The sequence below is a fragment of the Perognathus longimembris genome, chromosome 21, assembly GCF_023159225.1.
Source record: "Perognathus longimembris pacificus isolate PPM17 chromosome 21, ASM2315922v1, whole genome shotgun sequence".
Taxonomy (NCBI): Eukaryota; Metazoa; Chordata; class Mammalia; order Rodentia; family Heteromyidae; genus Perognathus; species Perognathus longimembris.
This window is the reverse complement of record NC_063181.1, coordinates 19,252,025-19,324,113: the sequence shown is the minus strand read 5'-3', so window position 1 is coordinate 19,324,113 and position 72,089 is coordinate 19,252,025. Positions and strand designations below refer to the sequence as shown.

At 36.0% G+C, this 72,089-nt stretch overlaps 1 protein-coding gene across 2 annotated transcripts; it reads right to left on the bottom strand.

Annotated features, from left to right (window-relative positions):
• Positions 1–21,180: 21,180 nt before the first annotated feature.
• Neil3 (nei like DNA glycosylase 3) lies at positions 21,181–59,619 on the bottom strand. 2 transcript variants are annotated; one of them, XM_048330481.1, is made up of 10 exons: positions 59,398–59,619; positions 46,680–46,804; positions 40,125–40,259; positions 39,668–39,881; positions 38,147–38,221; positions 36,050–36,216; positions 31,031–31,197; positions 29,226–29,649; positions 22,480–22,654; positions 21,181–21,642 (listed from the first exon to the last, which is right to left on the bottom strand). In XM_048330481.1, exons 1-10 carry the CDS (start codon positions 59,551–59,553, stop codon positions 21,460–21,462), a joined length of 1,821 nt encoding a protein of 606 aa, XP_048186438.1. In that variant the 5' UTR covers positions 59,554–59,619; the 3' UTR covers positions 21,181–21,459. The 2 variants fall into 2 exon arrangements, with proteins under 2 accessions (XP_048186438.1, XP_048186439.1); XM_048330482.1 differs by having other exon boundaries at positions 29,226–29,643.
• Between the last annotated feature and the right edge of the window lie 12,470 nt (positions 59,620–72,089).

Below are 72,089 nucleotides of genomic sequence, written 5' to 3'. Positions count from 1 at the left end.
TGCCACTAGGCCATATCCCCAGCCCCTCAATATATTCTTATTACATGTGGTTTTGCTCGAAGTAATATTTTGCAATATATTTTGCTAATATATAAACCTTGGTATTTTAAAATAATGTCTCCATTATAAGCATCAGAAGATGTAACATTAATATCATGGTTCTTAATGATTTTTGAAAGCATGGAAGTGTTCTGAGGACAAAATGTATGAGAAATAACTGATAATGAAGGTAGATTGGATGAAGTCGTTAATTCAGCTAAGAATGAACACAAGGAAAAGTGAGGAACTTAACTATAATTTAAAACTGAAGTCCAAAAGAAGCTAGAAAAAATTTAAGAGGTATATGACACAGTCAACGACAAGTGAAAAACCGAAGAGATAGTTTCACAGTGGAGAATGGTCCAAGTATAAATGACTGTGATCTGAACCAGATATTTGATTATCATCTATGATAAAGAAAATGTATACATTCTGATTGTTCTAGATAGCACAGTTATTATTTTGATGACAAGGAAAATCTAAGATATTTTCCTTAAGTCATAGCTATCAAAACATGTAGGATGATATTTAGGGAACTAGAGGAAGGGAGGTACAGAGCATGCTTAGCTATGGTACAGAACTTGCTTCTTGAAAAATTCTTTACTATCACTTTTCTGGTTATTATCTTTCTAGTATTTCAAACAGTGTCTGAAGATCTCTGATTATACCTACTTCATTCTTCTTATCCTCTTGGTCTTAGCTATGTCATGAAACACACACTACTTCTTCAGTCTGAATATTAGTATACCCTCAAGTTGATATGTCAGAACCTGACAGAAGTAAGAGGCCTGGCCTTCTGGGAAGTAACTATGACAGCATGCTTCTGGTAGCAGTGGTGCCACTGTAAAAGAAGCTGAAGGGAGCTGCTTTGGAAACAGAAATCAGGCTACTACCAGACATTGAATCTCCTTGCTCTGTAGTCTTCAACTTCCCATCAACAACAGAGTAAGTCACCTGCCACAATTCTCTTAATAGATTTTCAGAGCTTGGCACTATAGGCTCATGCCTGCAATCCTAACTATTCAGGAGGTTGAGCTCTGAGGAATGAGGTTGGAAGCCATTCCGGGCAGGAAAGTCAATGGGATTTCATTTAATCACAGAAAAAGCCAGAAGTGGCATGCTGTGGCTCAAGTGGTAGAGCACGAAGTAGCCTTGAGAAAAAGGAGCTCAGGGACAGCCCTCAGGCCCAGAATTCAAGACCCAGGAGCAACAAAAATAAAAATAATAAATGGACTTTGAAATCATCCCATAAGGACTTGTCCCAAATTTGTAGTACAGGGACTATCAAGCCATTCTCAAAGGACAGAGAATTAAATCTAAAGGCTGAATAGTTGTCGAGAACAAGACATTTTTTTCAATCGTTGAGATATGATCTATTTTCCAAGAAGTTAAGAAGCTAACTTTATTCTGTGATACTTTAAGTCAGTTTGATACAGTACATTTACAAGGGCTGACTGTGACCTGCTGCTCTTGCTTAACCAAGCTTTCCCATGAAGTGCTACTTGAAAATCAAATTGTCACATTCCATTTGCATCACATGTTATGCCTGGAGTATTGTCCTTTGAAATAGATTGGTCCGGGTATGCTTTTCACAGAAGAGCAATAAGCAACCAGTTTGATATTGCAACTGAATCTTTGCTCTCATGGAGAGAATGCCAAAGTAAGTTATCACACACTACTCTTGAAAAATAAAAGAGGCTCTTCAGACCAAGTAGAGTACAGAAAGGGAAAAAAAATCTCTTCATGACTAAACACTTCTTTATTCAGCAATAGTATTTTCACTTTCCAAGTACAGCTCAATGATGTTCCGGACAGTTTTGGTTCCAGCATTTCCCTGACCTCCCATTTGTAATGTTACTTCTACTTGGGTTTTGCCCATCAGTTTATGCATAGTGGACATGACATGTGTCCAGCCATTAGCTATCAAACAGGTTGCACTTATGGACACTAGAAAAAGTCATGTACTTGCTGAAGGATAAACAAAATCAGCTTTCAAGAAATTAACTGAGGACAGATTGCTTAGTCAAGTTCATTCTGTTTGGTCATTAGAGGAAAAGTAATATCAAGAACCTTTGCAGCATTTACTGTAGATTAATAAAATTTTACAAGGTGATAAAAAGGTTGCCTTTTCAAATTATTTGCTATGAAATTGCTTTTGTCATTAATAAAAATCGCTTTAAACAATATAAATGCACTATTAATTGGTTGTCACTGAAGATTTCTTAGAAGTGGTTACTGATAAGATTTAATTTGTTCAGTGTAAGCAGGTAGATTGTGACAAAAGATGCTCATGGACATTCTTTTCAGACTTCTTTTGTTTCTGGAATGACTTAGCAAGTAAGATAAATGGCTGGAAGGGAGGATATGAATGGTCCATGGAGGTTTGAGGAGAGAATATATGAAATAACATTAAAAAATTAAAAGAAGGACTAAGGAAATAGATCAAGATTGCTGGGAGGCAATAAGCACTTATTTAATATTAGCAATTATATTTTAAAGTGAGTCCTAAGGTATGATTGAGAATTTTCCTCTAATCTACTTAGATTCAGAGTTGCTGACACTATGATGTGGATTTTACCATTATTGTTTAGCTCACTGAGAATGACTATTGCCACTGAGCATGAACTTCAGTTGAATAAGTCAGTATGGATAACAGTAGTGTTGGGCAAGGTTAGCCAGAGTGAAGACGTGTTTGCTGACATTGAGGAAGCAGAGAGAGAAATCTGAATGAATAGGGAGAAATGAATTATTTCCAACTTGCAATTTGTCCTTAGTTTTTTAAAGATATATTTTGCTAAAGAGGAGCTATATTTTATGTTAGTTGATCCTCCTTTTTCTTTGTTCTAATTGTTTATAATGATTAGAATGATCATTCTATTCATGTTTATTAAATGATTGGGCATATAGTAAAATAGAGTTTATCAACTTTATTTAAGAGCTGATCCATCTAGAGGGTATTTGAGTATGTGGAGTTAAGAGAGTCAGGGCTCTTTTACATCTAAATGACTAACTCATTCTTAATTTTTTCATTTTTATTTGAAAACTATGTTTTCATATATTGGTTTTTCTAGAATAAATAAAGAACACTTCCTTCAAATTTTTCCTCCTGAAAAACTTCAGGGCATTCTAGATTGACTGACATGTTTATAACTTGAATATTACTTTTTGAAGAACTTTGAGTTTCTCTGTTTAGCAATTAAACCATTTTTCCAATTTCCTTTTTTCCAATTTCCTATCACAATTTTATTCACAAGTATGCAGTATTAACATTTGCTAGGTTAAATGGAATTTTTAGCCACAAGATAAAAGAAGTAGTCTCTATCCTCTTTTCTCTCTTATCCTTTCATTCTTTCCTACATACATGTATGTATGTATGTATGTACATATATATGTATGGTTCTGTATTCTAAAATCTCATTTAGATCTCCCAGAACAATATTTTATTCCAGCATATTTTTAGATCAGAGCTTAACTTAGAATTTTTTATTTCCTTATAAAATGACTTTTTACTGATAATTTTTATAATTTGTTTTGAAAGTCTTCTACTGACCTCTCTACAATCTGATCAAAAAGACAGACTAAAACATAAATAATAGCTGGGACTGAAATTAGTAGCCGTAGCTGGTAGGTATTGCTGAGATCCTATTTTACCTCTGCAGAAGAGCATGCAGTGAAATGAACCTCCTTGCTCTATAGCAAAACTGAGGCACTACATGTTTGCCACTATGAAGAAAATACTAGAAAAAAATATGCTGCTGCTTTTATATTCTTTTTTTTTTTTTTTTTTTTTTTTTTTTTTTTTTTTTTTTTGCCAGTCCTGGGGCTTGGACTCAGGGCCTGAGCACTGTCTCTGGCTTCTTTTTGCTCAAGGCTAGCACTCTGCCATTTGAGCCACAGCGCCACTTCTGGCCATTTTCTGTATATGTGGTGCTGGGGAATTGAACCAAGGGCCTCATGTATATGAGGGCAAGCACTCTTGCCACTAGGCCATATCCCCAGCCCTGCTTTTATATTCTTACACCAGGAAGAAAAAAAATCTTATATCTAGAGGTGAGCTGTATGTTTCAATGATCAAAGCTGTGATAATTCCAATGACATTTGAAATGGAACAGACAAGGTAAGACATTACAGCAATAACATTTTGCAGATCCTTAACTCAGTAAGAGGATAATGCTAAGTAAAAATTGGCAATAAATGTTTGTGGTAGATGCAGAGGGGTTGTGAGTAATAGAGAGTAAGCAAGAAGAAAAAGAAGAAAAAAAGTAAAATGAGGAAACAGGAGAGACTCAAAAAAAATTCAAGATGAGCAGGCAAGTCAAATTCTAAAACATAGGAGGGAAATGAAACAAAGAAAAATGGCCAATCAAAAATAAGATGAACCAGAAAAAAGAATCAGAAGGATAGTTCATTTTGGAAGCAATGAAAATAACAAGGAAGACTAAAAGTTACATGGAAATGATTATTTTCAGTACTCTCAACAAAATGTTCAAAGAAGGAATTGTGAAGTATAGCAAACATATCTTAAGTACTGATAAATAACAATTAATTTTTTTATACAAGAATACATTTTAAAATAAAATATAAATAAATTTGACATCTTTCTGGCTAAGAAAAAAACTTAAGTAACATTACAACAGAGAAAAATGTTAATAACTGATGATACTCTGAGAGATATTGGAGGATGGACAGTAGGGACCAGAACTATGGCATGACAAGCTTATGCCTCTTGACTTTTAGAAAGGGCTGGAAGCACAAATGCATTATCAGGCAGGTGAGAAGTAAAAATGGGTTTATATTTGTAACTCATGTACAACAATTCATATTCTGTCAGTGTTGGATAGCTAACTTAGAACTGTGAGTGAATGTAAGTGAGTGTTTTATTGAAAGAGGTATGCAAGGCACAGCAAAGCAAGAGGCAACAGATTTGAATAAGCAGCCCATCTGGGATTGTAGAACTATTTTGGGGGGGGATCTGGGTTTTAAAGAAAATCCGGAAGTCTAGAATTACCAGTTGTTATATTCTAGTTTGAAATGCTGACAACCACTTTAAAATATAGCCCAAAAGTTGCTCTTCTCTTCGGGCTGGATTTTTCACTTCTGCATACAGACATGCACAGCAAATGTAAAAGGTATAGTCCTCCATAGATTTCATATAGCCTTATTGGCCTTTTGTCTCTGTTGTCAATACTATGCTATTTAAAACAATATCACAACGCATTTTAGATGACTTTCCTATTGTGATGCTCTCATAAGACTTTCTTTCAAAAAGAGGACTTTTCCTGTCCATGGAAGTATAGGGTTATGTTTCACCTTGTTCATTTTTTGTTTCTTATAGCAATAAACCAAGTTAGGCATGGTAACATATATGTGGAATCCTAGCACTTGGTAGGTATAAACAGGAGAATGTCCAATCCTAGGCCAGCCTATGCTATGTAGTGAGACATTATCTCAACCCTCCCCCTCCCACACCCTCCCCCTAAAAAAAGAGAGAACAAAATGAAAAAAAAATCTATACATATGTATCATTTAGTAAAACCCTAGACATTACAAAATTAGTATGGTGGAAGAAGGTCTTCAAGTCATGTTTCTTCTAACAACTAGAAACAATCCAGTAGCCAACTAGTTGCTGACTTTCCTAGTCATTTTATATTTAACATTATACAAAGTTGTGCTATTTATATAGTGGGATTTTGTAAAACGTTGCTTTATGACTTTTTGGAAGGAAGAAAGATGAGTGTACCCTTCTCCATTACAGTTGCTTTGATTTTCCTTAGTCCAGAGATACCATCTTTCCTTAAATATTTTATCTGATATATTTCAGGCTTCCAGCTAATAGTATTGGCTCAAATACTGAGCCACTTAAATCACTTCAGTTGCTAGGTTATATTTTACATCTCCAATTCCTGAATATTTATTGTAAGGCAACAAGTACGATGATTTCCATTTTTATAATTAATGAGAAGATCTGGAAATAAAAATCTAATTGGTAAGGCAAGTCTGATTGCAATATATTCTTAAATTTTTATCTAAATCCTTAAGTATCATTCTCTTTTTCATGAACACACTTTAATTAGAAAGATCAGAGGAAGTATACTTATTAAGAGCTGAGTCACTGGCACTTGAATGATGAGGTGAGCCATCAGTAATAAGATGTTATTTGGGTCATATTATGTGTGCTTTTCTTTCCAAAGCACAACTGTCTTTCTTGAGGCATTTTCTATTATTTCAAAAATATTTTAAAAATATTTCCCAGTGTTAGCACTGGTTAGCACTGGTTCTTTTGTAAATGGAATGAAGATTAATTTTGGATCTCCTATTGCAATTCAGATGATATTTAATAATTATATTGCCCTCAAATCTAGTTTAAGTTATCTTTTGTAGTCTTTAGTTTAAATCTCATTTCTTTATATCAACTCATTTTTTATTCTGTGTGTGTGTGTGTCTGTGTGTGTGTGTGTGTGTGTGTGTGTGTGTGTGTGTGTGTTGGTAATCAAGCTTGTATTTAGAGCCTTGGTGCTGTTCTGTAGCTCTCTTACTTGCCTATTTCACTCAAGTTGAAACTCTACCATCTGACCTACTTCTGGCTTTTTGCTGGTTAATTGAAGATAATGGTTACACATATTTGTCTGCCTGGGCTGGCTTTGAACTGAGATCCTCAGATCTCAATCTCATGATTACCTAAGATTCCTGCACCCAGCTTCATTGTTCACTCTTAAAGAAAGCAGTTTATCTACTAGGTAAGCTACACAATAATTTAGTTTTGCTCATTCTTTCCTTCACCTTTTCTCACTTTATACAGTTCCCTAGGTACCAAATGGTTAAGCTATCTTTGGCTTGAATTTATCGTTTTCTCCTCTGACTTTTCCTCAACCATCTACTCCTGAACATTTCTGGTATATGCCCTTACCAACATCTTGCCTCTGCTGGGGTTCTTATTTATATCTTAATCATTTTCAATATCTAATCCCATCTAACCTCATTTATAGCCTTCTTAAATCTCTAATCTGTGAGTTTCAGAAGATTCAGAATTCTGCTGCTATATAGTTGCCTCTCCATTTTTCAAAGCTCTACATTCATGACCTTTTCTATAACTAGTGATGGCTTCATCATTCCATATTTTTTAACTCTCAGTTGGCAGCTCACTTGCTTTACTCTTTATACTTTTTTAATTCTCTCATATACTCTTCTTTGAAATAGTTCCATTTAAAAATAGCAGTATAATGTACTTACTTCCCATTATATTTTATAAGGTTTATTTTTACAATAATTTTACAGTATCATTTAAAATATATTGAACATTTGATTATGTGCCAATTATGTGTTTGGGGCCAAATAAAAAATGTTAGACTATACCTAGGACATCATATATTTACTGAATTAATTACTTAATATTATCAAAGTAAACAAATTTTCATTCAATAATACAATAAATAGATGACATTAAAATCAAACAACATATGAAAGATACTTGCTCTCTGATTTTTTAGTTTTCTGAAAACTTTCAATCTACCTCTCAATTTTTGCTATAGCTTCCTGAAATCTGAAATATAAGACAAGAAAATTTCATCACACTAATGCATGAGAAGTTAGTCTTAGAATCCGATCCTCGTCTTTAGGATAGTAGAAATTCATCCCAAAACTAAGTTGTAGAAATTCAGGATCAGGATTTGGGAAACTGTATTTTATTTCATCAAAAGCATGTTTTACTTACCTCACAATGTTCTCTTTATATGAGATTTTTTGACACATTAGTTGAAAATGTACAGGCTATTCCAAATGAGAAAAGTTTCTTAAGTCTTATGAGTAGCTCTTTCAAGCTCTAGAGTTCATATACCATGACCAATCATTTAGACAAAGAGGAATGTCTTTTAGATATGATGATGTTGAATATCAGGAAAGCTTTTTTGTATAATTCAAAGTTTATTTGTAGTTTTTCTATTCATAGTAAAACTCTTTAGGTTTTATGTCAAAAGATTACACTTCCCATAGGTAGCAAAATAAAACAAAGATTTATTCTGTACATAGTTAACTTAAAAAACACTTTCATCTACACCTTTTTCCCACTTGAAAGCATCTAGAGATAGTTTTGAAGGCAGATCATGGGTGAATCTGTCTGTATAAACAAGAGAGGTATCACAAATCTCAGAAATGTAAGACTCCTAATGATATACAGGGGCAAGCCCTGCAAAGAGCAGAAAAGGAAGATGATGTTACAATGTGTCTAAGGGAAAATATTGTAATTAAGATTTCTTCAAGGCACAAATGTCCTCATTCCTGTAGACTGGATAGAGACATAGAAATTTCTCCCAGGCAGTTTCAGTAAGTACTCAATCAACAAAGGCTAGTCCTGTTCTCACTGTAGAGAAAACCCAATTTTATTCTGTTCAAAATGTGTTTTGGACAGGTATTTACAACTGTTGCTGCTTTAATGAATTAACTAACAGCAGGAGAAAAGCCTGACATTTCTTTCCCCCTTTTTGTGGTTGTCATTGAGTCATTGCTATAGGTGTTCTTACAATAGTCACTTTGCAATCACCTTGAAAAAACTGAATTGATTGATAACTTCTTTTTGATAAGGGGCTATAACTACATTTAAGTTGAGGGTATTCCAGAAGTGGCACTGTGGCTCAAGTGGCAGAGTGCTAGCCTTGAGCAAAAAGAAGCCAGGGACAGTGCTCAGGCCCTGAGTTCAAGGCCCAGGACTGGCCAAAAAAAAAGAAAGTTGAGGGTATTTCCTGAGTGATCAGGCTGTACACTGGAGCCAGAAGAATTGTCTCATGGAAACCAGACTGCTCTCCTTAAATTATGGCCATGAAACAAATTCACCAAGATAAGAGAGGCCACATCTCTATCCTGGACTCAAACTATGTTAGTCTTTATCCACTGCTCATTTCTTTCCTTTATTTAGACCTAACAGTCATGTCTATAATCTAAAAATGGTTGAAGAAAAACTGAAGTGTTTTTCTCTTATGGTATCATGTATCATAAACCTCTCACTGCCTCTTTCTTTCTAATATATTTGTTATTGTCACTATATTCATATTTTGCCTGAATTCTCCCACTGGGTAGACAGATGGATGTTAATAGTTCCACCTAACTTTCCAGTAACATCCCAACTGAAAACATTTTCAGGGGCTGGGAATATGGCCTAGTGGCAAGAGTGGCCTTGTATACATGAAGCCCTGGTTTGATTCCTCAGCACCACATAGTCAGAAAATGGCCAGAAGTGGTGCTGTGGCCCAAGTGGCAGAGTGCTAGCCTTGAGCAAAAAGAAGCCAGGGATGGTGCTCAGGCCCTGTGTCCCAGGCCAACACTGACAAAAAGAAAAAGAAAGAAAAAAAGAAAACATTTTCAGAACATGCACAGAATGTCATGATACTAGAGTCAATATTAGTAGACTGAGCATTTCAACTCATAATTAATACCAATTTTAGGCAATGAATTACTAATTAAAATGTCCAACTAATATTTATCATGAGATCTTTTATATGCTCTTGAGTGTTTGGGAGAGAAAATAATACCAATGTTTTAAGACAATTCCTACATATACAGCAATATTTCTGGTGGAGTTTAGTAAAGTGTCTGATACCTGTTTTTAACAAATATCAAGAGGAAACTTTTTACTGTTTATCACATGAGATGACTCTGTAAAGTCAAACACACAAATGCAACCTACTCCATCATTCTCAGAACTTCATGTGATAAATGTTGTGAGTTAAATGGCCATGAACGGATTTGTAGAGTTCCAGATTCTTTCTTTGTCCCTTGTATGTATGGCTAGGAGAGATGGACACAAATGGATTTTGAACTCTTGCTTGACCCCCTCACATCACCTTAGAAAAAATAAGAATGCTGTGAGTAGTTATAAGCTCAGTTGTGTGTGTTTTCAGTGTGGTATATTGAACAGCCAGCAACTTTTCCTTATTATTTTTAACAGGGCTTCTGCTGGCTCTGCTCCTCTAATATGTTGAAGGCATTGACATAAACTTACATTTCAGGCCTGTGATGAAAAATTTACAAAAAGCTCTCTTCTTTGTTAGGAGTTTTAGTCCCCTGAGACAAGGAAGTCAGTAGGAAAGGGAAATGAAGAAGGAATGTGGCTTGTCCTGTGTGGATAAGCTGAACCAATTATTTATTTGCCAGGTTTTCTGGTTAGTATTGGGGAGGGCAGGAGTTTGAGATTAAGTTGCCCTCCACGAATAAAATGAGGAGGATTCAAACATAATGGATGAGATTAGTTATCTGCAGAAATGTCATACCCTAAGGAATAGCCAAAGAGATTGTGTGGAGAAATTTAGAAACACCCGGAGGAATTTGACAATAGCAGAATCTTGATTGTATTCATATATTTCCAGCAACAATCTAATCATAGTAAATGGATGAAGCTATAACACAATCAAGCAGTAACTTAATCAGTTATAGTGAATAGATTAAGTACTCTAATCACAATCAATTACATTGTAACCCACCTGAAGAAAGAATGTAGTAACCCAAGAGGGGAGTCTACAAAGAAGTAGGGACGCTAAGAAGCTAGGATTTCTCTGTGACTCCAGCTCCCTCCAGTGTAAGACAAGCTGCTCCAGTGGAACAGGCAGGTAGAAACAAGACTGGTTACCATAGTAATTTGGATTGCAAAGCTTTATTCACATGTAGATTTGCCTACACAGAGAGAGTGCACTTATCAGCAAAGCAGCAGTCCTTATCAATTTTTGAGACCAGAGATTGCACTTTCAGAATTATAATAACAGCCCTAGAGTAGTTGGTAAAATTAATAAAAGGATTCAGATTCCTTCAACAACCATTCATGAACTACCTATGATAATACTCAAGCCATTTGTTTAGGAGAAGAGAATTCAGTATTAAATAAGAGAAAATCTATGTATGTGCTTATGGTGTATTCATTTTAAAAAGGAAGATAGATGTTAAGCAATTGATTATTCACTAATTTATTTCATTACAATAGTAATTATTTCTAGGAAGAAAATATGCAGGGTTTACTTGACTGGAAAAAAAAATCACAGAGGTTCCTAAACAGATGTGATAATTTAGAGAAAGATTTGTCGAGGATCTTTTTGGTTGATTTATGTAAATGGTAGTAAAAAGAGACAGAGGATAGGAGTAAAAGCAAGTGGGGGAAATAAAATTAGGCTAACCCTGTGGGTAAAGTGGGTGACAGTAAGTAGCTCAAAATGATCTGTGACATAGAAATCATTTGCATATGGATTGTTTAGAATGACTTCTGTTCCTTTAAGAGTTGTATCAAGAAAGCCTTGCACAGGATTAACCTTTGATATTTTAAGAACAGATAACAGCTTTGAAGATTTTTACATCCATGGAGTTGACCTCAGAACAAATTCTCTATGTCTGTTCCTGCAAGGAAAGGAGTGTTTTGGAACAATTCATTGTGGTTCCAGCCTCATTGGAAAGCACAGGAAAATCAGTGACAGTACATAAGACCAATATGAGGAAGCAATATCATAAGAAATAGAGGGGAAATGATTAAAAAGTGATGCTGAAATAGAGCATTCTCTGGCAATTTCCTATCCTAGTCAGAGAATGGTTATTGAAAAGTTTTTGAGCAGCCATGCACATGTTCTAAGTGAGTCTCGAGGGTACCAAGGCAGAAGCTGCATTGCCCAGGAATGTGTTAGATTTTGGCATGCCAGGATATAAAATATGATGGAGTGCTAAGACACTGTACAATGTACAATAGAAAGTGCCGGCATATGCAAGCTCCCCAGTAACACGTCATAACAGAGAAGGAGCAAGATGAGATGAGGCAGCCAGTGGGTAAACTGAGAAAATGTAAAGAACATACTGTGGGAAGAAGCTCCAGTGATTGTAATAAAAAACCAATTAATTTGTATTTCTGTAGCTTTTAACAAAAACATGTTTGTTTGGGAGGTTTCTATGAACATGAACAAACAGAAAAGACAGGGTTCAATTTCTTGCTACAGGTCTGCATTTTCTTTATTCTTCACTCTTCTATCATCACTTCAGTGAAACTTTTCTTTCTTACTTCCTAGCCCCTGTGAATTGTTCAATTGACATTCAAGACAGGATGTTTCACACATTGAGATTAGTGCTATTCCACTTTGTTTTCTTGTAAAGTCTACTGGGGAGATTTAATCAAGGAGTCTTCATAGGAGTTAACATGTATAAAAGTAAGAATATCTCATTTTAAACAATCATGTCATGAATTAACCATTGACCTCCAAAGAAGCAAGGCAGAAGCAAAGCTGTTATGACTGATAGATGGAGACACAACACTATGTAAAATGCTGCTTTAAAAAAAAAACAAAAGAAACTGAGAATTGAAGGCAATCTAAAATGAGACCACAAGTGAATGTGTTGGTTAATTGGGCAAATAATTATTGAAATATAATGAGAAACAAATATTTTAGGTTTAGGAAAGGGTTTTAAAGAGTTACTTATAAAACCTCTTTTTATGGCTGAAGTTGAAGTCCAAGAAAAATTTGGTTAACTTGACAAAGTTATTATTTAATAGTAGTTATTATTTTTCATTTTTTAAATATTTAGTGGTAGGATTGGCATTATAAATCAATTCCCTTCACTCTCATTTTATTCACTGTTTTGCTTGGCTTCATGTTTCTATTTCATTTTAAGCCAATTTTCAAAATTATGACAAAGAATGATTTACTTATTGCAAGCTTACCAAAAGAAGTACTACACACTTATTCTACTATGGTGGATTAAAATGTGTGCAAAACACATGAAAAACCTCTTACCTAAAGCAGTGGTTATTTCACATGAATGTATAAAACTAAGAGTCCTAGGCAAAGGCTTAACTCCTAGGATTCTATATATCAGGTCTAGCCCCGATACACCAAACAGAGGGTAGTAGTGGTGAGTGGGTTCTGAAGGCAGGAAGGGGAGAAGTATGAATACATGTACAACAAGATGTGGAAAAGGGCAAACTAAGCACTTCAACCCATCTTTCAGGTTTAGACATGAACTTTAGGTTTAAATAATAGAAGAACTGGGACAGAGGGAGAGGGGAGAGATGCATAATCAGTCCCAGTCCAAGTGTGGCCGGGCTGATCATTATCTCATTTGTTTCTGCAAGGGGTTCCAGAGAACTTCACATCCCTCTCATCACTGGAGGGGAGCAATCTTGTTCTCATAAGATGATTTCTCCTTCTCCGGAGGGTAGCCTCATCATCACAGCTAATTGCTCACATTTGCAGGGGTTGTGTTCCTCAGAGGCTCTGCTGTTTCTTTCCTCTTTTTTCATTTAATATATTTTTTTGTTTCTTTAGGTAGTTGTACAAAGGAGTTGCAATTCAAGAAAGTAGTTTATGAATATAATGCCTCTTAATCAATGTTACCCCCTTTCTAACACTCATCCACACCTCCTACACCACCTCTTCTCTCGCTCTTCTTAATTTTTAGATTATGTATTGATATTTTTGCCATTTAACAAAGCTATGTATGTATCCAATGTATCTTGATGTGTGTCATTCCTTCAACATCTTCACCCACCTATTCCCTTATTTTTCTCAGTTCTGTGGCATATGCAATGTACTCTTGCCTGCTTTCTACTCATTTCCCCTGTTCATTCTCCTACCTAACCTAGTCTTTTTAAGAATCATTCTCCATAGATTCAATTATACTTAAATTAATTCATTTAAACACACAAGAAACATGGACTCTATGGTCTCCCTTTTGGGAATAATTAGTACAGGTTTAGGCAAGCCACAAGAGCCGTATAGCTATACCCTTATGATCACATAAGATGATGCTAAGTGAAATGAACTCCATGTTATGGAAACGATTGTTATATCACAGTTGTAACTACTTTAAAAAAAAAAACACTGGGTGCCACCCACGGTGCTTCCTTCTAGATTTATACATACATTCTAGTTCCCAGTAATAAGGGAAACTATGCAACCTCTTTCTCTGGGTCTGGCTTAGTTCACTTGACATAATCCTCCCCATGTCTTTCCATTTCTGTCTGAACATTTCAGAGTCATTCTTTATGAGTCCTGTTTTCACTTCATGCCCTGTATCTCTCAACTGTACAGTCATTGTCATAGTAAATCATAATTGCTACTTTCTTTTCCACAAATATTTAACTTTCTTTTTACCTGTGCTGGCACTGGGACTTGGACTCAGAGCCTCTAATCCTGCTTAAATTTTCACTCAAAGCTGGTGATTTAAAACTTGAGCAACAGTGCAATTTGTCATAGGGAGAATCTGGAACCAACCCAGATGCCCCTCCGTAGACGAATGGATCAGGAAAATGTGGTACATATACACAATGGAATTTTATGCCTCTATCAGAAAGAATGACATTGCCCCATTTGTAAGGAAATGGAAGGACTTGGAAAAAGTTATACTAAGTGAAGTGAGCCAGACCCAAAGAAACATGGACTCTATGGTCTCCCTTATTGGGAATAATTAGCAGAGGTTTAGGCAAGTCACAGCAGAGGATCACAAGAGCCCAATAGCTATACCCTTATGATCACATAAGATGATGCTAAGTGAAATGAACTCCATTTTATGAAAATGATTGTTATATGAGAGTTGTAACTACTTTCAACATCCCATGTGTATCTGTAGTTTGTACTATCGATGATGTTCGTGTATCACCTTCTTGTGATTGTATCTACGCTATCGCTGTAATCTTATCTGAGTGTATGGGAAACAGTGTGTACTGGTATTAGAATTAGGAAATTGAGAGGGAATACCAAAATTGAGAGACAAAGGGTAAAATACGAGAAACAACAACAAAAGCAATACTTGCAAAACTGTTTGGTGTAAGTGACCTGAACACCTCAGGGGGGAACAGGCGGAGGGGGGAGGGGGGTATGAGGGAAAAGGTAACAAACAGTACAAGAAATGTATCCAATGCCTAACGTATGAAACTGTAACCTCTCTGTACATCAGTTTTATAATAAAAATTTAAAAAAAAAAAAGAACTACACTTAAAAAAAAAAAAAAAAACTTGAGCAACACCTGAACTTCTGGCTGGTGAATTGGAGATGAGTCTCATTGGGCTTTCTGCATGGGTTGGCCTCAAATGTCAGTCTTTAGATCTCAGCCTTCTTGGTAGCTAGAATTAGAGGAATTAGCCACCATTGCCCAGTACTTCAAACTTCTAGAGGAATTATTCTTGATGATTTAATAGTACCAAGTATATCACTAATCACTCAAATACTTGTTGGTTCAGTGTTTATAAAAGTGGAGCTAACAAGAGAGAAAACATATCTTTAATAGAACTATTTCTTTGTGAAATTTATGTCTCTTAAGTCTATCCATCCACTATCAATATTTATCCCACTATTCTTGGTAGAATTATAGGTAAAATCAAAGAAAGAGATAAACATGTGAAGTATAAATTCATGGTGAAATCTTTGATACAAACATGCAGATATTACCCTCTAGATGGTTAGCACCATCAGTGATAGAACACTCACTCATCACTAAGTTATTGCCTTTAGAAAGACTTCCTAGTACCTTAACATGGGGGGGGGAGGGGAGGAAAGCACGACAACCCTTAGAAGAAAGTAAATTCCTTCTAACATTGTTCACTTTTGTAGGATGTTGGCTATTGAATTTGGTTCATTTTATTTATTTATTTATTTATTTATTTATTTATTTATTTATTTATTTATTTATTTTTGGCCAGTCCTGGGGCTTGGACTCAGAGCCTGAGCACTGTCCCTGGCTTCTTCTTGCTCAAGGCTAGCACTCTGCCACTTGAGCCACAGCGCCACTTCTGGCCATTTTCTGTATATGTGGTGCTGGGGAATCGAACCTAGGGCCTCATGTATACGAGGCAAACACTCTAGCCACTAGGCCATATCCCCAGCCCCTGGTTCATTTTATTTTTTAAAAATAATTTCTTCTTTCTTTAAATCAAATGTATATCTGTGGTTCTATTTTCCTAGACACAAATGGAATAAATATAATTCTTTCTTTTAAGATCTGTGCTTCAAGTTTATAAATATATTTGTTATAGTCTGCCTAGCACATTTTCTCCAGAAAAATAGGAAAAAAAATCTTTCAAGTGAGAGGCCCTGCATCACATATAGAGAAAGAAAGAGAACATTTTAAATTAAAAATTGCTTATCCGTTGTTTTAATTATTTACATTTACTAATTCAAATGCAGACATACATTTACCACTGGTGTTGCATGTTATGTCATTTAGGAAGAATATGTAGGAATGTACAGATCAAATTTGAACAACCTAAATGGGTATGGATAAAACACATAGATTAAAGGGACTTTGCTTATTTCTACCCTATTATCTTATTTCAATTTCCAATTTTCTAAAGGAGTTTGTTTATTGACAATATACTTGTTTTCATATTTTCCCTTTGAGAACTATAGGTGTGTGTGTGTATGTGTGTGTGTGTGTGTGTGTGTGTGTGTATGTATTTTAGCAAAATTATCAGGAGAAAATTTCAAAAGTCAAGATGCAATCCAACATTGAAGTCTGACCCTAATTTTGTTCCATGGGGAAACTCCCAACAAGTTCAGCAAATTGCTATCAAGACTCCCTTCCCCTTGAAGACTCCATGTCTGATAAAAAATGGAGTAGTTGAGTTTATGCAGCTGCTCATGAGCTAATTATCTGCAATCATTTCTGATTACTTAATAGGCCATGGCAGGATGTGTGTTTGCTGCTATGTTGAGTTTACACATTAGACTCTAATGTGCTGATATGGTTAATTGTTGTGCTCACTGCTGGCTGCTAATAGGCCATTCCTGAAAATGAGACCATATCTCAACGGAACTTGCTTGTTTATTTTAAATAAGTAATAACTACAAATTCAGATCCTAGATCCAATGTTTACCATTTTAAGAATGCACTTTTTAATTCTATATCATTTCTAGTGCATTTAAATTATTCAACTTTGAGAAAACGAGTTATTAAACTAATGAGTCAATAACCTACTCAAATACATAGATTTAACATTTTTTTCCTGCTCTGTTTAGCTTCCTAAATTGTTTTCTGCCACTGATAGCAAAATGAATTCTTTTAAATTGGTGCCAGAACATGCTGAATGTAATATCATAATGACGAGAAAAACAAATGGGTATTAAAAACAGACACATTTATTAATATGTAAGATAAGATGCCTGTGCTAGTGGTTGGGAGTAGGGCAGATATTTTAATATAAAAGGTATGGAATTGTAAAGTGGACAGTTAGTTTTGTATTTCGTCCAAAAAGGTTGTATGTTATATAGGAAAAAAATAAGCTATTTTGTTGTTGACTCCACGTTTGTATTTCTGGAGAGAAATGTATATAAAGAAGCCATATAAATTCTTCAGATATTTCCCTCTATGGTGCTCTTTTTTTAGTTCACAAGATCTCTTGTTTTTGTCCAATCAGCACCTGTTTATCCTTTCACCTGCTTTTACTGTCAGGTCTTTTTCCCTCACTACTCTTTTATTATAGAAGCCAGTTGGTTTTGAATAATTTCCAGTCTAAATTCCTTTGGTTTCTTTCTGCAACTTCAAAGATGACTGAGGCTCTCATGCTCACCTTTCCCTAGGCAGACCTTACTCTGCCTCTTGTTCCTCTCATTGGTTGGCCCCTTGGGAATAGATTTCTTAAACCCGATCCTGTGTGCATCCATCACTCTGGGTAATATTGTGATTAGATTCTACCATTCATTCCTTTGGAAACATTAGGTCCTGTTTCTTTCATGCACATAAACCCAAAAGTTATGGCCAGAAAATGGAGGGAAAGGAGCCTGGTACCAGTGGCTTATGAATGTAATTCTGGTTACTCAAGAAGCTAAGAACTAGTTGAAAGCCAAGTTGGGCACAAAGTCCTCTAACAAAGGGCGAGCACTAGAGATGTGGGTCAAATGGTAGAGCACAAGCTGAGGAAGTGCTTGAGACCTTGAATTCAAGCATACATACACAGGCACATAGACCACACACCCCCTCTTGCTTATGGGAATAAGATTAAAATAAGTTTAGTTGATGATTTGTTGTTATTGTCCTAGTTAAAAAATAGATCCCATAGATTTCAATACATAAGGTTAATTGGAGTAACATAATATATGATGGTGAGGATTACCATGGAAAAACACCTTTGTATAATTAATATGCTAAAAAAAAAGACAAAAATGACTGAAAACTAGAATAGATTAAATTGGGATATTAGCAGGAGGAGGGGTGGGCCATCAGAGAGGGTAGTTGAGGATGAACAGAGAGGGTAGTTGAGGATGAATACAGTCAAAGTGAGCTGGAGATATGGCCTACTGGTAGTGTGCTTGCCTTGCATACATGAAGCCCTGGGTTCGATTTCTCAGCACCACATATATCGAAAAAAAACAGAAGTGGCGCTGTGGCTCAAGAGGTAGAGTGCTAGCCTTGAGCAAAAAGAAGCCAGGGGCAGTGCTCAAGCCCTGAGTCCAAGCCCCAGGACTGGCAAAAAAAACAACAACAACAAACAAACAAACAAAAACAGGTCAAAGTAGTTTGTATTTATGTATGAAAATGTAACAACAAAACCTGTTAAAATAATTTTAAGAAATAGAATGGTATGGAAGAGACTCGGTGATTTTCATCTATATACTTTGCATACTTGTGTGAAAATGTCACAATGAAGTTCCCCCTTGTATAACTAATGTATGCTAGCAATAAATCTAAAAAGAAAACATTCCAGCAAGAATGTGACAAGTTCTAAATCACTGCACCTTATTCTAAGTTATTCTACACATATTTTATACATCTTCTACAATATTCTAAATTTTTACTATCTCAGTTTTCTATGAATGTAAGGGTTTTATTCATTTTTCAGGTTCCCAATTCTTAAATTTTTGATGCCTCATCTGATTAAAACCACACAATTCACTCAGGTATCTTTTCCTCAGTGCCTTCTTTTTTAAAGTTCCAGACTTCTTTCCCCAGACAGATCTTGTCTTTCAGTTTCCAGTCTTTTATATTGTCCCTTCACCTTATCTAGCCCTTAGTTCCTGCCTCATCTGGTGAAATTCAAGTCCTTCTTTATGGTTATTACCATCACTGTATGTTCTGTGAAACAGTCCATGAGAATACTTGTGACAGTCATGGTATTAATAACGAAAAGAATAAAATTAAGTTCCAGAACTTTGAATGCTAGAGCCTAGGTTTTCACATCAGTATTCTTATACTTTGTTATCATAATGGTCCTGTGAAAATTATTGTCACCATATAACAAATGAATTAAGACATAGTACATTGTGGCCCAAACTTTATACGGCACAGAATTCAAGGTCATATAATGTGATATTTCTATCAGGAGACTGACTACACAACTCACTGTTCAGAGTCTGAATCACTGAGCCTGTCACTCAACACCAGCTCAATACATTCATTTTTTTGTTTTTCCAAATTGTCTGTTTGCATCATTTGAATGTAGCTTGTGTCACTGGCTTGCTTTCATACCAATAGGCTCCTTAAGGGAAGAGAGGGACTTATTTATTTTATAGCCCCATAATACAAAATTGGTTTAAGTTAGTATTTCCATTTATAGCCATGAAATAGAAATAGTTCTGTTCATCACACATGTGTTTCCATGTATCTTACTTCACATACCTCGTGACCTAGTTATCCCAGAAATTGCTATTCCCACTCATCCATTACGGCACTTAAATATCTTTATATACGCTGTGCCTACTGCTCAAAGTGCCCTTCCACATATGAAAATCTCTACCAAGGTGAAATTCCTACTGCTATTTCCTTCTTTTGAGCTCCACTGACTGATGAATTTGATGTAATCTTTCCCTCCCATATTTTTTAGCACTTTTTATAGTGATATTATCCCTTATCATTTCAGTGTCATTTAAATTATTTTCAGTATCTTCATAAAATAGTCTTCAACTGAAACTTTTAACATAGTAGATGTTCAACAGAGATTGTTTTAAAAACTAAATTACTTAAACCACTAGGCTTTCCTACAAAATAGAGGTTCAAACTTATGCGATTGTGAGAAAATTTTACATTTATTTATCTCTGTGCTATAAATTGTAGCAGGTATATATATAATACAATATATAATGCAGTATTTTCAAATTTTCTTTCCTTTTTAGTGAATGTATAGTGTTTGATCCAATTTACTTTGGCATGCACAGTTGTAAGCAAATATCTATAAAAAAGAGACTTTCATCTAGTTACTACAAAATTTTAACCGTCTTAGGTCATAAAAATTTTCGTTGCAATAGGTAGCAACACTCTTTTTCAATGATACTAAAGTGCATTCTTATGCCAATAGTGGTAACAAGACTAAAAATATTCAATGGAGTAATATAATATTAATATTAAATTTGACAAATGGTTATGGATGTGTGTGTGAGGCAATCTTACTTGGTAAGATTCTTTCAATTTATTCTGTGAAGAATAAATAAAAGTTGTGAATAATTAAATAAGGAAGTGAATATTAAGAAATGGTAATGATGGAACACTTGCTTAGCAAGTGTGAGGCCATGAATTCAATCCCCACTATCACCAAAAAAAGAAAAGGGAAATGCAGATAGGATATCTTGTGTCACATAGGCTATTGTATGTACTCACCAAAATACTGAAGTGCTACAAAGATATTCAAGGAGCAAAGGTATTTTTGTCTTTTAAGAAACTCATTACATTTGCTTGATCTTTCTTTCTTTCTTTCTTTCTTTCTTTCTTTCTTTCTTTCTTTCTTTCTTTCTTTCTTTTTCTTTCTTTCTTTCTTTCTTTCTTTCCTTTGTCTCCCTTTCTCCCCATCCTCCATCCCTCCCCCTCCCCCTCCCCCTTCCCCTCTTCCTCCTCCTCCATTCACATTATGAGGGCAAGGAAGCAAAGAGAAAGGAATTGGGCCCTACTGCCCCATCCAGTGGTGTACCTCCAATGAAAAATTTCCATAACCTCTATGAAAAACATACCGGAAGTTATCTAAGAGCTTTACATGTCTCTCCCATCTTACAGCAATTTAATGCTTGTTTGACAGGAGGTCTCATGTCTTACGCTCTATTTAAGAAAATAAGAAACACATTTTAATCCTATATTTTAGGGTGAGTGGTGGTTCAAGAAAAGTAGCTAATTCGGTGTATGACCATTTCATACCATGCCACATAGACTTTTTCCTAAAAAGTAACTAAATCAGAGTTTCACTGTAGAAGTTAAAAAAGAGAACAAAACCATACTAAAATGCTTTATTGTCATGTCAAATGAATTGTCTACATTCTAGGTGGAATATGCTATTCACTTGAGGAAGCACAGTGCACTCAATCATATCAAAGAATAAAATCATAACTGTAGCAGAGAGAGATATTTCAAAAAATAAAAACAATGCAATGCTATATTTAACTTAGTTCACTTGAGCCACCGTCTATAACAATTCTGCAAAACAAAGGGACTAATCATTGTGTAAAGTTTGAGGAGAATAAATGCCCTGAGGTTCCATGAAAAAGGAAAATATTAACATCCTGCAATGATTTTTATTCCCGGCCCATTTTCTGCCCACTGGAAAAAGTTGCACTGTTTTTCTTTCCCAAGAGGACAAACAAAGAAGTTTTTTCCATTATTTGGTCCAATCTTCAAGACTGTTCTCATGATGCAGCGTTTGCCATGATTGCAGAATGGGAAGGATAAGTCTGCCCACTGTGGGAGGTAAAGACAGGAATACACAGTTTACATGGAGGGTCCAATGAGAAAGACAGCATTCCAGTGTCTTCAATGCTGTTGTTACTAGTACTCTGACATTGTAAAACAGACACAAGCCATTTGCTATTGCCCTTAAAAATAGTCATAAGCACTCTTTTCCTCCCTGGCTGTCTGAAGGTCTGTCCCATCATGAATGACACAGTGACTGTCTAGACCAGGAAGTTCATTACCAACCCACTACTTCAGAGGAAGCAGATGGTTATCGATGTCCTTCACCCTGGAAAGGCAACAGTACCTAACACAGAAATTCGGGAAAAACTTGCCAAAATGTACAAGATCACACCTGATGTCATCTTTGTATTTGGATTCAGAAACCATTTTGGTGGTGCAAGGTTACTGGCTTTGGTATGATTTATGATTCCTTGGATTATGGAAAGAAAAACGAGCCCATACACAGACTTGCATGTACATATACTGTATAACCCCACGTGTTTCGGATAATACTGAAATTAGGATAAGCCAATGCATTTATCAGAATATTTATCACAAGTACTACTACTATGTATAAGCTACCACATAATTTTGTTGTGAACCCAGAACAATACTTCCATACTTTTGATTACAAACATACTCATAATTTTAAAAAAATGGTTGCTGTTTTATCATTATATCGCCAAGGTAAATGTTTATTCCACATTTATACATTTTTTTTAGATGGAATACTGCTTGTGTTGTTGGTCTTTAAAATGTAAAGGCAAAACTGAAAAGCATTGCCTCTTATTATGAGCTAAAATTCAGTTATACTACAGTAAGCTTGATAAGTCTTACACCTACTTTGAAAAATCCACATTGATCTTTGCTAGGGAGGGAACAAGCATAGAATTGCCTGCCCTTGTTTTCTCCATCCTTCCTCACAACTCGGAGAACACAGAGGCGGTTGTGTTGGCTGCATCGAGGACTGCTAGCATTTAAGGCGCAAGGATCAACTGCCATTTTAGTTCGGAGCTCGCTGTAATGAGAGGTTACAATATAATAGTGTTAGGGGAATCATTCACACCACTTCACCCTTACCCATTATAACTATTCTTGTACAAAGAAGTATCAAGAAGTAGGTCAGGGTCAACTTTAGGTATTCACATAAACTGCTGTCTTTGAAATTATGTTTCCTTAGGGAAATCTATTTCACTTCTCAAGTTATCTATGTGCCAAAACCATAGAACTTAAATAGCTAAAGAAAAATAATAATAAAAAAACCAGTTGTGTATCTGATACATCTTATTGTCTTATATTTTCATTTCCATTGGTGTTTTTCTTACTTAGTATTCAGTGCAGTCAGTATTACCTTTAAAAGACTCAAAAGTGAACCGAACAGGTCCCCATAGAGTAACTCATGTTAGAATCATCTGTTTTCTCATCTGTAGAAATACTCCCTCTCTCACCAACGGTACTGAAAAGTTCATGGAGCACACTCATCCGACTAAAGACAAGTTTTCAGTGCTTGCCTTTGATCAAAGACAGTCTGACAATCACATTGCAGTAAGGGATAGCTGTGTAGCAAAGGAAATAAGGAAGTTTTATCTCCTGACAAGTAGTGTACTTGAAGGTCATTACTGTACAAAGCCTAGGAGTCAATCTTGTACATGAGCGATAAGCAAAGTGATCTCTGTCAAAAGGAGCTTCACAATTATTTCTAATTTTCTATATTCTACACCTTTGAAATAATGCCTTTTCTTAAAAAGAAAACATTATCTTTAAGTAGTTTTATGAAGGGGTTTCAATTTCACCTGCTAATTTGTAAGCAGGATGCATCTTGATCAATGCCACTCCTTTCATTATTCCCAATGCCACTCATCTCATCTCCAATGCCATTCATCTCCCAACGTTACCTGGTTCCATTTTCACACATGCACATTGAATATTATGTCTGCATCCACTCACATTTAGAACAGACTTTTAATAAGCCAGTGAAGAGAAAAGTGCTCCTGTTAGTTGAACAATGAACTTGGGGCCTAGCTCAGTCGTAAAGAGTTCATGCTTAAAATGCACCAGATCCTGAATTTCGTACCAGCACCAAAACAAAACACAAAATCGGACAAAGAAAAACAACAAGTCCTTCACTTTGATATTTCTATTTAAAATCTTTTAAATGATCATGTAATTCATCATTTTTCATTTTTGAGGAAATTTCCAAAAAATAAAAACCTCTTATTAAATCATTCTTAGAATACTTAGAAACTTGGGACATTTTCCTTTTTCCTTGTTTCCTAAATCATTTTTCTAAAAACATTATAATTACAACTTGTCTCTGGAACATTGTCTCAAAGCATCACTTTAACTGCAGTGTTCAGCAAACGTGCCCTGTTGTTTGTGATGAGAATGATTTAAACTTGTTTATTAAACAGGTGTTTAAATATTGCTCTAAAAATATTTGCTGGTACAGACCTATGCGTTCTAATGTCAGTTTGTGATGTTGTCTCTAGAGTAACCATTATAAAATGAAAGGCACTACAGCACTGCTAAAAAAAAAAAAAAATCACCATAATACTTCATCACCAATGATTTTCTTGGTGCCTTTTTCTGAGTGAGTTGGTGGTGGCTTCTATTTTAAAATGATGCATCATACCAAAGCTTTTCCAGAACCTTCCTTCCACCAACTGTCTTAAAAAGAGGTGATATAAAAACTTTAAGTTTGAGAAAAGCTATCTATCTGGAAGGCTGTAGGGAGGTCAAGAGATTGCAAAATTGAAGTAGCTTCATAAACAGTTTTATAAAAAAAATAACAGAAAGAGAAAAGATGTAAAGATGATTGCTAGATGCTTCTAAAAGTATGTACCAATAAAAGCTCGGTGCTATGTAATATTTTAAAATGTTCGCTGGTAACATCTTCTAACCTACTTTGTTCAACCTGGAAATATCCATAGTTTCATACACTGAGGAAATTTAGATAAAATTTAGATAAATTTAGATATCAGATTTTTGTTTTCCCAAGAAGACCAAATACAGATTGTGGGATTAAGGAGGAAAGCCCTTAGCATCTTCTATCTGACTCATTTCTATCTTGTATGCTCTTTCTTCTTTGTTAGTTAAATAAAGTTATACTTTCTTGTCACTGTGTTTTCTTGTCACTGACACTCAGAGTGTGTTCCACTGACCAAAAACATTATCATCCAAGAGTTCCTTCAAATCCAGAACTGGCCCATCCTTCTTTTAGATCCCTAAAGAATCAGAACCTGCACATTAACAAGATTCCCAAGTGAGTCATCTGTACATTAAGCTGTGGAGCACTGGGTGATTTAATGTTGCCAAGCTATTGGATGCCACCTGCGATCTTGATCACATCAGCTCTAAATATGCACAGCTAATCTTAATTTTATGATCGAAAACATTATCCAAGATAACTAAATGGTCTTAGTAATTGAGGGCATCTTGGATCCTCTTTGTTTTAATCATTATTTAAGAACTTTCTAAAGTGTAGCAGAGTGTTTTCTTAAGTAAATTTAACATAGCATGCAGTTTAACTGATTTTGATGATGAGAACTATCATTTTGAATACAGACTTTTAAGTGGCACAGCAGCATAATAGACTAGGACTTGGCAAACCTTTTTGGAAAATACATAGATATTAGGCTTGTCAGTCTCATAGTTTCTATTGCAGCTATTCAGTTCTGTATTTTGTAACATGACAAACAACCACACAGGAAATAACTGTACTAATGGAAATAAAACTTTACACAAAAGGTGTTAGGCTAGATTTGGCTGTGTTGGATATAGTTTGCTGGTCTAGATATCATTAAACTCGAGAACAATTTTTGTAGTTGAATACTTTCTCAATAAAGAAATAAAAGCAATGTTGAAGCTCTGGGTTCAATCCTGACATCACTGAGTAAATAAAAAATATGATATAATAAAATAAAAAGTATAATTGAAGAAAAATCATATATAACTATCATCAATTAAGAAGACTGTATCAAACAGTGATTTATAATTGTAAGCTGAAATGTACTTTTTTGATGATCAGTTTATCACAGTTTAATTATTTTCCAGATAGAATGATTCATTATTTATAATAAAAAATACTGTCTGGATTTTTTATTTTGCTTTCACCAACCCAATTAAATATAGATTTGGCCATCTAAGATTTCAAGAATTAAAATGAATAGAAGTTAAGTCATACTGAAGGGGCTTGAAAACTTTAGTGAGGTTTGAGGACACACTCTCACATTGGTGACCTAGAAATAAGCCCAAGGTGTCCAGGACTGCAAAGTGATTAGAGGCAGGACTTCCACATCCCTGATGCAGCAGGCATGAGAAAATGCAAATGATTTTAGGGTTGCGCATGGTGGCATGTATGCATTATGATCCCAGCTACTCAACAAGGTAGATCAAGGAAGAAGGATCAGGGTCAGAGACTGTCCCCAGCAACCAAGACATTATTTGAAAGACAAAGAAAACACACACACACACACACACAGGGTAGGAGGGAAGGAGGGAGGGTGGGAGGGAAAGAGAGAGGGGGAGAGGAAAGGAGAGAAGGAGGGAAGCAAGCAAGTAAGCATACAAATAATTCTAACAATGTCATTTCACTCTTCTACAGGAACTTTTTCATCAACTCACGAAAAATATTAACCTTGAACAGATGCTTTTTTTGAAAATATCACTACACACTGATTTGTGTTTATAATAATTGAAGCAAAGATTAAAAACTGGTTTTAGTAGTTATTTTGAACTGTCTAAAATGGATACCGCTATTTGATTTATAATTCAGTAGCTAAACAACCCTTGAGTACAACTGAAGACCAAAGGCCCCCCCCCCCCGCTCCCAAGCATGTATAATGTGGTGATAAGAACAGTAATTAAGAAAACAAAGGCAAATTAACGACCTTATAATTATTAAAGGAAAATATATAGCTGCCTAAATTCTAAGTGGACCACCTGCCTTAATAGTATTATGTGGTGAGCCTCTGCTAGGAGTCTTGTCCACAAGATGAACACTGTAGCTGGCAGACAAGGGGAAAAATGAAATAAATGACAGTAATTTGCAATTTATTCCTTGTAAAGTAGCTGGGTGCAGAAGGGCTGCTGGGTGAATTTATTTCATCACTTGACATTTATTCTGCTAGTTGATCTTGATTGATTGTAGACTCTCAGTCCTGGTGTTCTTATATTCAATACATACACATGGCTGCAGCATTTCTAAGTAATGCTGTGCACTGTGATTAATCATATGATTCTACTCCTAATGGCTTATGAAGATATCATTTAAATTTAAGGTTACATTAATGTTTTCTTTTAAATCTAATTCATTAGTTAAATTGTCTGAGATTCTTTAAAAAATCACTAAGGAAATAAAAATATGCCATGATCTTTCATCTGAGTACAGCAAATGGCACGATATTTTAAAATTATTACTTCTACTTGTTCCCACTTAAGCAAAGAAGAAAGAAGCTTCTCAAGAAAAGATTTTGTCTCAGTTTAGCCTTTCAACTCAACAGATTCTAATCCTTTCATCGTTTTCATCATGAGACCACTAATGAGCATTAAAGTGAAAACGTAGCATATTTATCTAGTCAGTTAGAAGTTCACTCTGAGAACATAATTCAGATATATCATGTATAGAAGTTAAATCAGCTATCATAAATGCCTTATAAACAATTGTTTTGAAAAAAATCAGTGAAAGATAAATCACCAGGATTAACTGACTACCGATTATAGCTGGGATGGAGTACTTGATATACAGGCATGTATTGAGCAACTGTCTCAGAATTGTTATTAAATAAGCTTTTAGGATCCTCAGAGTTTGGTCTAGGAGCGTCCACCAGGTGGGTCCATATCCTACTCTAGATTGCGGGAGAAGTCAACTCTCTATCTGCAAAGGTATAGCTAAAATGATAGGAACACAGCCATCAGAATTCTATCTCAGATTTCATCAGAATCAAAAGCAACACTGCTTCCCCTTTTCATTCAAGAAAAACATAGACATGGGGACAGTCTATGATGATATGTCATATACTGTTCATACAAAAATGATGTCTATGTGGCACTTGCTTTCTGATAAAGCTAAGTAGGTTAGGAAAAATTATGGAGAAAGTCTGGTAAAGGCAGTGTGATAAGAAATCTGGATAACGGGATGGAATGAGGTGGGGGAAAGAAAGGTAGAAGTTTGCCACCAGAGTTGTGAATATTCATTAAGGAGTAAACGTATAGTGCTTAGTCATATTTCTGCATCTTAGCTACAAGAAACTAGAGGGATGTTTTAGTCCCACAAAATATATCTGGTCTTTTGTACTATTTATCATTTCAAATGTAAAAATAAATGGATGCTCATTGTATATTTTTTAATTAAAATAGAGAATACTGTAAAACATCCCATATGGTTGATTTAGATGTAACCATTTCTTTATCAGAAATGCCACTCAAGGAATGAAAGCCCTACTGATTTCTTTTTAAATGCTTATCTTTCCTTCATTTTTTGTTTTGTTTTTCTCTTCTGATGGTATTGAGGTTTGAACTCAGGGACTTGGATTTGCTCAGCAGGATCCCTATTACTTGAGCCATACCTTCAGACCTTTGAGTTTTGTTTTTTTTTGTTTTTTTTTTTGCCAGTCCTGGGGCTTGGACTCAGGGCCTGAGCACTGTCCCTGGCTTCTTTTTGCTCAAGGCTAGCACTCTGCCACTTGAGCCACAGCGCCACTTCTGGCTGTTTTCTGTATATGTGGTGCTGGGGGAATTGAACCCAGGGCCTCATGTATAGGAGGCAAGCACTCTTGCCACTAGGCCATATTCCCAGCCCCACCTTTGAGTTCTTTTTAAACTAGAAGCCACTAAACTTTTACAAATCACTATTTTCATTTCAGAATGACCTGTCATTGAAGGGAAAGATAGTCTTTGACTTAGGATAGTGCTACTTAGAGTGCTTTGATCACGAGGTAAAGGAAATAGACATTCAGTATAAACAAATTTTTATGCCCCACTACCACAGCTGGTGATATACAGAGTACAAAAATTTCTTCCGATGCTAGGCAACAAACCATAACTCCCAGTTAGTTACATGATCGTGAAGGAGAGTACCGAATACCCTACAGTGTACTGTTTTGCTCAGATGGGAAGTTTAGTTGGTTAAAACTACAAAAGGTTTGTTGGCACCTAACTGTCTTGTTAGGGAATAGCTAAACAAAAAACGTTAGTGGTTATTGATATGGTGTGGGCAATTCAAATATTTTTGTTTATATTTTCAAAATATCCTGTACCAGGCACATGCTCAACAACTGGAATATATAGTAGTGTGTGTGTGTGTGTGTGTGTATATATATATATATATACACATATATATGTGCCTGTTATCAGTTGCTTTCTTCCCTACCATGAATAAACTAGAGGAAAAATAAGGATGTAGGTTTTTAGTGTTTATGTTACAATATCCAATTCAATTTTCTTAGCAATAGAAGATTCCGTGTTTTTTTTCAAGACTACACTACACATATTTATTTTGAGAGGTCTTAAATACCTTACAAATCTTAAGAATACCTTTAAAAAAGCTTAATGCAAATATATGTTAAAGCAAAAGTGAAAAGTCATCATACCGGTTTGAAACTCCAAGGTTGCAACTTTTGAGATGATCTGGTGATGAGTCGTGTGTTGTTTTCAATTTTTTATGTGCTAGACTAAATAATTCAGATGAAGAGCAAATCGTGGGTGATTTGATTGCTTTGTTAGGGAGCTGAGTGATAAAGTCTGTTCTCTTGTTAGAGGATTGCTGTGTGCCACTAAAGCAAACATCTGTAGGAGAAGAGTTGTGAAATTCTTTATCTAGTAACTGGTTTTGGCTTTTTTTCCTTTCCGGAGTACTGGATTTATTGCTAAAATCAGTCAAGACAAGGGTTGTGGCTCCAAATACAGTCTTTCTGTTGATCTTTACTTCTGTATGTGTCTTTCCAAAGCTATTACAAGGGTACTTCACCAAGTTGGTACAGGCAGTAGAATTTTCTTCACTCTTGAGCACTGAATCTGGAAAGAGAAATAAGTATTTCTGCACTATTCTTAAAAATGTAACATATGCTATTTGAAATTTTTATGTGATTAAAAATCAGTTCCTTTTGTTACAGTGAGATGATATATAGAAATAATACAAAGTTAGGTTAAGCAAGTTATAATTAAATTACAATTTAGCTAAGAAATGAAATACTAATTACATGTTAACAACCTATAGGTACCAATGATGGAACTAACAAAGATTTACACTTGCTTTGTATTTTGTTTAACAATCTCAAGTTCACTCAAGTACCAACTCTGTTAGATAAAGCATTAAAGTGGTGATAATTAAGAGGCTATATACTATGAAGACTCAGCTCAACAGCTAGAGACATATTTATGGGCTATGAGGAATAGTTCTGTGAATGACAACACAAAGGGAAAAACTTGTTTAAAATAAAGATGAAATACAAATTTCAAGAGGATTCTGGAATTTGCCCTATAACATATTCAAAATAAAACTTAATACTATATATGTATTTTATATTCAGAAAAATTAATGAGAAAACAGTTAATGAAACATGAAAAGGCATTTCAGAATTGAAATAAATGTGGAAACCGAAGACTGATTTTCTGAGGGCTCTGTTGCTTTTGAATGCTATGCAGGAGGGAGAGAAATAGGAAGTGCGGTCCCTTGGGCTATTAGCAAAGCTGGGCCATGGGTGAAGCCGCCTTCCTGGCTCAGGGAACAAAACACAATATGACAGCTAACACAATGTCTGGGTCCTTAAGTCAAGAATGAACTTTCTCATCTCTAATTGAAGAAAGAAATAACACTTTGAGAACACAATAGAGGCCGCATCAATGAGATGGTTCTTAATCACAGGTTTTCTCTGAGGTTTTACATTCTCTGAACGCATGAAAATTGTGAGCTACAAAGAGTTATTTTGAAGGATTTCAATGAAATCAGTACAATTGTCTGGGTAAAGATTTTAATAACAAGGGGTACAGAGGATAAAGAAGAGAAAAAATTCAGCATTTTTCTATTCCACCTGCTAAGATATTCTTACAGAAATCCTCCCTTTCAATTTATGAAGCACTTGGACTGAATAACAAACTCGAAAGTTGCTGAAATCTGCATAAAACAAAGCTTTATTGAATAATTCATTAGGAACAGTAGAGAACAGATGTGATCATTTCAGTTTTTTGAGATACAAAGGCACATACTGTTTTAGCACAAGTATGTTTTCCCTCCCTGTTTTTATTTTTTTAAAGAAGTATTTTCAACAGAATAGCAGCATGGTTTACAAGCAAAGGCTGGCAATTCCTTTAACCATTTGAGAAAGAATATAGTTTACACCATAGATGGAGGTAGCACTATGCTTAACTCTGTATAATGAACATTCTTCAGTCTTACCAACAGGTCTGGAGGTCAAGCAAGCATCACACGCTTGCATAGAAGGCTTGTTTATCAGTGTGCACACTGCACATGTCCACTGCTCTTCAGATTTCTGAGCTACTGAGTCGATAGGATGTTTTGCATTGGCTGTCCAACTGATGAAAGTATTTCTAGTTGGCAATTTGCTATAAAACAATTTTGAAAATTAATCTTTAACCTTACTTTTGCTGTATTCTTACAAATTGTACTATTATAGAAACCATTTCAGAACTATTCATACCTCAATCCTTAATACTTAAAAGTTATAAATGGCAGATGTCATAACTATATCTCAAACCCTGCTGATTGCAAGGTCAGAAATCCTAAGTTTTTATTTAGGGTAAAAAGGGTGTACTTTTAAAAACAAATTGAAAGCATTTGATATAACCAGTAGGAAACATTTTACAAATACTATTTTAAGGGGTACTTTTCAAGGCAAAACAGAAGAATGTTTATTCAACTAAACCAGGAAAAGTTATGCAGATAGAGCACTAAAAGGAAAATAGAAAAAGTTTTATATTATTTTATTTGTTCTGAAAATTCTAGTTTCTATAGTTACTTTATGATATCTTCTAAGCAATATATCAATTAGTTAATCCATAATGACAAAAAGGTACCTTTGTGTTATTTCTCTTCATATAGAACTATTTTATATCTACAAACTAATCACTATTAAAAATAAATTAGGTTAATAAGAAAACAATAAATCAATTCTGATTTGTTACTACAAATATAAATCTTAATTCTCTCCCTAGCATTGACTCTGTGTGTGTGTGTGTGTGTGTGTGTGTGTGTGTGTGTGTGTGTGTGTGTTTTTCCTGGGCCTTGAGCTCCGGGTCTGGATGCCATCTCAGCATTTTTACTCAAGGCTAGCAATCTACCTCTTGAGCTAAAGCTGTGATAGCTAGTTGGAGATAAGATTCTCACATGGGGGCTAGTGGTAGAGTGTTTGGCTAGCATGCACGAAGCCCTGGGTTCAATTCCTCAGCACCACATATATAGGAAAAGCCAGAAGCTGCGCTGTGGCTCTACTATTGGTAGAGTGCTAGTGTTGAGCAAAAGGAAGCCAGTGACAGTGCTCAGGTCCTTATTTCAAGCCCAAGGATGAGCAAAAAAAGAAATAAATAAAAATTGAGTCTCACAGATTTCCCTGTCTGGGCTGGCTTCAAACTGCCGTCCTGAGATCTCAACCTTGAGTAGGGCATGAGGTACCAGCACCAGACTTCCATTGACCATGCTTGCTATATAGAACATCTTTGTAAAGCTCTGCTACCAAACTACTTTCTCCTGCTTAGGAGTGAGTGTAGAGCTTATCAGGTAGTTGAGGAAACTGGCATTGTCATTCATTCTTCTTGTAACTACAAACATTAATACCAAAGAGCTCTTTCAGGTAAGCACTGTACATTTTATGTTTTAGAAGAGTTCTTTGACTGTGAAAGGTAGTCTTGATTTCTATAATATTTTTACTGCGTACATATAATGACACCAGTTTTGAAATTTGGGCTTGTCTGGTAAAATAATAAACAGCATAAGGAAATCTGAAAGAAAGATACATCTCATTACAATTCTCTTATCTTTATCTTGACTTTTAGTGTATTGAATATTTCATATATCTATGGAACAAAAGAATTTCTACAGAATTTGTTTCTTTGACCTAGCCCCTACCCTCCACTAACTTACTCCAAAAGGCAGTAGACTGCATTTATTCAAAATAATTTGGCCCAATTTAAGTTGTCAGCAGATTTTCAATGTGTCCCAACATTACATGATTTTATCTTTTTCTGCCCAACAGATTTCACTAATTATAGGAGAATTTTTAGGAACTTTTTAGAAGTTACCTTTTCTTGTCACTATTTTTTAAATTAAACTCCACAAGCAAATACTTCCTAAACTCTATTTGCTTATGTAACAGGAATATAAAACTTAATATTGTATATAATAAACTGAATAATGGGCTACCAAAGATATCAGGTCATAATCCCAGGAAACTATAAATATTACTTTGTAAATACAAAGAATCTTTGACAATGCAATTAAGGATTCTGACCACTATTAAGATAGTCCCTTAAACTGATCACAAGTGTCTTTGTAAGAGAGAAGCAAAGGAAGATAACTTGATATACACAAAAGCAAAGGTACTGTTGAGAACAAAGGCTGCAGTGATGAACCATACATGAAGGAATGCAGGACTACCCAATGACAAGAAATAGATTCTCTCCAGGAATCTTCAAAAGAAACACAACACTAGCTGCACTTTAATTTTGGTCCAATGACATCAGCATTCACTCAACTGATAGGACTAACCTCTAGAAATCACCATAACCCTACTTTGCCTTACATCCCACATTCATGCTAGCAGCAAATCCCACAGAGTGCGCTGCATAGTCAAATTTATCAGAAAGCTAATGGAGCTTAGCCTTTTATAGCTTGATGCTTTCCTTTCCTCAGTCTACAGTAAGGACAATGTACATGGAACTGACAATGCCAGCAACATCCTTGCTGGAGCCTTAGATATTGCCAGGGTTGTTTTGCCAGTCCTGGAGCTAGAACTCAGAGCCTGGTTGGTATCCCTGATCTCTTTTTACTCTTAGCATTCTACATCTTCCGCCACTGCACCAATTCCAGCTTTTCCTGTGATTAACTGGAAATAAGAGTCTCACAGACTTTCCTGCCTGAGTTGGCTTTGAACCCCAATCCTCAGATCTCAGCTTCCTGAGTAGCTAGGATTACAAGTGTGAGCCACGGGCACCCAGCTAAATTATGATTTTTTTAACTCAATAGCAGTGCAAAGAAAGTCATTTCCCCCAAACCAGCTTATAGTATCAAGACTAAGTTTGAGATTCCTGTTACATAACCAAGTGAAGACTGGAAAGAATTTATTAATGGGTGATTAAGAAATGGAGCAATGAGGGGCTGGGGATATAGCCTAGTGGCAAGAGTGCCTGCCTCGGATACACGAGGCCCTAGGTTCGATTCCCCAGCACCACATATACAGAAAACGGCCAGAAGTGGCGCTGTGGCTCAAGAGGCAGAGTGCTAGCCTTGAGCGGGAAGAAGCTAGGGACAGTGCTCAGGCCCTGAGTCCAAGGCCCAGGACTGGCCAAAAAAAAAAAAAAAAAGAAATGGAGCAATGAGGAAAGAGATTCCAAGAATGAACTCTTTTTAATAATAAATAATATATTTCATGTTCTCTGAAGCTGTTTCATTCCCTCAAATACCTCTGCTGGTTATACGTACATTAAGAATTAGAATACAGACCTACATTAAGAAGTAGATTACAAATAGCACTAAATTTTCATTGACTAGCACTTAAAGTCCATGATGTTACATGGTTGTTGTTGTTTTTTTACATTATCTTACATATCAAATCTGTCATAATCATTGCTCAGTTAAACAAAATTTTAATTAAGATGATATTTATATTATTTCTACCTTAGGTCTGGTAATCATTCCTAGCTCTTTTTTTTCAGTCTATATTTGTAATGTTTAGTACATGCTATCATCAATTAAAATTTCTTAATATAAATTAGGCAAGACATGAACTATTTCCAAAACAATCCTTCCTCTTTGATACCATTCTACCTTTGATACCATTCTAGCCTTTACTATACACTAAGTTGGAGTTTCCAATGGCTTAGCTAGTACTGTCACTATCCCTCCAACATACTGTGCTAATCAAACTTTCATTTTCCAAGTAAATTTAAAATAATGGTTTCCTTTCTTCTTTCTTTCCTATTTCCTTCCTTCCTTCCTTCCTTCCTTCCTTCCTTCCTTCCTTCCTTCCTTCCTTCCTTCCTTCTTCTCTCCCTCCCTCCCTCCCTCCCATCCTTCCTTCCTACCTTCCTTCCTTTCTGTGACAGAACTGGGCTTGATCTTAGGGCCTGGTGCTGTTCCTGAGCATTTTTGTTTAAGGTTAACACTCTACCACTGGAGCCACAGCTTCAACTAAGACTTGTGGTACTTAATTAGAAATAAAGTCTCATGATTTTCCTGCATGGGGTTGCTTGGAATTGTGATCCTCAGATCTCAGCCTCCTGAGTAGCTAGAATTAAAAGCATATGCCAAAAACACTGGCTCAAATTTTACATTACTTTCTTTTATGAGATGTTCCCATCTTTCTGTTATAAGATTCTAATATCCCTGAATTCTTAGTCTTCCCTGTGCTCTCTGTATTTGTGATAATTTTGTTAATAACCTCCCATACTGCTATGCAGCTATTTTTTTCACTCTGCAAAATTGTCTCCCCTGCTAAAAGGAACTATGGCTTCTTACTAGGATAAGTAGCACTGGCCAAAAGTAAATGATGAGATTTTGTGAAGAGTATTGCGCTTTGGCTCTAAAGAGAGTAACTAAGAAGGCCCAAAACATCAGAATGATTCACTTGTCAAGTCAGGTGATCAAAAGAGATTTAGTCTAAGTTTATCTGTCAGAGGGTCTTCAAACCTCTCCCAAGGTTCTTTCCCATTTGGGGATTCATATAGAAAGGATATATTTGCAACTGACGGAACAATCACACGTGTTCACTATGAAACACATGTCTATTGTTTCATCAAGACAAATTCTGTATGAAAATCTTGCTCAGGGTTAACATTATTTCTAAATGAAGATTTCTTTTTTTTTTTTTTTAAAGGTGTAGCCCAGGCTGGTCTCGAACTTGTGATCCTCCTGCCTCATCCCCCTTATTGATTACCGGCGTGTGCCACCACGGCTGGCATAAATGAAGATTTCTGAAGGTAGTTGCATAGTTTTGCCAGTTACGCCTCCTGGCACTTTATAAACCACATTATACCTCAAGGCTGGATGGATATCATCAACAAAGTTGGTTAAGAAATGATCCTGAAATCAGCTTTATCTCCTGGTTCTTTTATGAGGCTATTTCCTATTTCATTCCAAAGGTTAAAATAGTTTCAAATTTATTCTCCTACCAGTAGTTTGACATTCAGTTATCTTCTCTGATTACTAGCCATTCAGTGACATAATTTAAGTCAAAAATCTTACCATATGTCAACATGTTGAGGATTTTCTTTTTGACAATGAGGACAGAAATATGTCATTCTATTATTCTCCCCTAAGCGACACACAGTAATTCTGCAATGGCACTGACCACAGTTAGGACGTTTATAAACCTTATAGTATTTAGAGATGGCACATCCTGCTTTATGGCACTAGAAAAGAAAAGTTATACAAAACAGTATTGCTAAGGAGCTAAAGATGTATTATTGAAAGTAATCTCTAAAAATAATGTTAATATTACATATATTTATTTATACATAGTTTCATAAAATCTCCAGGATTCCATAATGTCTGTCAAATAAAAATTGTGTGAAATGATTAAGTCATTATAACTCATTAGTATTTAAAATTGCTCTGTGAGTAGCTATAGCCTCTTATCTAAATGAGCTAAAAGACTTTGCATTTTAAAATATCTTTTATGCTTTTACAGTTATTTAAAATTAAACAATTATAAAGTTATAAAAAATAGTATTAAATCTGATTGTAAAATATTAAAGCTTCGGATTAATCCCAACAGCTAAAAAATGTATTTGCAGAAATCAAAATTTTAGAATATTCCTTGTTGACCTGTAAAAAAAAACGACAACTTGCATTTTTCAGCCTTAGAGATGGTTAGAAAATAAAATACAAATTCAAGTAGCATCCTGACAGCATCCCATGTTGGTATAAATTCTGTGTCAAAGAACATTCTGGTGGTCTGTCATGGTTTTATTCTATTCACATACATTTAAAGCTTTCACAAAAGAATTATTTGTGTTTGCACCAGCAGTGTGAAAATAGAAATTTGACCTATTGTGTAATAAGCTGAAAACTACACAAATAATTTGTATTAATTTAAGCACAGAAATGAAATACTCAATTTAATGTGGGCAAGAAGTGAACTATTTTTCTGAGTCATTTTTCTCTGATGATTAAGTGAACATGCATAACTTTAAAACACCTATTGTTGGTACAGGAAAGTATGTGAAGTCAAAGACTGCTTAACATTTTGAGCCAATTAATAAGAAATGTTACAATACTTTCCTTTATGAACGAAGAATTTTGAATACAGAAAAGACAGTGGTATAGAAATAGACTTATTTGTCATGCTTGGTTTGAAAAGACAAAAGTGTTTACTGACATCTATAAACACATGTAGAACACTTTCAAACTTTATGTGTTACCAAGCACTTATTTCATTCCTGATCAGTTTCTGTGGTAAAGAAATAGTATTGTGTAAAAGTTCATTCCCAACATAGTGTCTAGATAGTATCACTATTGCATTGCTTCACCCTTTGTCATACCATTTCTGTGATTCCCCTGCTCTTCTCCAAATCAGATGAACTTATGTACAAGGCAAAGGAGACCAAATCAGAAACAGTGACTACAGGGAATAAAACAGGGGAGAAAAAAAAAAACCGACAGAAATAACTGCAAATAGAACACACAAAAAGAGAGAAAGAAAAGAAAAACAAACAAAACAACAGCAACAAAACCTCCCTTTTTTCTACATCACAGAGATTATTTTGATTGGCACCATTTAATATCAACCTGGTTGGAGGGGAGTGATAGGAAGGGAAAGAAGGAGAAAATGAGAGAGGGGTGACACTGTTGGAAAAGAAATGTACTCAGTAACTTACTTAGGTAACTGTAAGCCTTTTGTAAATCACCTTTACTATGCTGTCTTACCCATGGAGAAACTAAACAAAGCTATGTAAATTATCGAAGAAGAGACAGAATCAAGCAAGGCCTGATAGAACTAAAATCTTCTAAAGTATGACATTTCTTTATGCTCTAATTATTTATGTATCCAGAAATAGAATAAAAGCCCAAGTAAAATGGCAACATAACTGTCCTTTAAATAAATGATAATTTGCATAAGGCGATTTGTGTAAGACTCTTTAATATATCCATAGTTAGACAAGTTTGGAGTGACTCATGATCTACCACTTCAAAATGTTAATTACATCCTATGATGCCACTCTTCCTTATTGTACCTCTGTGCTGTGACCACTAGATGGATATGCACAACTTTAACATTTGTGGTACAATTGAAAGGGAAACCATTGACATTTTAACATGGTTGAAAATGCTTGCTCTTACTCTGTAAAAGAGAACACTGAAGTCACGCGTCATCTTCACCACGTGTTGGATCTGCTCATCTGTTAACTGACAGACCTTAAAACAGAAACATAACTAAATACACACAGCATAATTTATTCAGTACTGTGAAAAAAACCACTTACCAGTTCTGTATAGAGAAATGTAGCTAGATTAGGCAAACCTGCTAGAGCTCACCTTTCTTTTTCTTTTTCTTTTTTGTGTTGCAAGGGATGAGACCCAGGGCATCATGCATGCTTCCATATTTGCACAGAGCTCCATTCCTACGCTACTTACTGTATATGTAGTTTTTGTTACTAGCATTACCCTTGCTTTTAATTAGTAGTAGTATTAACAATAATACAATTTGTAGCTATACATTTTAATTCTAAATTCAAGTATTTCTTAAATATTCTGTATTAGACACCTTCAAATTCCCAGCATTGTCTATCAGCTACTGGAACAGACTTGATGGATTTGAAAACAAGTAACAATTAAAAAGGAAACTGAAACAAAGAAGTGAGAATAAAAAACAGGCACAGGAGTACATGACCATGAAGGTCATTATCATATTTTAGAAAGACATGCTGTTATACACATTCGTTAATATCAAAGTACTTGTTAATAGACAAAAAAAAAAAAACCCTGAGAAATAGACCTTCCTGAAAAAATTTTCTTTGACAGTCTGGCATCAATCTTAGGATTACACTTGCAGAATTAATTATTTGGCACATGCAGTTTCAAAGACAGTTCCAAAAGAATTCCCATCTGATGCCTTAATCTGCCATATGTAAGTGATTTAATATATGTGTAGGAACACATCTACACACACATCCACACAATAGGCAATAACTTTATCAGTGCCTACAAGAATGAAAATCACCTAGTTAGCATAATCGTCCTAAAAAATCTCGTAAATGCCCAATTGTTTAACTTTGGCAAGCTTAAGTTTTATGTCTTATTATATACTCCATATATAAGGTCATGCCTTAAAATGATAAACTGTGCTTTTTCAGTAATCGGGCCCATACTTACATAAGGTTCATAACTAAATTCCAGAAATACCAGTATAATTTTAATACCTCAGACACTAAGGGGAAATGATCTTATATTAAATACTTGATTAGCTGCACATATAAAGTTAAGTTATTAGTCATCACAGAGAACAGTATCTTGAACTCTTAAAACAAATCTTTCCATAGAGGTGTCATTGATTTGAAAAAGTATGTTCTTAGTTTAAATTTGATTTCATTATTGCTAACTTGAACTTTTTTGGTTCCATTTTGAAAAAAGGAGAACCTATATCTAGAAGAATGATTAATAGAACTTTTAAAATTAAATTCCTACAGACTTAGACTTTACCAAAACCATCATGAAAATACCTATATAAAGCAGATTTACATAAAAAATAATGTAGTTAATAGAGTTAAAGTATAAACCAGGCAACAAAATATTTTAATGTAATTTAAAATAGTAAGAAACTTAGGTACTATATTTGAAATATTTTAAATACTTATAATTTACATTAACAGCTGGATGGAGACCACTGTCAAAGAGAGCTTCATTTTTAATGATATTCCCTACTCCTGGTAGGACTTTCTGATCCAATAATACATCACATAACATTCGACCACTTTGCTTCTTCACTTCACTTTTTGCTCTTGAGAAACTAAATTTCGGTGAACAAACATCTAATTCTTCCATCATCTTTGTTTTCTGTTGGCATTCCACTGAGTTTCTGTAGAAAAGAATATAAAACAAATTAAGTACAAATAAAGTTTACCGTGTCATTTAAAATGAGCTTTAATGTAAATATAAGCATTTTATGTGCATCATGGCATATGTCTTTATATAGGTGAGCAATAATGGCCTTGTAATAAAGTTTTATCAGTTATAAAGTATTTATTTAGTAACTAAGTTTCAAACAAAACTGAAGATATGAGTCATACAGTTTTTGAGTTGAACTACTTATTTCTTTTACCTGAGTTCTACTGAAGAGTCAAAGAAACAAATCAAATCTTTCATAAGCTGTAATTCAAAAACAGGAGCAACTCCATTTTTAGTTTTATAATTAAGTGGATTAATCATGACAGAGCCCTTCATTCCAAAATGAATCCTGTAAGAAAGCCAAATCCATTTTTGAGTACAAGTATATCAAGTATCAAATTTCCCCTTTATTTCACTTTCTTTTGTGGATTATAAGCAAACAAATGTTAATCAGGATAGATACTTTGAGAAAAAAATGTAGCTAAAATAACTTCCTAGAGAAATAATAAACCTTAGCAATTAGCTGAGAAAACCTACCCTAGTTATTTTTTTTTCTTGTCAAATTGAGGATCTTTTATGCTGAACAGTCTAGTAGTTCTTCTTCAAAAGCTTGTGATAACACTAAATGTAAATTGCTTATAGTTTGTGTTTAAACATTCTACAAAGCCACTAACACTCAAATTCCTTATTTCACTTCAGCATGAATTGAACCATACAGTACATGATGTTCTTTTCTTCCCTACTGCTTTGGGATAAGCAATAAAACAATTTCTTGCAAAAATTTTTGTGTGTCTATATATAACAGAAAAACACACGGAGAGAACAAGTCAAACTACTATTGTTTTCAATTCTTTCATTTTCGTTTACCTTTATATGTATTGGGAAGAAGGGATTTATAAATATTTACAGTCAACTTTAAAGTTACAAGGCAGTGATGAAAAATTCATAACCCTTCAGATTTTGTAGGATTGATTAGCAAGTCCAGTAAGAAGAAAAAGTGATTTTGTGAGACCGCTCATGATGAAGATCAAAAATGATTCTCAAGATAAAATATAGTGTTCTGCTTTTCAAATTCATCTCCTTATAGCTTTGTTGAGTTAATAAATATAGTTCTTTTGGCAGCAATGTTACTGCTCTGTTCTTCTAATTTCACAGTGCCAAGTTATAGTATTGTACAAGGTTAACCAGTCTAACTTTAAAAATGTGGGTTTTAAACTCTGGGTGCCCTACTATCAATCATAAGTGCATTTTACATGCCCCATAGTTCTTGACAGGAAAAATGTGTGCCTGTAAGTACTCCATAATTTAGCTCGTGTAGGTTCAGCCCCAGTGAAAGGTGTACAACTGTCATGCCCAGAAGCCATCATATCTAAAATCTTTTCAGCTATGGCTCATAAAGTGGATTCTAAATCACTTCCACAATGAAACCACATCTGCATCAAAAATTTCAAAGGTTAAGGCCCAACACAAATGCAGGAGCAACCTCCATATAAACTATAAACACAAAAAGTGATTTATTTATTCAATTATCTATTTGATTTCAGGGGCAATGTGAATGAAGTAACTGTTTTATCTTGATTCTGCTTAATTTAAATTGTGCAACAAGTAAAATATGAAGACTGAGCCCCCAATTTAAACTAATATATCATGTAAGGTTACTGTTAAGTAGCTGTCATCTGAAAGGAAGAATATATCAGTATCAAGAACTATTCAATGTGAAGATCTATATTAATAAAACAAATCTCATGTTGATTTTTTTAATCCCTGAGCACAAAGGTCCATTTTACATTAGTTTTTCTCTCACAATTAACCCAGCTAAAGAATTCCTGATTAGATCTTCAACTTTGAATTTCCATAAACTTCAACGTATGATACTAATGGTCACCTAAGTCCATATATGGGCATAATAGCAACACTGCCTGAAAATTCTAGTTGCAGTTGCCAGGTTCAAAGACATGTGTTAGTCCAAAGCTGGACTGGCCTCCATTCTTTCCTCTGATCCAGAGCCTCTGATCCACACAAGAAAAGAATGAACTCATTCTCAGCTGGATTCAGCTTTGGTTGTTAGCACATTGGCTACTTATGCTTTGAGTCTGGGATTCAAAAACGAAAACTCCTGGCAATTTAACTCTTAACAAATGTCTTTTCCCTCCTTCCCCACCTTCCCCTCCTCCCCCTCCTCCCCTTCCTCCTCCCCCTCTCCCTCCTGGTTCCTCCTCCTCCTGTTCTTCCTGTTCTTCTTGTTCTTCTTGTTCAGGTCGTGGGGCTTGAACAGCCTGGACATTGTCCCTTAGCAACTTGGCTCAAAGTGGTCTACCACTTGAGCCACAGCTCTACATTCAGCAGCTTTGGGGGGTAACTTATTAGAGATAAGAATCTCATGGACTTTCCTGCCCAGGCTGGCTCCTAACGGTGATTCTCAGATATCACCCTAACTAAATTACTGGGATTACAGGCATGAGCCACCAGTTCACCACTCCTGAGAACCGCCTTTAAAATGGTCATATGATCTTAAGAGTGGCACTGTGGCTCAAGTGATAGAGTGCTCACCTTGAGCAAAAGAAGCTCAGGGACAGCACCCAGGCTGAGTTCAAGCCCCAGAACACGGAGGGGGCGGGAAACAACAAGAATACAAAACCCTCCTGTTCTTGAGGCAGTCAGATGGAGTAAAGGAGGAATATGGACAGGAGAGTTGCTTTTGTTTAGCTGATGGTGTCCAAACATTAGTGGTTCTGTGGAAAGCAGCACTGAAGGTTAATGCTTTAGAGAGGGTGGGTGTTACAACTGGAGAGGCACCATGAGTGTTGTGCTAGGTACTCCTCACCCAGCTGGCTGCCACTGTACCTTAGCAGCACTGTGGAGTGTATGCTGCAATAAATATAATTCAACCCAGAGCCAGACACCATGGGGCACACCTGTCTTCCCAATAACATGGGAGGCTTAGATTCGAGGATCATGGTTGCAGCCATGCTAAGTAGAAAAGCCCATGAGACTCCATCTCTATAAAGAAAAAGGGAAGGTGGATACTGTGGTGCTTGCCTGTGATACCACAAAGAAAGGATGGGAAGACTACAAATGCAGGAGGACTTCAACTCAAGTGTGGGATGTGAAATGTTATGCTAAAAATAATGGCAGATAAGGCTGGAGGCATGGCTCAAGAGGATCATGACAGATGAAGTCCTGCTCTCAAATTCTAGTGCCCTCAAAACAAACAGTGAATAAAAACATGGTGATGTCAGAAACAGATCCAAATATAGTCAATCTTCAACCAGGTTGCAAAAAAATTCAGTGAAGAAAGGATTAGCTCACAAAAAAGTGCTGAAATAATTAGATACACACAGGGGAAAAAGGCACTTCTTTTTTTTAAAGAAAACAAAGCCTAAGTATTTGCCTTGTTTTGTATGCACAAATGAATAAAAAATGGACCAAAACCCCAAACACAAGAGCTAACAGCTCAATAAAATTCCCAGAAGAAAGTAAGGGGAGAAAATGTGTGAACTGTTCATAAAAAAGTATGAACCGGGAAAGAAAAATTTATTAAACGAGAATTCACAGTATTATAAGCGACTAATCTTCAAAAGACATGCTGAAGAAAATGAAGAAATAATAAGTCGGTGATACCTGCAAAACAAGGACCCAGCTGAATGCTGGTGCCTCATATCCATAACCCTAGCTATTCAGGAGGATGAGATCTGAGGATCATGGTTCCAAGCTAGCCTGGGCAGAAAAGTACATGATACTCTTATCTCCAATTAACCCCGGGCAAACTGGAAGTGGTGCTGTGGCTCAAAGTAGGAGAAAGCTAGCATTGAGCAAAAGAGCTCAGGGACAGAGCCCAGGCCCTGAATTCAAGCCCCACAACTGACAAAAAAAATGAAACAAAACAAAACCATGAATCTGGTAAAAGACACCAAGAATATATAAGAAGACTTACAACTCAATCATATAAATGCACATAGTCCAATAAAAAATTAACAGTTTCTAACATAAATGTATCAAAGTTTCATATTCAAAAGAACCCTGAAGATGTTTGCACCTGGTTATTAGGGACAAGTTACTAGGTTGAAGGAGTAGCACTGTTGTCAAAAGCCAAATGAGAACACTGAATAGAAGATATTTATTTCTCTAAAGTGCAACATGTTTCAGCTTCTTCCACCATGTAGGAGACAGATTAAAAACTATATGCCTCTAAAGCCTTTCAGAAGCAGTTATAATTAATTCCACAAAGTCATCTTAACAAACTAAAAGGAACAGTTACATTACCTCTTGTTTATTATCTTAGAGGGTAAATTCCAAGAAACTACAAAATTGATTATAGGAACCAAATATCAAACTTTCTGGTCAATGAGGCTAATTTCCACAAGTCATGATATCACAAATTGGAAATAGCAAAGTGTTTTAGGAAAAGATATCCACTAATATACATTTATATTTTCAATATTAGTCCAAGAAAATGTAACAGCTCTGTCAATTTTTATTGAACTTGAAAGCTTACTGAGTGCTTTTGTCTGGGTGAATATACATACCAATATATGCATATACTATTCTGGCAAGGTATGAAACCATAGTAAGTGCATTCAGTAGTGTGATGATGAATGTGTTATTTTATATATTTCATTATTTTTCAGTTTTCTATAGTGATTATATATAAGGAAAAATCCTTTTTGCCCTCTTTCAGCTACTGTAAAATGTGATAAAAGTACAGGTATTAATCACATAGCATTTCAACAAGGCATTTAAGTAAATGAATATCAAAATTAATTTTTAGTATTTTATGGCACTATTAAGAGTCTTTGGACACAACCTTTCCTAGCAGAAATAAATTTATTATCAGAAATAAAATCCATATTACTCTTCAGTTTGGATTTTTCTGGAAGTATAGCTCTTTCATGGCAGATTACCTTATAGTTGACTAGTGTGCATTAGTATACAGTGGGTGTTCTACCTTTGTAAATAAACAAATCCTTAGAGATTCATTATACACAAGCATTACAACTGAAATTCGGTAGCAATTTGGATCACAAACAGCTAGGTATGGAGGAAAAGTATGAATTGTTAATAAGCACTTGTTATATGCGCTCTAACATACAGACCAGTACTGCGATAGAGAACAATGCAAGTCATCAATGAAAACAGTACTTCTCTCTCAGGTTTACAGAGCATCATTCTCACACACAGATCACAGTACTTTGACTGAGTCATCTACTCCCCTACGAAGTGAATATAAAAAAACAAAACTGAACTAAACAAAAACATTATGCTAAATTTTGAAAGGAGACACAGCTAATTTTTAGGTTGTTGAGTACAAACCCCAATAGATGACTGCCCCTGACCTTGACCAGATACATTTAATACTTGTTAAGTCTGCAGGAAATTAGAAGGAAGCAAGCCAGTGCAAATTCCCCCTCTCTCTCCCCCTCCCATGTACTAAGTTAGGTACTCTCCAGGGATGGTCCTAGAACATGCAATTTGAAGAAGTGATTGCCCTTGTTAGAACTTCACGGAACACTTAGTGACAGCATTGCACTGAGAAATGATTCCCTCCTTATCAGTCTGCTGGGAAACACTTGATAAAAACCTCCCTCTCATCCTATAGAAATAAATCTGCCCTGAACACCAGAGAATCAATAACAGAGCAATGCTTGCAACTCTCGTGCGTGGATTCCATTGTGTACTACTCTGTCCAGAGGTAGAGCTAAGAGTTTTCAATCACATCAATCAATTACACCAGTAATGTAACCTGCAATATATCATTACTGCATGAACCAACAAGCATATGCTGATGTTATCTATTCCAGGCTAAGAAAATCCATGAAGTGGCAATGTTGTCCAAGGACAGAAGCTGCTGACAGTGAAGAGAGACCACCTCAAAGGAAAAGCCATTACATAAACCAGAAGTGCTCTAAGTATGTGGTAGATGAGATGCAATATAAAATAATCAAAGTCAAATTCTCTCTTTTTAAGTGCTCTCCAAGCCACCTTCACTTAAAAATCTGTGTCTTTCTTGAAGGTGATAAATGTCCCATATTTTAAAGAAACATAAAGTAAGATTCAAAGGAAGGGAACTCATGTATACAGTTTGCAAAAAAGCTCAGGTAGAAAACACACGAGATTTGATAGATATGTTAACTGACACTTTTCTTTTTTTGCACAAATTAAATAGATGGACACACTTCAGTTGCATAAATTTTGGTGTTTCTTGTCCTTAAGTCAATGGAAAGGATCTTTTGAAATCAGCACATTAGACATGAATTTCCATAAGAACTCTAAAATAATGGAGCAACTCTTACTTTTGAGTTCTCCAAGTCTCCAAGTTCTGTTCAAGATTTCAGAGAAAGAAAGAAGGCAGAAAAAGGTACAAATCCAGTGATCTGTTAAACAAGCCATTATAGACTTGTCATAAGTAGAAGGTAATTAATGTCACTGAATACAATGAACACTGGCTGACAACAGGAGGTAAGAGTAAGTGTAAGAAATTTGGGGAATGGCAAATAGAGATGCACTGCTCTGAAGCATTCTGGGAAACCTTCCTAGACTATTTTTTAAAGAGAAATAATTGGCCAACATCTAAGTGATGATGACATCACAATTTATTTTTCTTCTGGTTTATTGCTAACCATGACAGAATCTCAACCTCTTATGTTAGCTCTCTCTTAAATGAAGTATTTCTACATGATTAAATATGACACTCAGCAAACTACAAAAAAAAAGCTATTTAAAGCATTTTTAAACCTTGAGAGATAAGATGTATTACATAGGTTTATCTTACCGTAAAGCTTTTGGGCCAAAGTACATAAAAAGCTCTTTCCCCAAAGTTTCCACACCACTGTAAACATAACCATGAAACAGTCTCAAGAAATTCCAGCTGGAATCACTATTATTCAGTACATCAGCCTAGGAGAAAACACAACACACATAAACACACATTCACACAAATTCTAAACAAAATTATAATTTAATTCTTAAGCATATTTATAATACTTTATGCACAGGTGCGTTTCAATGAGAAGAATAATCTCCAACAAGTCAAGTAATGTAAATCAGCTGTTTGCAGATATTTTGACAAATTACTATGCAGTAATTTAAAAAAGAAAATGGCCAAAAATTGTAAATTGAGGGAAAAAAAAAAGTAACTGGCAATCACAGTGAGTTTTTCCCCAGGACCTTACAGTTTTGTGCATAGGGAAACAAACACAGAAAAACAATGTGATTGCTACAAAACTAGAATTGGTATACAGAGCGTTCTGTTTTTAGAGGTGTACTCAAGTTCTCTAAAAATGTTTTCTGATAAAATCCTCAGGAAATGATGGGCAAAATCAGGGAGAGGGAGGGGAAGGGGGCAGAGAGCTTTAACATGGATGGATTTTTAAGCAAGAAAGGAATAAAAGTTTAAAAACAACGAAAATGCACGTGAGAACCTTTCAAAGCATCAAAGAGGGCCTTGAAGTTAACTTTTATCACACAGGCACTCAAGGAATGAAAGCACTTCAATCTGCATGGTCCTGTGGCCGAGCACATCACAAAGCAAGCTTGGGACTGCCTGAGGACAGGAATCGGATTCAAGAACTGCCCTTCTCCAATCATAATGTTCAAAATAAAGGAGAAGTAAGCTGATTTTTCTTTACTTATCAGCCTAGTAAAACAAAGAATATATTGTTAGAATTACAATATACTATTAAATACTCTAAGAAAATCAAGGAGCGTATAAACATAAAAAACAGACATTTTGAGGCTGGGAATATGGCCTAGTGGCAACAGTGCTTGCCTTGTATACATGAAGCCCTGGCTTCGATTCCTCAGCACCACAAATATATAAAATGGCCGGAAGTGGCACTGTGGCTCAAGTAGCAGAGTGCTAGCAAAAAGAAGCCAGGGACAGTGTTCAGGCCCTGAGTTCCCATGACTGGCAACAACAACAACAAAAAAACCCAGACATTTTCTTCTATTTCAAGTGCAATGATATTTTTCAATGATTTACAAACATGTGCATTCTAAATGCGTAAGGAGATTTTCATTCTAATCTGTCTTTTCCTAAACTGATCTTTGTTGAAAAATATACCAAAGTATTTAATTTGGAGAGAATAAGGTGATTAAAAAATAACTGAGAACAGATATTTTCCAACTGCAACCATTCAAGGCTGTAATGGCTACCTCTAATGCCTAAAATCCAGGCAATTTTAAATAACTTCACATTCTTCCTTTGCAAAGTTAGCACAGAACATGAATTATAGGCTTAGAGTGATAGGTACAACACATAGAAGAATAATCAACAACAATATCCCTCCAGTACTGCAGAAATCAAAAACACTTGTGGGAGGTTCTACTACCAGGAATCACAGGTACATATGCCACTATGTCCTCAGAACTTTTACCACTAAATTCTCTTTCTTGAACAAACTGAAAGGCTTATCAATAATTATCAAGTACCTGTAAAGCAGGCTTAAGAACTATGTGAAAAAAATAAATAAGTATATATAAATATATTGCATATTTTACATATGTTATATAATATACATTATATAATATATTATATATTTATATATATGCTTTCATGTCAGCCTTGTTATAAATGAAACTGCTAGGAAACAAGAATGGCTGCTTTGCTGACTTACAGGTGACTTTAAGGCACTTATCCACACTTCAAGCCAAGTATGTGTTACAATAGCAGGTTTCAAAGTAGGTTTCCATAACAACCAATTAATATGTGAAAAGTTCTTATACACCAACTAGGGCAGTTTTAAGATGATGAGATATAAAGAGCAGATATGGGTCTATTATGAATAACCTTTGGCTCCATGTAGACAAGGTTTAATACTTTTTGCACTCTCAGTCTTACCATTGTTTTGAGTTTTTATTTCCTTTTCAAGTTTAATGGCTCAGAGCTTCTTCCTCTGCCATTCAAATGCCAACAGTGTCATATACTTACCCACTCCTTTATATTAGCAAGTGCTTTAAACCATTTTACCCCATTTGAAATACACACACATGCACACTCACACACACACACATACACCCCACAAATTTGCCTGTTTAGAAAGAAATTAGCTACTAATGACATCCCTGTGATTTAATATCTCATGCTCCTCTACTTTTATAAGTCAAATCCCAAACTCAAGATTTATCAAAAGAGAGCCAAAGACATAGAGTTGGAAAAAAAAAAAAAACTAAAACAAAGAAAAACAGCCTCTTCAACAAATGATGTTGGGAAAATAGAGCAACCATATACAGAAAACTAAAAGTAGATGATTGTCACCGTGCACTAATATCAATAATAAGTGGATCAAAGACCTCAACATCAGACCCCAAACTGTGAAACTACTACAAGAGAGAGTAGAAGCATTAGAACTTATAAGTCTAAATAGAAACTTCTTGACTAGAGTCCCAGGGGCACAACAGATAGGAGAGAAACTTGAAAAATAGGACTAGAACAAAATAAAAAGTTTCTGTACAGCTGAAGACATAGTTACTGAACTAGAAAGATAGCCAACAACCTGGGAGACGATCTTTACCAGCAACATATCAGACAAAGTCCTAAAATCCAATGTATACAAGGAGACCAAGGAACTAACCCCTCCCAAACCTAATAAACCAATCATTAAATGGGCAAAGGAGCTAAGCACATACTTCTCAGAAGAAGAGGTAAGAATGGCAAAGAAACACATGGGGAAATGCTCATCATCCCTGGCCATAAAGTAAATGCAAATCACAACAACTCTGACATTCCATTTCATCCCAGTAAGATTTGCCAGACCTGTGAATTTGAACAACAAATGTTAGTGGGGATGTGGGAAAAAAAAAAGGAACCCTACTGCACTGTTGGTGGGACTGTTAAGTAGTACCATTCTGAACAGCATCTGGAGGTTCCTCAAAAAACTAAACATAAACCTTTCCTACAACCCAGCCATACCACTCCCGGGCATCTATCCTGAACATCTAGAGCCAGGATATGATAAAGCCACTTGCCTATTCATGTTTACTGCTGCAGTATTCATAATAGTTAAGGTATGGAAACAGCCCAGATGCCCCACAACAGATGAGTGGATGCAAAAAATGTGGTACCTATACACAATAGGATGTTACAGAGTCATAATGTCATTTGCAGGAAAATGGATGCAACTAGAAAAAAAAATCATGTTAAGGGAGGTAAGCCAAGCTCAGAGAGACAAATGGCACATTTTTTCTCTGATATAAGGAAATTGGATCTAAAATACACTGAGATCTGATAAATTATCCAGGATTCTAGGCACTCATACACAGTGATACCCAAAGAGGATACTCTTAGGACAGAAACAGAAAGGTGAATTGCTTAAGTCTCTTTTCATATATGTAAAAAGTAATATACATACTGAAATGAATTCTAAGCTATGGAAACAAAAGACCTCTTCTTTTTTTCAGTTTTTAGTTTTTGATGATTCTGTCTTTTTTTATCTTATGTATGGATATTCAAGCATGTGTCTTCTTCAAAAGGGTTGGGGGTAGGATACAGAACTCTAGGGGAAAAGGGCAAAAAAGTGCAGCCGTGGAGCTCAGCGGACACTTGATGAAAGTGAACCACACATGTGGGTGGAGATGGGGGGAGGGACTGGGAGAGAATGAGGGAACAGGAGAGGCTGTAGAAAAGGAAACATACTCATTACCTGCCTTGTGCAATTGTAATCCCTCTGTACATCACCTCTATAATAGCAATAAAGTAAATTAATTTGTCTGATTTTTGTCTGATTCGCTAATATTTTTTTTGTCAACTACCTTACCATAAGGCACTAAAGGCCCTAAGCCTCACTACTTCATCCCTTCTCATGAAATGAGAAGTCACATGATTAGATTGCTGTCCTATACTTTCCTCCTACTCCCTGCCTAACCTTCTTGTCTTTTCCCCATTCTAACTTTACCATGTTTTATAAGGGTAATATGCAAATAAACTGTGCCATCTCAACACCTAATAAAAGAGTAAAAAGTCCCCATTGTCTCATATTAACTCTGTTCAACTAAGGCATTTGCTAAGAACATATCTACTTAGAAAATACTGAGGTGAAAAAGACATGTGTTCAGTAGAACACATTGGGAAGGGATAAATAAGTTTGTAGTAAGGTTGAAATGACCATTAGAAACACATCAAGTAATCAGGCGATAGGAGTCTAATGTTTTGGAGAGAAGAGATGTCTACACTGAAGATGCCAAATTATCCAATAATTAGCAAAGAAATTGTGTCTGAAGCTGTGATGTTAGATGAGATAAGCAATGAAGTATGTACAGATAAAGGGAAAGGACACAAGAACTGAGGTCTGAAACACCACAGTGTTCTGTTGCTGGGAATTAGTGGAAGAGCCTGAAAAGGTGATGGAGAAGGCAGCTAGCGAGGTCAGAGCAAAATCAAGTCAATGTGACTTCCTAGAAGCAAAGGAAAACTGCATTTTGAGGAAGAGGGCATGCCAAGGGCTGCTGACACATCAAATAAGATGAAGACAGATTTAAATACTGGATCCAGCAATGAGATGGCAATTAATGACAAGTGTGTGGGGATAAAATCCTGGATGGAGTGGGCTAGAGAGACAGAGAAGAGGAATCATTGGCAAAAGAAAATGTGAAGATACAATACTGAATGAAAGAAATAAATGGAGGAAATGAGTAACCAAAGGGGCATGTTCCTATGTTGACAGGAATGATTCAGTAGAGAAGAAAACACGAATCATACAGGTTACAGAGAAGAATTACAGAAGTGCCTTTAATGGGCAAGAAGGAATGGTTAAAAGAACACTGTAGTTGTGAGTCTTGATAGAAATATGAGTAGTCCATCAATAGTCCCAGGAACAAAGGCAGAATACATGTTGCAGGTATAGCTGTGGCAAAAATTCTCCTGTAATTGATTTACTTTTCTTGAGTAAAGTAGGAACCAAGTTCACCAAAAGAAAGAAATGCAGGCTCAACTATTCTGGATACTATCAAGCTATATGTAGCATATAAATATTACTCCAGTCTCATCATATGGCCTCACATAAATGATATTTCTGGTTTCACTGTAGCAATTGGGTTCTACGAAGGCAGATCTATTTAAAAAAAAAAAAGCCTTCATGGAAATCTCACCCGATAGGACTTTAAGTATTCTAGTTATGGCTGCCAAAACTCTGGAGTTCATGGCCTTAATCCAAGTGAAAGTATTTCTATTTATGTTTACCGCCTTTTTTGACTTTCAATTTGATCCCATGGGTTCTGAAAATCCAGCTAGTTTCTTAGGAATATGTTCTAGTCTACAACAACAATCAATTGCTCCTTTATCAAAGCACTGAAATTTGACTTGGCAAACTATCATTTGGGGGGCGGGGCAGTAATCTGAGAACTAAAACCCAAGTAAAATTCATGTTAAATTTTGGTACCAGTTAATCTTAAATCACTAGATAATGAACAGTTCAGAAGTTATCAATTGAAGGAAACTTATTTTTGCTCTAATATTAAAAGCCCAGAACAACTAACTAATAATGTCTACCAAGAAAAGATTGAGACCAAGCTTATCCTGGTTTTTAATCCTAGATTTTCCCCAGGAATGTCTAGTTATGTGGTAAATGAGTCTGCAAGGACCAGCCTTAGGAGTATGTGGAATAAACCTACAAGATGGGGAATTTGAAACCATGTATAAGAACTCTATAGGCCTTCCTCTACATGACCTACACTGAAAGGTAAATTTCAACATTCTGCCCCCCCCCTTTCAGGAATCATCTCATAAAGTATAGTTACTCTGGAGGAGATGTCTACACTTTCAAGTCTATTGCCAACTCTTAGAAATTGTCAAGAGCTGAAAATATGGAAAATCTCACAATTACTTAAAAAAAAAAAAGAAAAGCCTCAGAGGATGGCCCTTCAAACCTTTCTGGTTAGTGGGACACTTACAAACCACACAAAGCGTGCTTTTGTAAAGAAATTCTATTGTACACATATATAGTCTATAATTCTCTCAGGTTTTAATGTTTCCCTAACTGGGGAGCTAAACAACCTTGAAGCTATCTGCTCAACACACTGAGTGTAGTGTTTTCTAAACCCTTACTATGCTGAATTATTTGTCTGTTTTGTATTTCTTGTCTACCTGTATAAGTAACTCCTGTTTAGCTGATATCCTCAGGATTTTGCACAAGTCTTGAGTAAACATGTGTAAGCTTGAACAAATCTCTCTTCCCTTATTTCTGATATACTGTTTTAAAGCACAGACTCTTAGTCTGCACATACCATGGCCATATCAGTTAACCTTTCTCAAGATTTCTTGGCAAAAAGAAAAAAAAATTCTACTCAACCATGTGTAAAATCTTTAACATCCCTCTCTCTTATTTTTCTAATTATCTGCAATGAGGTACATTTAAACATGAGTGGATAAAATTGCCATGTCTACTAAAAGATATATGGGAAGGTTTAGAAAAAATCTGATGTATCCCAGTCTCAGACACTAGCTATTGTTGATGTTTCTATTTTTGACGTTTGCTTATCATTTGAATACTTTCTTTAAAAAAAGGAATTCAAATATTCCATTTTTGTGTGGATGGAAATGATACATACAGAGCATTTAGTTTTCTATAATGTAGGAGCTTCATTCAAATCAGCTGATTTTTAGGGCATTATCTTTTCCAAAATAATTAGCTCCTCATAAATACTGTGAGCAAATGAAAATTTCAACTGATGACTACCAAAACTCCCTGAATCTACTTTCCAGTTTAAAAAAAATAATTTTTAAATTTAATTCTGGTATACCAGTGATGGTTTGTTCCATTTATTTTCCAAACTACGACAAACACACTGGGCAAAGCTCTTGGAATAAACCTAGATATTCACTCATCCTGCTGCAGAATCTAGGGTTATCACCTCTTCCCATAAGCTTCTGTGGCTCAGACAAATTCAAATACTAATTTTCACAAGCCTATTATCTTTGCTATAACTATACACAGTTGCCCAATGTATACTTGACTTTCTCATGTTGACCCTAATAATTCTGTTACTGTATCATTTGAGCATTTCAACCTTTTTTCCTTCCTCTGAAATAGAGATGAAAATCTTTTCCACAATTTTAAGTATGATTGAGTAGGGTTCACCTTCCATTTTCAAGTGGCTTAATAATATGAAATCTTCAAAACAACATATATTTTTCAGAGACAGCACATGATTTATTGCACTTATTATCATTTATCCTGCCTGTCCACGGGTGAACTAGGAAGATGAACTTTTCAGAACAGAATAAGACTTTTTCCATAGATAAATGTTTTGACTTTAGGGCAGTTACATAGTGTTTGTCACATAGAGAAAATACCATATTTACTTTCATATTTTATCCTCCTTTCTGCTCTCTTGCTCTTTCCCCCTCATAGAAAAGAAATTTTTAAATTAGAAGTCTTTCAATCAAAAGTATCAAATAACTTCATTTCAAAAAAAAAAAGCATGTACAACAAAGTTTTAAGAGCAGAAACTTTGAGCGCTTATCCAGAGACTAAATACTTGGTGCTTTACTGGAGGGCAGAAAATGATTACACACCCTTCATAAGGGAATCAAATGCTCTTGAGTTAAATGGGTCTGGTGAGAAAGCTCTGATCTAGAAAGAAAAGAAGTAGCAATCACAGGGAGGTTTATCCTGCTACACACAATGCTAAGGGTTTTATAAGTCCACTGACTTAATCAAATAAACTATGTTGTAAGTATAAGCATCTCTAGAGGATGAGTAACAAAGGAATGGGAGTTCTAAATCAAGATGACTCTATGTTCTGTATAGATAAATGAATCTAGAATAAATAAATGAAAAATCACTTTCCTTAGTTCATTCTATGGACCAGTAATTTAATACTTTTCTTACTTGATACCTTTTGTTTCTTGATTCCATATAATGCTGGGTGTTGGTAACAGGATGATCATGGATCACTACGGAGAAATTACTATCAATATCCTCAGAAGAATCTCTAATCGTGCATGTCCTACATAATATTTAGAAAACTTCTCTGAAACTAATCTTTGTAGATTAGCACATTCTTTCAAATAATGCCAATAAACAGATTTTTTTTTAATTTGAGCAAGAGGAAGATAAAAGGAAAGCTCATTGTAAGTGGCTTCATTACTTCTATGCAGTAGGCATTTCTAAATGTCATGCCCAACCAAATATACATATGCTCATGATGAAAGATTCCAAATGGAATTTATTTTAAATCCTTAATCATAATGCTCTACTCAAAACTTTGCTTTCCTATATCCAATATACTTTTACTACATGCTTTGTATGTTCATGACACTAACATAAGTAAAGAGAATGGAAGTAGCTATCATTTCAAATACACACATCAAATCTTAAGGAGTCAAAGGAATAACTAGGAGATCATGTTCAAAATGAGATGAATGCTTATAAATAAACTGTTTCATATCCTGTTTATGAAAGGAGATTGAAAACATATGCAGATTACACACTGATTTCACTAAAATATTGTATCCACCCAACAATTAAAATCGGAGGACTGACTCTTCAAAGCTCATTAGCCAGACATGTTCATTTACATTCTAATATTGTTTCTTACCATAAGGTTCCACAAGCTCCAGCAGAATTTTATGCAATGAGCTTACCCGATTGTATAATTTTATGCTGACAAGACAGTAGATCAAAACTCAGACAAAAAAAATATGCTGCATACATGACTGACAGATGCTAGGATTTTCTGTGGCTAGGCTTTCTTCTTCAAAATAAGGATCAGTTGACACACGGAGGGATGCATTAAGGTATGTTTCCTATAAACCTGAAACTGACTGGAACACAAAAGGAATTCTACTTGATAAACCAAAGCTGGTTCACAATTGCAGTAGTCTCTAAGGTAATGATACTTTGGTTTTTGGAACAATGACTATTTGAGGATTAAATCTTTATTAAGTGCCCGATTAACATTTCTTTCACTCTCTTTTGGATATTTTTTCATGTTGTTGCACTACAAAGAACGTAGTATACTACTACAATATTACTTTTAAACACTATCTTGACAAAATGAATAATTTTAATCCAGTGACGGAAACATTTAAGTAGCTGCACTTTGGGATATGGGATCATATGTTACAATAATGATTTTTGTAGAAGTTGGTGAAACCTACCATGCGTTAATAGAATTTACTGTGGATCCAACATCTCTCTCAAATGCAAAAGACTTAATATTTACAAGGGTTACAAATAGTATTTAGATAAAAAGGCCCCAGAAAGCGAGGCAATCACAAAATGTTTAGTTACTAACAAGCGACAAAAAAGACACAGTGTCCACAGAAGCAGAATTCATCATCCTAATAACAAAGACCTATTCTAGTTTTTAATTAATCATTCTATTAAGGTATCAAACATAATTGTTTGAAAAGTAGGGTTATTTATTGGCGAAATGTAGTTCATTGAGTACTGTTGCAAAGGGATGCTAACAGTAAGGAAACATTTATATTAGGTAGTCAGGCTCTGCTTTGGAAAGAGACACAGAACCGATCACTGTAGAGAAACAACTACAGTAAACCAAATTTCAAAACAATGGCAGACACAGCCAAATCCAAGGTTGTATTTCTCTAGTTAATGATCACATACAGAGCAGGTAGAGAGCACTATGGTGTTCCTATATAATGTGCTAGCAACTGCCCTATATTATGAAGAAGAGCTATAGTGGAAGTCATGGTTCATTGGTATGTAGCTTGGAGCATAGGCTTTGGAATGTGACCAAAGGTCAAATCCTAACTTAATTCTTTATTACTCATGTGATCTTGAGCTATCGGTTTAAACTCACTTTGAACCACACATTCCTTTTCTGTAGCACCATCTAAGCTACTCCTTTATTCTATATAACAACTCTTTCTCATGACTAAATACTTCATGCTTGGAGACCAGAGCTAATCACAACAAACTGAAAAAGAAATGATCAAACCTAGTGCCAGCAACTCACACCTATAGTCTTCCATACCCAAAGGCTAAACTGGCCTTTGGAACACAATAATCAGACACTCTAATTTTCAACCACTAGCAAAAAGCTAGAAGTGGATGCATCATTCAAGCGCAAAGAGCCTTGCCATGACCAGAAAAAGCCAAGCATTCAGGCCTGAGTTCAATCCTGCACACAGTCACACAAAGAAAATGTTCATACTATGTTTATCTAAATACCAACAAAGTGACCATTAAAACATTAGCCTGGATTCTTTTTTTTTAATATAGTTTTTATTATCATACTGAATTACAGAGAGGTTACAGTTTCATATATTAGGCATTGGATACATTTCTTGTACTGTTTGTTACCTCCTCCCTCATTTCCCCCCTCCCCCCTCCCCTTTTCCCTCCCCCCCATGAGTTGTTCAGTTCATTTACACCAAACAGTTTTGCAAGTATTGTTTTTGTAGTTGTTTGTCTTTTTTTTTACCCTGTGTCTCTCGATATTGGTATTCGCTTCCAATTTCCTAGTTCTAATACCAGCATACCTGGTTTCCAATATACTCAGATAAGATACAAAGAAAGTGTAGGTACAACCACAGGAAGGTGATACAAGAAGATCATCAATAATAGAGGCTACAGTTATATATGGCACGTTGAAAGTAGTTACAACTGTGATATAACAATCATTTCCATAACATGTAGTTCATTTCACTTAGCATCATCTTATGTGTTCATAAGGGTATAGCTATTGGGCTCCTGTGATCCTCTGCTGTGACTTGCCTAAACCTGTGCTAATTATTGCCTATAAGGGAGACCATAGAGTCCATGTTTCTTTGGGTCTGGCTCACTTCACTTAGTATAACTTTTTTCAAGTCCTTCCATTTCCTTACAAATGGGGCAATGTCATTCTTTCTGATAGAGGCATAAAATTCCATTGTGTATATGTACCACATTTTCCTGATCCCATTAGCCTGGATTCTTAAATCAGGGACTTTATCTTACTCGTCTTTATATCCCCACACACATAAAGCCTAACATATAATATTATTGTTGAAGGACATAAATTATGAGATCTACAGAGATATTTGTAACAAAGCCATTGTTAAGTCCTATAAGGTCCACTTGTGATACAGGATTTCTCTTCCCCCTCCTCATCTTCACTACCAGCACCTGAGTCCCAGCTCCTCACCTCAATCATGGCAGTTGTCTCCTTAGAGAGCAGTACCAACCTCTGGCTTCCCTCCAGTCCTTCTTTTCAAGGTAAAGGAATCTTTGCAAAGTGTGAATGAATCTTATCACACTGGAATGACTCTCAAACTGCTAGGATAAATACAAAGTCCCTAATCTGCTCTCAGGAGTTCTAGGTCTTAGGTCCTTACTCACCTATTTTGTATCCAATCACCTTTCCTTAACACTTTTTCCCTCTTTCTCTTTCCACAGTGTTTTTGTGTTGGTTTTTCTTTTCAGTATTTCACATTCTTGAAGTACTGAACTCCACAAGGAAACATTTGTTTTCACTACCCAGGTGCCTTGATAGTATTCAGTACTTTGTTGAGTGATTTTCATAAACGTTAAAGTTCTTAAGAAACCATTCGAGTATACCTCAATACTACCCTGGAACAATTTTAGGAAATACAATAATTAAACCAATAATACAAAGCGCATATATGAAGATGTCAAAAAAATAAAAATAAGATAAAAGGGCAATCGGAAGGAGATGCAAAGTTATTTTTTTTCTCCAAGTTTGAAAATACATTTTCTCAGAGTTAAAGCTCACTTATTGCAAGTTGAAAGCATATGCCAATTTTTCTTTACAGGACCAAAAGCAATGAGCTTTGCAGGAGAAATTGAAGTATACCATAATATTGAATGTATTCCTGAAATACAATCATCTGACCCTCTAAAGGCCTTTAAAAGCTTGATGGCTTAATCAGAATATTTTTAGTACAAGTTCTAAGTTCTTATCAAATGAATACCAACACCATCTGCAAGTAATGCCTGAGTGGCAAGAAGCTGTGCTACAATTTACTTTAAAAAGAAATACATGCACTTAAAGGAACTAAAACTGAGTTTCACTGACCCTTCATTAGATGGCAATATTAAGTTCAGAGGAAAGTTAGTGCTAAGTTTTCCATGTGCAATTTTCGAACTACATATTACTTGTCATATACTTATCAACTGCAGAACTTTAGGCAAGCAAGAAGCTAGAATTTCATGTTAAAAGCTTAACATCTTAAAGTCATGATGAAAGAAGTCAGAGGTTGCAGAGATCTGATAATATTAGCAGTGGAGAAAATAGAGCTGTTAGACATAAGAAAAACATATTTTGCTGTCTAATTAAGACGTTAAGCAAGCTGACCTGTGATAAAACGCATTCAGTCAATTCTCGTCTTAGGATGTGCCCAGGCATTAACAGCCAGGCCTATCTTCTGCCTAGAATCCCCTCCTCCCTTCCATAAAGATAAAATTTAGGCTAGAAGCCCTAGCAAGCTTGCACCAAAGCAAAGATATGGCACCATGGATCCTGGAATACAGGGTATTTGTATCATTTTCTCCTGGCAGACTCCCAGGCCTGTGACTGGAGTAACTCACCTGGAAAGGGGCATCAGCCATTGAGTCGGGCTGGGGCAACCCCGGCCCTGGCAGGCTCTGCAGAGCACTTCCTCGCACGCCAGTTACCGCCTGGCCCGGGACGACTCGCGCCCGAATTTTCTCTCCATTCAAGGTACAGCCCGGTCCTTCCACCATCTCTACAAAGTCCACCCAGGGGGCTCTCGGTTACAGACAAGACAAGGAAACTGTGGTGCAGTTTAACCTTCCCGCCCCCACGGAAAGGAAGTTCAAATCTCCCGCGCGCCAAGGCCCCTCCCAGTCGCTCACCAGCCCCGCCCACTCCCATCATCGGACGTTCCGGACACCGCCCAAACCCTCCCAGGTCCCGCCCCAACCACCCATGGCCACACCTACAGCCCCGCCCAGGTCTGGCTTTCAGCCCCGTGCTTTTAGCGGGCTTAGGCTTCCCAAGTGGCGCATGCGCAGCAGCTAATGTGCCGTCCTTGGGGTGAAGCCAGCGCTGAGTCAGTGGAGTCAGGTAAACCATGCTCAACTCTAAGAGCAGAGGAACTCTAGAGCCTCGAAACATAAGTCCTTTGCCTTAATGCTTTACCTTTGCATTCAGGCTCCTCAGTCCTTGCACATTTTCGGATTTGATTTTCTTAGTCCTTACTGTAACAGAGGCTGTGGGTTCCTATACCCTATTCAAAGGTAAATGGGAAGAGAGGCTGAGTTAAGCTTCCATAGAGTAGGTTTGCTTGTTTTTCTCCTTTAGGTGTAGTGTATGAGATAAAATGGTTTTCTATGCAAAATAAACATTAGTGACTCAAATACCTCCTCGTTTTCAAACAGCTAAATGAACTCTAGGCAGACCCATACATCCACCTTTTTGTCATAGCATGTTCCAGAGGTGAGTGATGTTTGAAATAGCTTTGTAAAAAGTACAGCTGTATGTACATTGAACTGCAAGACACCATGTAGCTTTTCAAGGTTATTTGTAATCCTAACAAAAGACACATATACATATAAATATATGATAATGACTCCATACAGTTTGATTTGAAAAACTGCACATTAAAACAATGTCAATTGGTGACTGATTTTACAAATCATAGCACTGTTAAGCCAGAATATGTGTATATTTGTGTGTGTATGTGTGTAAATCAGAAGAATGTGTGTGATTCACGAGTGATTCAACAATTATTTATTTAAATCTTGTTCTAGAAGAGTAGTGGCCAAACAGCTAGATCAAGTTCAGAAGACTTTGTATTTACTCCTTTCAGTTTTTGCTTACTTTTCAAAGTCATGCTGTAAGCTAATCAGGAAAGAATCATCCTTCTGACTCAAATTCAGTAATAAATCACTGCCCTGTGAAAGAGGGCACTGCCCTGTGAGCCTTTTTTGTTCTTACTTTTGCATTATTTTATTGTTGTTTATCCAGTTACCTCATTTGTTATAACTTTTCATAGTTTGTCAGTCAGAATTTGGCAGTAGTCTAGGTGTGTAGTATCTCCAAAGGTTACAGTGTAGATGTATGGCCAGAGGCAGATCTAAAGAGTTGACTGTGGTTATGAGTGTTATGCCCATGTCAGAGACCACCTCCAAGAAGACCACTGAGAGCCAGACATTCCGAAATGCAAAAGCAAGGCTTTATTCAGGCAAGCTGCAGCTTGGGTCTCGCCCCATTCACCAACGCAGCGGAGATAGGCAGGAGGACCCAGAGCTGAAATCTTACAGGGTTTATGAAGGCAAAAACCACAAAGTTACAGTAAGCAGGTGTTTACAGATCTGATTGGCTCTAGGCTAGGGGGAACATGCCAGGGTAGACAGAGATTATCAAAACAGCCTCTGGGCTGTCTGGGTTCTGACAACCTGTCCTGCTAGATGGAAAATTTTGGCGGCCAGGGTGGGCTCACAGTGCCTGTTTATCTTTGGCTAGCATGGCCATTTCTCAGAGCTTATGCAGGCCCAAGGTTACAGGCACAGAGTGGGGCCTGACTGGCTTTAAGATAGCTTTAAGAAATTTACAGCTCAGCAGTTTCAGCACAAGCAAGTCAAGTTCTTACAATTCAACATAAACAACAAGATGGCTACGGTTTCAAAATGGAGTCACTGCTGCCTCAAAGTAGGATTTACCTTCACTCTTCATAAGGATCAGTTCTGAGATGTTTCTTAGACAGCAGCTTGAGGCCTCAGTTCTCTTCTAAAAGGTGTTTCTATAGAACTGTGTCACTTTTCTCATGATGTAGCAGTTGACAGAGAACTGCTTTTCCCAAGTGGACCTGGAATCTTCTCTGAACGTCTTTTATCACACAATTGCCATTTTTCAATATGACAGTTTGCCATCAAGCCAAGTGATAATATTGGTCATGTTATGGCACAGAATGAGACCCTCATGGGTGTGGCCTTCTGATAAACCCACCAGAGCAACCAGCTAAAATTAAAACAACCAGCCTCAAGCCATTTATTATATCAACACAAAATCATTTAAGATATTTTTCTATATACTAAAATTCTTCCAACTTTTAAGATCTTCAGAAACTTTCTAGATACGGACAGAATTGATATTGTGTATTATGTAGTTGGTCCTTCTGAGAATCTACCAAAGCAACCTATGTGAGAGTTATTTGTGTTCATACTGCTTATGAGTGTAACAAGAATGTAAGTGTCATGCTCACTGTTATATTTTCATAGCCGCTAGGATTTTCTTTTAGACATTCTACAACTGAAAATAATCAAATTTTCAATTATGAATTTGCAATACTTATTTACAATTAATTTGCTTATCAATCTGAAATTCAGATTTACTGTATCTACTAAGGTAAAGCCCAAAACTCCATTCAGTTTATGAGAGGAAGCAAAGATAAAGTTTGGATTCATCTCTTTTTATTCTTCATTTGGGATAGTTGTTGATGGTAGCTGGGTAGTGTTTTCTGTGTAATGCTGAGTTCATAGCACTTGTACAAAATTTCTATTTCCACTAATAATGATCCTAGATTCTTAGTGCTTACAAGTGCCAAACAATGCTTAAAGTGTTCTGCAAATATTCTGTTTTCATACTTCACAGTAATCCTCTGAGATTTGAGTCATTGTCAGTCTCATTTTACAAATGAAGGAACTGAGGCACACCAAGGAAAATCATTCACTCAAAGATACAGACTTGGGATTCAACCAAGCTAGTTTTAGTCTTAGCCAAATATTTTCAGCAACATCAATTATGGTACACTGGCTCACAACCAAATACTTTTAGTAACAACTTACAAACAGTGATTTAGATGGGGGGAAAAGTAGAGCTTTTAGTCAGCCTCAGCTGGGAATTAAAGACAATTTAAAAATTTCCTTCAGCATAGTTTGTTTTGACATATTTTGGAATGTGAAATGTTGTTGATACATTTCTCCTTACAAAGGCTGTGAGATTTTTTTAAAGCCAAAATAATGAAAAACAAATAGCATGGGAGGAATTTCTTTAATGTCTCTATATATATACATATATATGTTGAATATTGAATATATTTAACAAGTAAAAAGATAACATCTACACTCTCTCTAAACTCACTTAATTAGAAATATGAAGGGAGGAAACTATCATCAGTGAACATCGGATGCAGGTTTTTTTTTTTTTTATAATATTAACTAAAGAGTCTCCAGATTCTAAACATTAAGGGACACTTAACATTAGACTACCAGAAGATACTAACATGCGCAGCATCAGAAACCAATTTGACACTTTTATTGGGAATATTTTCTGAGTGTTGGAATTGGCAAATTCCTTGTGCTTTGTTTATGAATGAAGGCTGGAATTCTCCAGATGACAGGTTTCAACCTGCAAAATTAAACTGAAATTGGAAAAGAAGCAGCCAGACATTCTAGGTACAAGAGACTGCTCTGTGACTCCCAGCCTTTCCAATGTCCTGTGGAATCTATAACTGAGACTTGTTTTCATTCTAGTTTTGTGTCCCCAAATTCTTATGACACTGATATTTCTCTGATTTGTTTAAACAAATTATTAAGCAAGGAAAAGTAACTTCCTAGTATGAATATAAATTTTGGGACAGATAATAACTAAATAATAATTACATACAAAAGCACCAAAATAATCTCTCTTTGAGGGTTTATCTCCGTGAAAAAGAATGGGAAGATTAATTTCCTTTGTGTTTTGAAATATAAGAAAAAAAGAGAGTTATTTTCTATTAATGTCTTGGAGCTACATTTTTCATCTATTGCAGTCACTGGCATGTGTATTCAAGTTAGGCAAGACAATTATGAATAATTAATATGATTAATATGATATGCTAAGAGGTGTTGATATTATTTTGAGAATAATGAGGGATGAATAAAGAATTACATGAAGGAGAGTCACATGATTCAATTTTTTAAAAAAGAAAACATCAGAATTAGATTGCAAACTTTCAGCTTGGGGTCAGTTTGGCTCCTCATCTGACCCTTGATCTCACTTGGCACAAAAGTGCTGTTGACTTATGTATAATTGGTTGAAGGTAGCTATGCTGCTAAATGTCCTGCAGTGCACAGGACTAGCTACCACAGCAGAGAATTATCCCGCCCAAAATGTCCATGTACCAAGTTTGAAAAATTCTATGGTAAGCTAAATATTGACCACTGTGGCAAAAATACTTAGGTTCTAGCTGAAAGCAAGTCCTCAAGCCTATAATTCTAACTACTCAGGAGGCTGAGATCTGAGGACCGAGGATCAAATCCAGCCCAGGCTGCAAAGTCCATGAGACTCTTATCTCTAATTAACCACCAGAAAACTGGAAGTGTGCTGTGGCTCAGTGGTAGAATGCTAGCCTTGAGCTGAAGAGCTCAGGGTCAGTGCCCAGGCCCAGAGTCCAAGCCCCATGACAAAAATGAAAAAAGGTTCTATATCCTAGAGTCACTAAACTTCACATGCATAATCAAAGGCACACTTCAAGTAAGGTTAAGTGAAAACTTTTGAGATAAAGAGATTACCTTGCACTATGCACTATGTGAGTGGGAATCTAAAAAAACAAATGTTCTGTTAATAGCCAGTCAGGAATACCAAAGCTGTGTTATGAGAAATATATATATATATATATATATATATATATATATATATTTTTTTTTTTTTTTTGTCCAGTCCTGGGCCTTGGACTCAGGGCCTGAGCACTCTCCCTGGCTTCTTCCCACTCAAGGCTAGCACTCTGCCACCTGAGCCACAGTGCCCCTTCTGGCCGTTTTCCATATATGTGGTGCTGGGAAATCGAACCCAGGTCTTCATGTGTAGGAGGCAAGCACTCTTGCCACTAGGCCATATTCCCAGCCCTGTGTTATGATATTTTTTTGAAGACGCTGATTAAGTCAGTTAAATATTTTCTGTAATATATCATAAAACAAATGATCTGTAAAGGTTCACAATAGAAATTTAAAATTCATGGGTGGCAATTTGGGGTAAGATTTAAAACATCACCACTTTTGCATATTTGTGTCCTTTGACATTGCCATTTTGTTTGCCGAACACTATAAGAGATGGCTTCTCCATAACTCCTGTTTGATTATTAATGCAAGAATTTAAAAAAAGAATCACTATGCATGTACAGGGTACAGTTTTTGTGTGTGGAACAAGTAGAAAGACAAAAAAGATCAAATCTTAGAAAATAATCATTAGATTTAGATCTAAAAAATTAGGTTCTAGGCTGAACTTTTCTAGTCAGAAAATCCATGAAAATAATTGTTCTTTAAAATGAGAATTTCCACTACAGACAGAGAAGCAACTCTTATCTGCCTTGATTGAGCCTGAAATGAGGGAAGAATTTAATGAGAAGTTTCCATTAAGAAATGAAAGCTGAAGAACAGAAATCTTACTAGCTTTCAGCTTGCATTTTAGGCAGTGAGTTAAATCACTTCAGATTGAAGTATATGACTGGAATCACTGTCCATCTATGAAGTCTTTTTAAAGGCCAACCTACCACTTTTAAAGATGATTAGTTTGCATACCCAATTTGGAAAATAAATGAATGGGTGGATAACTCTGAAGGCATAATCAATCTGGATGCTTATTTGATAGCTATGGAGGCACAGAATAGGAAGGAAATGCTGAGGTAACACAGAAACTCAATTTTTGCATGCTACAAAGAAAAGGTCTTGTGTCGAAAATGGACCTGAAATTTTATAAACAGAAATACTTGAATTATGTCACTATAGCAAATTGTCTACTCAGTCCACATTCCAAACTCACCTTGATTGTATTGACACATGATCTGAAGCAGTGAAACTCGGAACTTGATAATTCTCAAATAATAGCAACAGAGGGACATGACTAGCATGAAATTATCAAAGGTGGAAAAAAAAATCTAAGCTAGCTAGCTAGCTAGATATTCCATCCTGGGTTTGACAGAGCCAGACTATATCATTAACTAAAAGTTTGATCTAAATATATAGTATGATTGCTTGTGATAGTTTGGCATGCTCTAAATGTCTCAAACACATTCATATACAAGGAGCTAATGTGTATCTATCACTACCTATGTAATAGCACAAGAAGAAACCTCAAGAAGCACTTGAGTCAAAACTATTTCATTTAATGTTTTAGTGGGCAGGCAATGGTTATAATATTATAGAAGAGCTTTATATTCCCAATAACACAAGGGTAAGATTCAGCAGCCAAATAAAACATCAGACTATAAGTACACAATTTTCATCAGTTACCAATGTCAACAGAAAAACTCAATCACAGTTAATGTTTTGATATCTAGACATCCATTCAAAATAAGAATTTTCAAATTATTTGCCCAATATAGACCATGGTTCAATGTTCCTATGCAAGTTTCAGGAAGAATTCCTTGGCATTTCTGATCTACTTATTACCAGTTTGGACCCAGTTTGAACTGCATAAACAAACTATCTTAATTTTCCCTATTATTAATCTCTGGAACTTGAATGGTTCATCAGACTCAAATTTGTCTACCATTTAATAAATCATAGATTTCTTGCTGATTGCTTGCTGAATATTAACATCTGCATCTGTTGTTCTACAGACTACATTGGTGAAGCTATTGGAAACTAGTAAGAGATGTGAGTGTGTGTGTGTGTGTTGTATATACACACACAACTCTGTGTGTGCAGATAAACGTGCTTCAGAATCTTTCAGAGAAAATAACGTGCCTTTGAAAAATATTCTAATTCAGAGAAACAAAGCTGAAAAATCATGTATCCTATTCACATAATTACTCTCACCGAAGGCATCCAGAGCCATATTCTAAATGCCAACCAGAATTACTGTCCATCTTAAATGTGGAAGTTTGTCTTAATAGACATTTATGTGACAGCTTGCTTATAAATGGTTTTGATGAATTCCTGAGCACATCTCACGTTAGAACTTGCATCTGAGATTGAGTGCTAATGTGAAAGGGATTAGCACTGTACGCGAGAAATTCAAAATTTCTCACAAGATAAGGGTTAAGAATAACATCAACGTAGATAGAAAAGGGCAAGGCAGTTATAAAGACACATTTTCTGGGAATCCAGGTATGAAAATAATTTCACCTTGGTAATATCTTTCAAACTCTGTAGGAAGTTGAATTGTTTTATAGAAGGGCAGTAAACAATCTTCCTCAGGAGAGTCTGAACTTAATGTTTCATTTTAGAAAAAATGGTGATATTTCAAAGAGAGAAAAACATGGGGGAAGATTTCTGATTACAAAAATAATTCATAATGGGGGATCGTCCACATTGAGTTCTTTGTGTGATTACACAGATACTTTTACAGTTTGTTCATTATAGGAACTATTCTAGAAGAGTGGAAAAGCTCTTTTAAAGCTGATTGTGGCAGAAGTTTAAATGTGACTACTGTGGAACTTTTGGATATCCTAAGACTTCTTTTGTATTAGAGGTTATAATAAGTTGAAGGAGAAGAACAAATATAATGCTTTGCATAGAGAAAGTTTGCTTCTTCTTATAATATAATAAATTGAGTTACAGTTAGACAAGATTGGTATGATATCTTGTTCCAAGGCTTCATTTGTCTTTTATACCTTTATTCTCATCTTTTCTTCATAGTTGTGAGACAGGATTCTCCATAGTATCTCTCTTTCTCTATTTGAAGCAGAAAGTTATGGTATCCAGTGACTGTTCCCTAGGTTAGGAAGAAAAAGTAAGAAGGAATTCAAGACAGAAATTCAATGTCATCTCAATAACTACATTTTATGGCATATGCTTCCAGAAAGCCTGAGAGGGCTCAAGTAGTAGAGCAAGCATGTAGCAAAAGTGAATCTGTGTGTTCAAACCCCAGGACTGAGGGCAGGGGTGGGGGGATGGCATGGAGGGAAGGCAGAGGAGAGAGATGGGGAAGGGGAGACTTGGTTATGGGACTTGAGTATGTTTTGTTTCTCAAAACTTATATTTACTGCAAAGCCAATAAAATTAAATGACAGTTCTTTTAGCTAAGACAAAATAATGACTAGACCTTAAGTGACAATAAGGCATATTCTACAATAAGTTACTTCAAGGTGCTAACTGGAAACCTTTTTGAGTTTGGGCAGATAACAGTGGAAATTTCATCATTACTTTGTAAATCATGCCATTTCTCTCAGAATCATCCATATTCTGCATCAACTTTTGTTCCTTTGCAGTTACCATTTGTAGGATTTCAAACTCCTTAGTTTTAGTAATGATTCAGTGTATGAATCATCAGTGATGTGTTTATTTTAGTTTTGTCATATTCAAATCCTGCAGCATAGATTTGCCTCACATCCAATGTTGTTTTGCTTGACTTTCTGCATGTTGCAAAGTCCTTAATCATGTTGTGATTTGCCCTTATTGTCAGAATAGTTTACTGTTTGTAGCAGAAAAGAAGTCAACAATATTGTTGTCAGGCATAGGATGGAAAGTCATCAGTGTCACAAGATACCATCATATTGTATCTTGTTTCATCATCACCAATTGCTGTTGTGTTGCCACAGTTTGTTAATACATTTGCTTTCTGTACATGCCAAGGCTGTCTGGCAATATCTTCAGGCATCTGAGGAGAAGCATAGATGCCTGCCCCATCCTCTACTTGTGTGTATCCATCTATCCTTTAATGAACCTTCATTGCTTGTCTCTCAAAATTTACATTATTATTATTATTATTTTATTTTTACCAGTCCTGGGGCTTGGATCACTGTCCCTGGCTTCTTTTGCTAAAGGCTAGCACTCTGCCACTTGAGCCACAGTGCCACTTCTGGCCGTTTTCTGTATATGTGGTGCTGCGGAATTGAACCCAGGGCTTCATGTATATGAGGCAAGAACTCTTGCCACTAGGCCATATCCCCAGCCCCCAAAATTTACATTATTATTATGAGTCATTTTTATGAAAAAGAAGCTCTAGATGTATTGAACTTCAAGCCCCTCCTGTGCTATGAGCAGGGCCAGATCAAATGATTTTCTGAACTTACATTGTTTACAGGCCAGATGTTCCACACTCCTGACCTAGACTCAGAAGTCTCTGGCTTTTAATCTCTCTAGCCATAAGTCTGTAGTCTTCAGGCTTGGAACTGAAAGCATTGGGGTCGATGAGTCCTGGTCACATGTCTTGAGCACTCAAAAGTCTTAGGGCTGCCAACATACTTGGGAAGCTCTTTTAAAGCTGATAGTCTTATTTTTGTCTTAATTTTGACAGTAGTATTATTTAACTATAATTAATGGTATCAGACACTATGCTTTGTGTGTGTGTGTGTGTGTGTGTGTGTGTGTGTGTGTGTGTGTGTGTGTATCCTAGGGCTTAAACTCAGGGCTTATCTTTGTCTCTGAGTTTTTCATTTGCTCAAGGCTAGCACACTACTACTTATGCCACAGGTCCACATTTTTTTTCTGGTTCATGGAAGATAAGAGTCTCATGGATTTTTCTGCCTAGGATTGCCTAAACCACCACTATCCTCAGATCACCTCCCTCTCAGTAGCTAGGATTGCAGGTATTAACCACTGTCCCTATGCTCATACTTTACTTTGTAACCTTGTAAGTTTTAAAGTAAAGGTTAAGGAAACAAATGCTTATTTTCTAATTTCAGAATTTATTAACTGGTTTTGAGCCTCTTTAATCCAGCCCATGCTTTGTTTGGAATACACTGTAGAGTTATTAATTTTCCCTCCTACTTAGAAACCAGAAAACACCCTTCCTTCAATTATGTGAGATATTTGAGCACATTCTTTAGGCTAGCCTTTCCCAAATTAGGTTTCCAACTTGTTCATTTGAAATCACTGTTCCAAGAAAAATGAATTTGTAGAAAGCATTGGGTTAAAGAAAGATTTAAAAAAAATCAATCTCTTTGATATGGTCAAGGGTCTTCATTAGCTTTTGTTCATTGTGGACCTCCAAAGAGGACATACAGAACAACTGCTCCCAGCTCTCTTTGATCAGTGAAACTGTTTCAAGAAACAAGCTCTGGAATTGTCATTTTAGATTCATCAGCATGAAACCTTTTGATTATTTTGCAGAGTTTGCAGAAAGTTTGCCTAGTTTTTGAAACGCTCTTAATGTGCCCTTTCCTGTATTTATTAGCTAAGACATCAGGTTGTGTTGGCTTTCCTGGACATTCTTTATGTTTAGCTAAGTAAGATAAAGCGAAATTAAGGTTATAGATAAAACTACAGCATAGCCACTGAAAAGGAGCCTGAAGATTTAGTGGCACGGCCTGGTTTAAGTAGCTAATGGTTGAGCAGGCAGAGATTAGATTGGCCAAGAAATCAGCAGAGTCAAGGCTAGAAAAGTATGCCAACCATCAGTATTGACTTTTCTAGGAAGTACATCAAGGTAAGATAGGTAGGTAAGACTGTTTTGGGGCATAATCAAATTGAGATTCGAATTTCCAGCACTGTATCTCTTGCAGAATTTGTATTTCTGCAATTCTAAGTATAAGATCTCATCTTCATACTCAGCTTTGAACTTGAAGTAAATGACTTTTCATTTTCCATTTAGAGTCTTGGCATGATTTTCTAAATAGGCAGACTGGGGTTTTTTTTGTTTTGTTTTGTTTGTTTTTTGGGTTTTTTTTTTGTTTTTTTGTTTTTTTTTGCTTTAAAAGACAAATTAGGCGGTGTGTGGTGCCTCACTCTTGTAATCATAACTACTTGGGAAGTGGAAATTGAGAGGGTTACAGTTTTATGGACAAATTAGAAAAAGGTAACCAGACCTCATCTTAACAAATAAGCCAGGTAGGTTTGATAGTGTGTGTCTGCGCTTGCTCTACATGGGAAAGTTAGGTAAGGAGGATCCTGCTTAGGAGCCAGTTCTGGGCAAAAACATGAGATCCTATCTGAAAAAATAAAAACAAACATGGATAGGGGTGTGGTTAAGTGGTAAAGAGCTTTCCTAGAAAATCTAAGTCCAGAGTGAAAACTCCCATTGTACCAAAACAACAAAAATAAAGCAAAACTAACCAACAATCAAGCAAAACACCAATGATTTTTCAAAGCAATCTACCTAAATAGAAAATACTCTAGTTAGGTAAGTTTTGGACTCAGAGCCATTGGTGGAGTAAGTAAGGATGGATAGTTGGATTCTTGACTTAATACTTGTGTTATTCCTCCTGAGAAGCTTTATTTTACCAAAACCTTGACAGGGCTTATCTAATCTCAACTAGGTTTCTAAGTATCTTATATTTTAAACTTAAACACAGCCCACTAGTGTAGGGATCTGAACGATCCCTTTCTCCCCGATCTCCCGGGGAGAATGCCTGAACCCCAAAATCTATGAAAGAGCACTTGGCCTTGCCTTCCGCCCGCAGGAGGCCAAAGGCGTACTCTCAGGGAATTGTGCTAAGTTGAGGAAAGGTTGCTGAAGCCTCCCCTCCCCCCAGTCCCCTCACATGTTACCAGGAGCAGGGGTGGAAAGAAGGCATCAGGGACACGCTGCGGTGGTGGGATGCATCTCAGCCCCCAGAGGGCGGGGCAGAGAAATTTATTACGATGACAAAGGCGGAAGGGGAAGGACTTGGGGTAACTGCCTGATTGGCTGACTGTGCTGTCATTCAAGTGATCCTGGAACTTCCTTTCTGGGTCGGGCAACCATCATGGTGGCACGCACGCGCTCGCCCCCCAAGGGGCGAGGGGGGGCTTCTCTTCCGGTTGAAGCCGGAAGGTGGGAGGGGCTCCCTCCCATTGTCTCAGGGCTGGGGGAAGGGCAGCCCCCAACACGCTAGTAACAGAAACTGCATTATAGCATACTATGTTTGGCTTTGTCTGAATAAGAAAGTGACATATAATGCACACAATGACTTAAGCACCTTTCATGATTGTTTAACTCCTGAATCCCATGTATGGACACAGGTGGGTAGGTAGGTCAGGACTGTGGTATCAGACACATGGGTGCCACTATAAATAAGGTTGAAGAGAGCTTGTTTCTTCCTTGTGCCATGTGAGGACCACACGTAAAAGATACCATTGATGCAGAATAGGGCCTTATTGCCTGTCAAATTTGCTAAACTCTTAATCTTGGAGTATGCAGCCTATAGAACTGTGAGCAATGAATTTCTTTTGTGTATACACAGCTCCTTTAACAGCCCAACAGAGTAGGGTGGTGACCAAGGTTACAGGATGATTGCTCCTATCAATCCTGTCTCCACACTAGGCAGAAAGAAAAGGAAAGTTACAGAATCCTAGCCCATGGATTTTTGTCATGTCTAGAAAACAGATACAATCCCCAGACATATCTGTACCTTATTGGGCAGATCTGCATGCATACCTTTCACTAGCTCCAAAGGATTTGAGGAATCGAATAT

Coding starts and splice junctions, on each gene's coding strand:
- Neil3 (XM_048330481.1), bottom strand. CDS start 59,553: ATGGTGGAAGGACCGGGCTGTACCTTGAATGGAGAGAAAATTCGGGCG. Junction 46,805..59,397: donor TGGCTGATGCCCCTTTCCAG/GTGAGTTACTCC, acceptor GTTTTCTCCTAG/GCTGATGTACTGAATAATAG. Junction 36,217..38,146: donor TCAGTGTTCTCTTTTACAGA/GTAAGAGCAAGC, acceptor TTTCTTTTCTAG/TGCCATAAAGCAGGATGTGC.